The 60948-nt window shown below is 38.2% G+C and overlaps 1 protein-coding gene across 1 annotated transcript; it reads right to left on the reverse strand.

The window, feature by feature from the left end:
• Window positions 1–40582: 40582 nt before the first annotated feature.
• Window positions 40583–58544, reverse strand: tbx15 (T-box transcription factor 15). The gene is made up of 8 exons (XM_056755184.1): window positions 58072–58544; window positions 53940–54144; window positions 52095–52196; window positions 48695–48866; window positions 46323–46490; window positions 46041–46105; window positions 44767–44864; window positions 40583–42403 (listed from the first exon to the last, which is right to left on the reverse strand). Exons 1-8 carry the CDS (start codon window positions 58271–58273, stop codon window positions 41568–41570), a joined length of 1848 nt encoding a protein of 615 aa, XP_056611162.1. The 5' UTR covers window positions 58274–58544; the 3' UTR covers window positions 40583–41567.
• Window positions 58545–60948: the final 2404 nt, after the last annotated feature.

Below are 60948 nucleotides of genomic sequence, written 5' to 3' on the forward strand. Positions count from 1 at the left end.
TCTGTACTCGTCTACTATATCTGAACTTTTTTAACTAGCTTGTGAATGATATATTTTCTTTAAAAAGTTTTACTAAAAAATATTGAAAAAGGGATTTTTGCGATTTGTCCTGTTTACTTAATTTAACAAAATTGAATTAATAAAAATAAAAAAAGATATGCCACAACATGATTTTTTCTTGTTTAGTCATTTAACTTAATCCATTTAAGTTGTGACTACATAAATGATGTGTTGTGTTAACATAAAATATTTAAAGCTGGGCAGAGGATTTCAAGTTCCCAGCATGCCTTGTGTAAGTAATTATCTTAATTTCGTAATTTTCAGTAAAGAGAAACATTTTTTAGTGTCATTTATCTTTAAGATTTATAAGAGTTTGGTTGTTCAGAAGAGTTATGCCTTATATGTTTGATAACAATTTGAAACATGCATTTTTGGTAAATTGGTTCTGTTGCAACCAATTAACATATTTTTTTAGGTCAGTTAGCAGAATCTTGCACAATAATTAGGCATGTTTTCTCATGTAAGATCAACAAATGAGGTCTCACAATATTCTGTCTTGGTTGTCATATGATAATGTTCTCTGTGTTCATCAGAAGAGAAAAATTATACAGATTTGGAACAACTCGAAGGTTGAGTAAATGATTTTTTTGGGTGAAGTATCCCTTTAACACAGACTTGTAGTTATGAAAAAGGAAAAAGATACATTTGGGCTCACCTGTCCCACATTAGCTGATGTCCCAGATTCCCCTAATTCTCCTTGTTTTAAAGTCACAATTTCAGTCTAACCAAAACATTTTGAAATATAGCACGAATCAAAAAATACATATACATCTGAGACGTACATACTGCTGTGCTGTTTTTGATTCTCAAGCACATGAGAGCTACATCCTCAGGCAAGAAAGTAAAGGTCACTTCCTGTGGCCTTACTTAAGGTGGCTACTTAATTGATCCAGATGTATTGTTGACCGATTCTTTTTTGAAGATGAGAAAACAAATGTTTTAATTTTCAATTTAAGCGAAGAGATTAAAAAAAGAAGGACAAATTGACTAGTGTCCAAGTGTTTTAGCACCTGAAGCCTTGTGAGAGTAATAAACGTCAAGGGGATATTTATAGCGTAGTATATGGAGAATGTCCAAATCCCCGCTCTGCAATAACGCACATGCGTCTGCTAACCACATCAGACTTGCCATCCTCTCTTTCACTTGCTCTCTTTCCCCCCTTTGACACTGAGGCACGCTAATAGAAAAGTGTACAAGTATCAGCCCCTACTGATCTCATACCATTCATTTACACTTTCTCTGGAACCCCATATCCTGCATGACACCTGGCTCAGGATAAATTTAGCTCGCATTTACCTTTAGGAAAGGGAAGTCAAATGAAGTTTGATATCAGCTTTAGTTTAATGATACTCTTGGATGACAAGTCAGTGTTATTTGGCCAAGATAAGTCACAAATTGACTGTGATTTATATTGCACACGTTATATATTGTACGCCAAACCAATGGTAACATACAGTATCACTATAATCCTTCAATACACATAAAGGTTTGACAATACATTAAAATTAGTAAAACTAATAAACTGTGTCTGCTTATTGTGTAAATCTTTGGTTTTATAGGACATGAGAGAGTCACATTTAATTTAAGTATTTTTTTTTCATATCGTCGCTTTCCTTCCAAAACCTTGTATGTCCAAATTCACAGTTTTTCAGGAAACACTGTACTTTTTAAATGTGTTGTCAAACTTGACAAGGACTTTTTAATGCTTTTTGCAAAAACCTGTGACAAACATAAAGGATGACTTATAATAATGAAAAATGGAGATTTAAGGTTGCAGAAGGACAGCAGTGATATGTTGATTCAGTAACAGACCTGATTGACTCCAACAAGAACCAACAAACAGCATTGGTAACATTGTGTTTGTTTAGAGAACAGTTTTTTCTCATTATATTTAATTCAGAAATATGTATAGTTAAAAAAATGAATTTGTAATAAGAATGACACTGATGAAGCTGCGCAGAAAACACTGGCTTTACTCAATATTTAAACATTTCTTTCACAGTATTTCTGGAGGACATAAAGAGACCGTGTATCCTAAAACCATTTGTAAAATTGTGATTGGTGTTATTTGAATTGAATTAAACTGAGACATGGGCCACTGGAGATATTATCTGAGCCTCAATGTTAGGGTTGATTTAACGCTGTTTCATGCATTCAGACTTCTTTAAAATGCTAAACATGCTGGCTTCTCATGGTTAACATGGTCAAATTGTCAAAAACTGGAGTTTGACGTGTAAAGTATTTCTGAGCTCGATAAACTCTCCCAAGGTTCCTATAGGTTCGGAAAGTTTTTTTCTCTGTCCCTTATTGGGCAATTCTCCCGGAAAAGCACGCCCACAGCAAGTCAAAAGAAGTAGCCCGCCACGGGTTAACCGACTAGCGATAGGAAGACCCACTTACCATCAAGATTGGCTGTGCTGTAGGCCTGCAGCTGCAGCTCGTTACACTTGCGATAGTGAAGTTGAGCTGTGTTTGTTTGTTTAAGTTATATAAATGGTGGATGTAACGCTGGATTTGCAGATCGTTTGAAACTGATAGATGGAGCGGTCCGAGCTCTAAAAAATGTCAGACTTTAACCTTCCGAGTGGAGCTTAATTCAATACTTTTAAAGGCCTTTTTATTGACTCTATCCATACATTTTAAGACCTCATGTTGTAATCGTACATTGGCGACACTTTAACTTAAATTTATACTGATTCTAAGACAGCACAACAAAACATTCTTAGTTTGTGATCAATCTGTCAATGATCTGATCAATGGAACATAATTTAGAATGAGGGGAACAAAGCTCCAGAGAATTTATTAAGTGACTAACCCAAAGCAACTTTGTCCTTATTGCTTCTATTGTTTACCTCATTTGTAATGTTGCTTTTGATAAAAGCGTGTACTAAATGTAGCTGTAATGTACACTATTACTTGTAAAAAAAAATATTAAATATTTAAAAAATATTTGAGACAAAAACGAGGCTACGCTGATCACCTTCCGACACACAGAGAAGTACGCCTCACGTTTATTCCCAGAGACGGCCCTCATCCATGGTTCCAACTCTTCATCCTCCAACCCCATTACCCCATTAGTCAACGATGTTGTTTTAAAGGTCCAGTGTGTCATTTTTGGGATGATCTATTGATAGAAACGCAATTTAATATACATTGCTATGCCTTCCGAGGTCTATAAAGAGTGAAAGTGAAACGTTATGTTTATATTAACTTAGAATGAGCTATTTCTATCTACGTACACTGCGAGTCCCCTTGCATGTATTTGCCATGTTCTGTCAGTCCCTTTCGAAAGGGAAGGGTTGAGTGAGCAGTTGGTTACAAAAGTCCCTTTCCACAATGACGTCACTTAACTTCCGCCTTCTCGCAAAGTAGTGTATCATGACAACCGTCTTGCAACAAACAAGAAGAAGAACTTCTGTTTTGCCGTCGTGCCGGAATTTAACAACATTGACAGAAAAACTGACAGAACTCCTATTCAAGTACTTATCCTAGCACCTTTGCTAACACATAATGAAACGAAAACACTTAATTTCATAATGAAACAGGTACTGTTCAATGAAGAATTTGTATCCTTTATCTAGCTTTGATCTTGTCATAAGCGAAAATTTGTCTGCAAGATGTTGCACATCATCTAGCCGTATTTGTGGCAGCTGTGAGAGGCGCTTGCAGAAGAAACGATACACTGCTTCGCGGCAGAACAGAAGATGAGTGACGTCATGTGAAAAGGGCCTATTCGCAACTTTGCCACTTGATTTCATTGACTGGATCTTTAACAATCGGGTGTGAATGGACTTCATACTATTCGCTTACACAATGATTAAATTCAGGTAAACTGTAGCATATTTTCGGAAATAATCGTACACCTGTATCATAGATTTTATAAGTGTAATCAAACTAAATACTCTTCGAAGATACATATGCAATACTACTCGTACTCAAGATTAATATGAGATTGGCAGAAACTACACTTTCAGCTGGAACTTTAATGTTTATTGGCTCTATGTTATTAGAGCACAAGGACTTTGGTGTGAAGGAGTTGTTGGGCTATGCAGCATACGCTGCTGGTATTTTTAAAGTTCATCAGTGACCACAGCTACTTTTCACAGGCAGCCTCAGCCAAATACATAAATACCCCAGATTAGAAGGTTGTCTACGTCCCCTTTGCCATATCAATGGTGTTGAGGGCATGTTTGGATATCACGAAGAGCATATTCAAAAATAACAGTGCTTGTAAACATGTGAAAGAGTAAGAATGAGTGACTGTGAGAGAAAGTAATAATAAGTGTGCTTGAGTGAGAGAGCATGTGTTGGTTTGTGTCCATATAAATCATTTCACCACAGCTGCAACCTGTTCCCCGATCCATCCGAAGATAAGCCTTCTCAAATCTCCCTCCGACATCATCTGGCTCTTCACTAAGTTCTCAGGTTCGTTCTCGAGCACGTGTGCATGGATTTCTGCAACTGTAGATGGCATTGAATATAATGACATGCAATAAAAGTCATTCAATATGCATCCCATATAAATATGCACATTAAACATTACTGATGATAATCACCCATTACTTTACAAATAAGAATACATATTACATAATTGGAACATACAAAATGTTGGGTACGCATGTAAAATATAATTTCTCTGATGCAATTTCCTGTTTGCATTACCTCTGCTTCACAGAATGTTGGTATATTTTGTATTTGTAAAGAGGTGAGTTAGAGTTTTAAAGAAAAATGAAATTGTTTTATCCATGTGTAAAGGCCATGGGTGGACAGGGTGCATTTAGCAGGGGGGATAGAGAGAGTTCAGGGAGTAAGAAGAGAAGAAAACAGCAGATGGAGTTTGGATCAGACTCCCTGAGACTTGGCAGTCAGATTTCATACTTTGCACGTACAGAGTGATTCTCTTGTTCTGTCATACATACGGACACACGCACAAACACAATTCAACGAATGGAACTCACAAAAAGTAAAAATATTTTATTATTCTAATTAGTGGTGAATTCTCTGTTTAAAAACTCAAATACAAGAACAAGCAGTCCTTAAAAGATTTAACCGATTTGTGTTTGATAAACTCGTTTTACATGAAGTCACATATTGATATTTGCTGTCCACAACTTAATAAAATTAATATTTTAACATAGAAATAGCACAAATGAATATTTGCAAAGTGCTGATAACTGAACTCATGAACAGTTGAACACAACATAGGGATGTTTACAATCTTAGGCAATTCCTGACTAGTTTTATCAACATAGGTCTGGAATAGCCTTGTGGTTAGTGCTCCACCGAGTTCCAAGTTTCGAACTAAGTTCGAGTCCCGGCTCGTGGTCATAATTCCACCCGCTTCTTGCCCTCTCTTCTATTGCTACAATAAAGGTAAAATCTTAGCAAAAATAAATCTTAAAAATAGTTTTGTCAATGTACATCCTATTGAGACCATTGAGTAAATAATACCATTTTCTGAATTTCTATATTTTTCATAATTTCGTCAATCACTCTACTTCTGTTCTTGCATTTGTTATGAAAAGTGCTAGAAATAAATCTGAATTGAATTGGACATGCTGTAAATTATACATTTATTATAGTCACTATATTGAGCAGCATGTAAAAGTAAAATGCAATGTTTCTGTCTGTCAGCAGCTATGGGCCAAGCTGGGCAACAGAATGTGGTTATTGGAATCTGGCCTTTTACACAGGCAATTGACAGTAATGCAATTAGGCTACATTAGCATTACAAATCCAAATAGACTTATACTTGAACTGGAGACATTCCTGTACCCATAGCCAGCACTCATTCCTCAGGTGAGAGGCCAAAAAGTTTCATTTCGTTTAGTTATTACTATTCTTGGATTGTTCTAGTGACTTGATCTTGTGTTAACTAACAACTTTACCCACCTTTTAATTAGAAAAAAATATTAATAATTGTGATATGATACATGTAATTTCATGATTCATTGGTTGTGTCTACCGTCTCATTGTCTCATTAGATCTGCTTACTGAAGCGTTCATCAAACAGCAGCATCATTTTCACAGAGGAGGACAATGGTCATGTACTCAAATTTTCTGTTCTTTACATGCTCATGTGCTCACATACTGTACATACAGTCAGAGATGCCTCAGATCAGCAAAGTTTGAGGACTTATCACCAAACGTTTTTAACACTGTGTGATCTTTTTGTCCATTCCAACAGTTGCTGGTTGTGTGATGGACATGAGATGCCGGGGAGGTCTGAACAGCTGAGAAGAGAGCAGTCTTTAGCCTGGTCTGGAATAACAGTGTTAACAATCTATGAGAACAGTGACGCAACCTGGAAAGCAGTTGACGTCATTTCACCGCATGACTTCAGACATAACCACAATGATGAAAATTTGCATTTAAAAATAACAAGCGATGATGTCTTGGGTTTTCATCAAGCTTCTCAATTAAATATTTGAAATTATGTAATTTTTTAAGTTTACATCAAACTTTGCAATCTTGTAGTGACTGGTTACATCTAAGTTTTTCAATTGGCATAATGCAAATATTTTTATGGCAATATACTGTTCCTTGAATTAAAAAACTTTAACTATAATATAATATATGTAGATTCAGGAAAAAATTGTCTCAGGACAATTGTTACATTTTAATCAATGATTTAGATTATTTTTCTATTCTGCTATACTTTCAAATGGCATTTGTTTATTCAGGACATACTGTACACTACAAAAGTTCAAAAGTTTATGGTCGCTTGACTGAAATGTTTCTGATCTAAAAAAACTTTTGATCTGAATGCATGTCTGAATGTTTGAAATCAGTTATACGGGATAGTACAATTGTGTCAACAATTAGTACATTTTATATTTCATTAAAATAATAATTTAAAAACCAGGACCAAACCTTGAAAAAAAAACAGAATAGATATTGAGTATTGTATTAAAAAATAAAACATTTATTTATTAATTATATTAATTATATTAATAATGTTATATTATTGCACTGTGCTGTGTTTTACCTTTTCTGTTCTTCCTGTTTGCCCTTGTAAAGTTGCTTAGGAACAATGCACGTTGTGAAAAGCACTATATAAATAAACTTGAATTGAATTGAATATTAAAAAGTTATATTAAAAATGGCCATGTAAGACATTGTTTGATTTGGAGTCAACATAATTCCCGTAGTTGCATTGTTATATTTTGTAGAATGTGTGAAAAAGAACTAGTTAGTCCCCGAAAAAAGGTGACCTGAACAGTAGTGTATGTGTATGCATGTCTAAAAATATTTACACACAGTATACATGCACATACCGCAGGATACTGTAATGAACCTTACAGGCATAGTTAATAAACACATCAAACCTGATATAGAAAACAAAGAGCAGAATAGAAAGTAAGAATAATGAGGTTAGACTGTCATCAGCCATTCTTAAATGTCAACAAATCATAAAATCACTATTAACCATAAGCTGTTCTTTAAAAACAAGCACAAACTTAATATGCAATGAGTGTCCGATGCAATAACATGACCAGATGGGTATAGTTTGTGAGAGAGACACAAAAAGACAGACAAGTGTTGTGTGGCTCAGGATACCCACAAACCCAAAACATCCACCGACTGACCTCATTAACTGAAAACAGACCCACATAGCCACACACTGGTCATCCCTGTCATTAACACACCCCTGGGCTACAGTCAAGAAAAAGACTGGCAGCTGTACTAAGGGAGATAAACCTCAGACTCATATTCCTAGAATTAGCTTTTGTGACCCTGGAGATCCTCTGGTATGGAGAGGTGACCTCCACCTGCCCAAACTCAGCCATGCACCGCAGGATATTCACCAAATGATAATGATGCTGGATATCAAATAAAGGGAACATGACAAATCAGGGCAAACAATCTTTTAGAAAAGTGGCAGATGATGAGCCTTCACAAGGCTAAAAAATTAAAATAAAGAGTTATCCTATCTTTCAAAGTTTTTTGCAAATATGAATAATCTATTTGTTAGAGGAATATAGGATTGTAAATTTAAAGCAGGCAGAGAGGAGCGTCATTTAAAGCGGAGCCAAACACACATCGGCCTACACTATACTGTTGGGCATTTCATTTGAAGGTCTCTTCAATTTTAAAAACGATTATTTGTTTCACAGATGGCCACGGTTTGCGTGTGTCCCTAATATGTCATGCAGCCCACAGAAAAATTAATTTCCTCTTCAAAAACGAGAAAAGCAGGAAGTTTTTAAAAGTGAAGAGGGCCTCACATTCACCATACTATGCCTCCCACCACAAATAAGAAATAAGGCTTAAGAACAAAGCCCTACGACACAATAAAAGGTTGAATTACAATAAAAAAGCCTCTGAATATCACTCTGTGAATTGGAATTACAATACTTTGAATGATATACCAGACAGCACATCCAACCGCATGAAGTGTCATATATCAAAGTTATATTATAAAGTGCATTTCCATAGCACAGGCCTTGGATGGTTAGATGGACAAAGCCTAAAACTGGAAACCAAAACTAACCTAAATAAAGGCATGAAATGGTGAGTTCCAGTTCATTAACCAAAAGAGGTTATGTTTTATATATATAGATTAATTTAATGTTTTTGACACACCAAATTTAAAAATGTACTATGTAATGAGATTGTACAAGGAGTACTGCACTGAAGAGACTTACATGTCTGAATGAGATAAAAGAAAACAGACATATGAAAGTGCTGTTACGTTCTGTGCCAGCAGAGGGAGTTTTATGTCACTCTCTATAAAAAGTAGTTCTAAAATCTGCTTATATTAGTGCACTGAAGTTTTTTTATGTTGTCTAAACATTCCTCAGGAGGAAATAAACAAATACAAATAATTGTTCTTTGTTTTACATTTGGATGTTGTTAAAAATATTATCATCAATGTAAATGACAACGACAGGTCTAGGCTTCAGTGCTTTTATTTTTTATTTGATTGTTTAGGCTTTAATTTTCTGCAACCCAAAATGTGTACGATGATTAATAAAAACAAATATATGCAAATATCTTTGCCATTAGTCACAATAGAAATTTAACCATACTTAAATATGTATGTGGTTATCTCAGTGCTGTATGTCACTACTCTGTATTCGTGAAGTAAAGCTCACATGGTGCTGAATGTTTGGTACACCTGTCGCAGGCTGAGATCAGTGAATGGTGCAGAAGAGTTTGGCAAGGTCAGTTCAGATCACGTAGGGGCCCCCGTGGTCTCCGTGGATCTCCGGCGTGAATCCACAGGGATTGCACGAAACCTGTCAATCACAGAAAGGAAAAACATCTCAGCTCGGTTTCTGGGGCCTCTCTGAATCTGCAGGATGGGTGAGCATCACATTGGCTGATGCATTTACATTCTGAGAGTGTAACAGGATAATGATCGTACAATGTTACACTGACATTGAGAAAACATTTTTACTCGGCTTCACATCTAATGGGATCAATTCATGGTAAGGCCTCCTAACTCTCCTGGTGACTTGCAGATGATCTGACATCTCCACTAATAGGTCACAGCTCCAAAGTTTTCATAACCTCAATAATTTACAACAATTAAAATACAAAAAATATTCTATTCAGAATTTTCTCTGTGCTTGTAAATAAACTAATAAAAAAATTGTGTACTGTTGAGCATTATTCAAACAGCTGAGTCTATCTATCAGTCTATCTACTTCCTAGGCTAAGCCTTAGTTTGGAACGGTGCGGTATCATAATCAAAGGGCATCCTAAGAAGTCAAAGGCCGTCCCATGTGGGAAAAATACTCCTGACCTCCCTGTGAGCTGAGAAGAGGCTTTGAGAAGGTGAAATCGGGAGAAGGACACCAATACGATTGCATTTAGTTTTTCCCTCTAAAGGGGTAAGAGGATTAGACCGAAATCAAGCCCACCACCTCTTTATCCATCGCCCAATGTTTTTTTTATTTCTCCACCCATCCGTGTGATAGCGTACAGTGCAGCTGTCCCATTTCCCTCTAATTTTTCTCTGTCAAATTTCAACCTATAATTAGCAGAAAGGACCGCTGTGACTTCTCACGAATGTGTGTGTGTGTCTGTCCTGTCCAGAACTAATAAACTAATCCCCCTCCTCCTGGACATCGCTGGGCTGACAGGTTCACAAGTGAACACTCAGCATGGTTCTGTTTCTCGACCCCGCTACATATCCCGATAAAGCCCTCCATAATGTACCTAAGCAGACCCCATGGTACCCCGAGCAGTCTCTGATCAGTCACAGGTCTATGTCATGCAAACACTGTTTGATTAATAGCTTTATGAACTGGAATTGGAAATCTGTGCCAAACTATTAAAGAAATAAGTTACTATTAATTCATTGTAGCTATAAGAGAAACACTTATTTTATTTACTTATTAACATGAAATATTTACAGTGCTTCATAATGGTTAATGTTTTCCAGTATACTGCTATTGCTTTAATAGTGACTTCAATGTGACAGCCTAGGACAAGGTTACATTTAATGACACCATAGCTAGTAATCTTGTCCTAGGCTGTCACATTTGGCAGACACTTTTATTCAAAATTACATACAGTGCATTAAAGCTATAAATTTGACCAATGTGCGTATTCCTCAGGAGCAAAAAACCTGCAAACACACTCCTCTATAGGAACACTTCATGTTAAAAGGATAATTCACACCAAAATGAAAATTCTTTCATCATTTATTCACACATACCTGTCTAAATTTCTTTGTTCTAATGAACACAAATGAATATATTTGGATAAATGTTAGCAGATTTCAGTTCTTGGAATCTTGGAGTTCTACCATGACAATTTCAATTTTAAATACATTTTTATAAGTCAGCGTGTAGAATGTGACAAATGCAGCAAGCATTACATTTACAGTAATATTTCTCTTGAAATGTGATATTCATCCCTGTGTAAACCGTGACATTCATAACATTACAAAGTCATACTTATTTTCCTTCTTTCTCACACTTCATTTGGGAATTCTGTCTGTTCCACGGGCTTTATTTGCTTTAGCCGTGTCTCCTAAAGCCTTAAGTTTTGATTTCTATACAGTTGTTTTTTCCAGGCAAAATGCTTTTATCTGCCATGAAGAGAATTTAAGTCTAGTTGCTTGACTAGTTTGTTTACACTGAATGAACAGAATTAGTCCGCTAATAATAATAAAGGTAATTAATTTGTTTCTTTTGTCACAAGCCATGCTTCTCATGTTATTTAAAGTATTATGTTTTTTACTTTTTCATGGCTATACATTCTAAAAAAAAGGTGCTTCGAAAGGTTCTTTGATGCTATACAAGAACATTTTGGTTCCATTAGGAACTCTTAACATCCAAAGAACCTTTCTGTTTCTTTGGTTCTTTGCGACGAAAAGGGGTTCTTCAGATTAGAAAAAAATAAGAAAAAGATAGTTCTTTAAAGAAACTGAATGGCATTCTTTATGGCATCACTGTGAAGAACCTTTTAAGCACCTTTATTTTTAAGAGTGTATTTATAAACAGAGGTGTAAACTTTTACACTTTTCATGGAAACAATATAAATAATTGATTTCAAACTATACATAAAGGACATAAATATGTATATATAGCGATAACGATACATGAAGAGCGACTGTGGAAAGAATAGGTCCCTATACTTGATTGACAACTTCATATGCAGAGATCTGTACCTTGGCAACCAAACTTTGGTTGCTAGGAAAACATGAGCAGATGGATGGAACGACTGATTTTCCAGTGACTGGCTAGGTTTAGGGGTGGAGGTGCTGGTGGGGGCTTTTAGACTATCTTGATGCGCCCTACAAGAGTAGAAGAGCACATTGAAATGACTTGGCAACAAGAAAATGTATTAGATTCAGGGGACAAATAATTAACTGACATCAGCTGGCTGGTAAGAGCAAAGGTTGCGCTACAAATATAGCCGTGTTTTTTCCAAATAAATCGTCTGTGGGCAGGAAAGAGTGATAGGAATGACTGAATATGTCAAGTGTACCGATCCAACACTCTGATTAATGTGACAGAAGCACATGCTGAAATAGAACCTCAAACACAGATCGTTCCAGTCTTCAGAGAGAGCGAGATAGAGATAGAGATAGAGAGAGAGAGAGAGAGAGAGAGAGAGAGAAAGAGAGAGAGAGAGACGGTACAACTGTAATAAGTGAAAGTCAGATTGAAAGATTTGTGATGGTTCCAAACACCTGCAGAAATACACTGTTAAAATCATTCAGGTGTGGAATTCATATTATATCTGCATAAGAATTTCAGTAAGAGCCCTTGTGGCTACACATTAGCTTAAGAAAATGAGGCAGAAGGATAATTGACGGGAAAAAGAATTGCCGTCAAAGGCATTTAGCATATCTGCGGCCTAAAGCTGTCCTATGCTGTAAATTAGCACCTTTATGGAAAGACGTAAGCGTCTGGACAGGAACCGGATCGAGCATTGGGGGATATTTTGGCAGCTGCCGAGGCACCGGTTAATGATGGAGCTGATAATATTTCTGTTTTTATTGACCTGTCAGTTCTTATCAGAGACTTTCTGTAAAAACATCCATCGCCTTTCAGCGCCACTCTTCAGAGGTCCAGGGGCTGAAAAGCTTGCCGCGGGGTTGAAATTACTCAGGCTTTGAAAAAATGAATATTGTGTCAATTTTTTCAAATGGGGTTTCGTCAGGTTTTGGGCATGTGCCAGTGACCTCAGTTGCTGAGATCTTTGAAGCATCTTCCAAAAACAGTCTAACTTTTATAATATTTCCATTTTTAAACCCTTTTTTTACTTTTGCAAGCTAAATTATGCGTTGCTACCTCAGGAAGGCTGCTTCTGTTAACAGATCCAACAGAGAAAACATCACACTGAAACAAACAGCAAGTCAAACCCACTATACAAGCTGCAAATCCTGACAACTTTGCGCATGAACCTGAGTTCAGTTTTAGCCTCCAAAGTAAACCATCATTCCTTGGCCAGCTCTCATGCTTCATAAAGGCCCAGTGTAGTTATCACCTAACGTGTGAACCCAGTGCTCACACGACTTTTTATAAACAACACAACACTGCCAAGTGCAACACACACAATTCCAACGATTTACTATAAAAGATTTAATGTCGTACTGTATGTATCAAAAAGGAATAAATAGCTTTGATGCTCTGTCTAGATCCTCCTCCGAGAAATGTGAAAAATTATATTTATCCAAAAGTTAAATTCTCTTATTTGGGTATCTGAACAAACTGAACATTTAGTGACAGAAAAACATTACCAACAAACAACTACACAATTCAAGAAACCTTTGTTCTTGGCTCCACTCACACAATAAATGATGACCCTGCCATCAGCTCCCAACCCTTTTGTCCAGAAGCCAGAGTTTCACCGTAAATCATTCAGGCAAGACATTGATGTCCGCGGTGTGGAATCTTCATGTGATGTGACGATATCTAGAACATGTACATATGGTGGTTGCCCTCCCGCATGCCAGGAGAAGCTTCTGTCTCTGCTTTTAGCCCATCTGCCCAACCAGACCTTTAATGTGAAAAGCTCTTGCCGCTGTAATTTGTAGGCTGTTGAAACTGTAAGGAGATTCAAAGATAGGAAAATAGATGGTGGAATGTTCCCAGAATTTTGTCTTTGGACCTGTATTGTGTTTGAAATGTCACAGTGCATCAGAAGTATGCGTCTGTGCTGCATTTATCACAGCAGGTGCTTGAAAATGAATTCTGTTCTGGCAAATGGTTTGTCATTAGCAGCGAATCAAGTTCAAGTTCAACTAAAACAAGACCACCAATTCAATGAGGGGCTTCATTGCTGTTTCGTTGGCTGCACATTTGAGCTGCAGATCTTGAAATATGGTGACTGTGAAGGATGTTGGTATACATAGAACTCTTTCTCACATTTGAGGGATAGATTGAAATGGATTATATTCTGCTACTGGTGGCTACTGCTACCACCACAAGGTTGAACAACACCAGCACGGCCGTAGCCAGCTATGAGGTCACCGAGGTCCGGACCTCAGTCATTTTTTTATATTCAAAAATAAAATGTCAAGCTCTCTGAATGATTATTTTGCCATTTAAACCACCCCATATCATATGAGTGTTTGCAATTCATCATGTTGCTGCGAGAAGCTAGCGCAGTGAACGGGGCTTGAGAGCGCGTTGAGTGAGAGCGCGGGTATGCCTCCATTTGTTGCCAGATGCACCTATTATACGTGTTTTTTTACTCGTTTTTCCAATTTATTGTGACACTTTGGGAGTCTTGGGACGTTTATAAAGTGTAAAGTTGAACGTTAGTGTTAGTGATATATTAATCTTATTCACAAAACACAAGCTTTGAACTTATTTCGGATATCTTTTTCTTTCTTTTTGAAATTGCTTGTTTTTCATAGCAATATCTGGCAACATTGTACATTAATAAAAAAAAAGCTTACAGACAAACTGTAACTTAATTGCTGACAGGAAGATACCACCATTGGTAAGACAAACGCAGTGATCATCGTTAATATCTGAAAGAAATGATTAACACCAACAAAAACAATAGCATAATACAAATATGTTTGTTACAGAATGAAATAGGCTATGCATGCCAAATAACGTTACTGACCAGCAGGATGACGTCTCATGCTCTTTAGTTAACCTTAAGTCATCAAAAAACATAAATTAAAGCAGTGTTTTCAACTGGTGGGTCGCAAAAACGTTTTGAGTGGGTTGCGGAGTGTGCATTCAAAGAAACAACAAACGTAATTCTGTTTTTTTCTGACGCTAGACTTTTATTTTGACAGACGTGCGTGAAAGCGGTTGACTATCAAAAACGCTTTTTCCTCATTCAGTATTTACGGTCAAATGAGATGTTGTCAAGTTTTATATCGGTGTCATTATTCTAACGTTTTTATAACTTGTTATAAAAAAACGAACTTTCCAGTCCTGTCAGTCATAGGCTACTGTGCTCGTTGCGCGCAAATTTACCATGGTAACAGACCTTAACCCTCAAAATGCTACTTTATTTTCACTGTGTTTTTGTAATGTATTTCTAAATGACTGTGGTCTCGTCACACATACCAACTATTAACAAAAACTATTTTGGAACTGCTGCCTTACCTAAGGTTACTTATACGGTACCTCATATTCATACAGTGTATCTATCTATCTATCTACTTTATATATATATATATATATATATATATATATATATATATATATATATAAATGACTGAACTTAAATATACGAGCTTGATAAAAATGACCACTCTAGAAGAAATTTTCAGATGGCACACATATATATATATATATACACACACACACACACACGTCTGTGAAATGTAAAACATTATTTTGAATAAAAAAACTTTCGCAATCATCAACATGTCTGTCTATTTTGAAGTTTAGGAGTGCATTTGTGGGTGTTATTATAGCACAATTCTTAACACCTTACTTTGGACCTCACTAGTTTTCAAACCCTGGTTACGGCCTTGAACACCAGTGAGAATAAATCCAACATCCAATCTCGAGCCTGCCATCTGTATCTGCAGAAATCAAAATGTATCTTTTTAAACCTTGTCACCAGCATACACATAGGTTGACCCTTGTGGATTTGCATGATGTAATTCAACTTCACAAATGCAGCATTGAGCTAAAAGCCTGCCAATGATTTGCTCTGCTGGCGAAGCGTTTTTAGTAAATATTGTGAAAGAGTTGCTGTAGAGACAAACAAAATTGGACACACACTTTGCATGAGAGTCCATGTGATGCACTGTCAATATAGTTTAGCTGTTATTGAACTCTGAAAATTCTTTTTAACCACAATAGAATGTTGAATCATTATTAGTTGCAGCATCATTCAAAAGTGGCTAAAGAAATTTCCTCAAAGTATTATGCATGTTTCAAGATGTGAATTATAGTTGTGGATAAATACTGCATTTCGTTTCACCTCAATCAATTCATCCTTCCTCCAGACACACAGTCCTTGCAGCGTCACAAAGGGATAGAGCTTATCCAAACATTTTGGGCCATTTGCCATAACACTCTGGATGGATAGTCCATCTCAGGACTGACAGACATTAATTTTAGATTCTGCGTGTCAGAAAACTGGAATACCCAAAGGAAAACCACACTGTTTCATAAGAAAATGGAAACTCCACACAAAGTTTGGACCCAGGACTCACACCAGCATCAATTTTAATTTGTTATTCATGTATTTTTGTTCTTCAGCGGTCTTATGGTTTTATTAAGTATGCTAGTTCTAGTATATTTGAAAGTATACTTTATGCAGTAAGTAACATCAATATACTAGTAGTATAGTGTGTGTGTAAGTGCATTAATATATAGCTGATGTCCTTCTGAAACCGTTTTGTGATTACACATTTTCCATAAATCATATTACTAGTCACCCTTTATGTTTGTCACTGGGTTTTGCAAATATCTTACCAATAAAAAGTATTTAGAAGTGCTTGTCAACTTTGACAACACAGTTTTTAATCATTAGAAAGTACAGTGTTTTTTCCAGTTCCTTAACAACAGCAAATTTGGACATCTGAGGTTTTGGAAGGACAGCGATGAAATGTAAGCATATGTATGAACTACTTTATAGTTAATAAAAGTATACATTTACTGTAAGTATACTTTAAAGGAGCAATGTGGAGATTTTGTTGCGATTTGCAACCAATGGTTCACTCCACCCCTCCCCCGTCCATTTAGAAGCACAACGTCGGCTCTTACAGGACAAAGATTTCATCACATTTTCTTTATTTGCCGAAGGAGTTAACGTATTTACAAAATGCGCTCTGTTTGTCCGTTTAGGGATACTGCAGAAAGGGTACCCGCTGTGTGTGTTGATTGAAATAGCTCATTCTAAGGTGAAAAAAACATAATGCTTTATTATGTAAGGTCTTTACACACATCTGAAGACACGGTTGTGCATATTATATTGCATTTCTATCTATAGATCCTCCAAAAAATTTCACACTGGACCTTTAAGTGTAATAGTAAAATTTGAATACAAAACTACTTTACAACCATGTTTTTGCTTGTGCTGCAATTATACAACTACATTGAAATTTTAGGCGTATTGAGTTTACTACAATACTTGTAATACATTTATTAGTTTATGAAAGTACATTGTGAAGTGTATTCACAGTAAATGAGTTAAAATATTGATCAAATAAAAAAAGAGTTGTCATGTTTCTGCCTCATCATGACATGTTTCTCTTGATCTAGTGGCAGGATCATGACAGAGCCTTGTGTTTTGTGTGAAGAGAGGCAATATGGCACTTATGGCCTACCACAGGGGTTCCCAAACTTTTCAGACCACGACCCCCAATATTAGACTGCTGACGACCCGCGACCCCCCCTCCTCCCCCTCCTTTCTCCTCTTTGTGTTTTCCTCCGACAGCTTGTAAGGATTTGCGATTTGGTTACATACTGACAGAGCTAAAACAAAAAGGAACACAATCTCTAAACAAGGCTATTTTATTAACAAATTATGGACAAAAACAAATACATCCCATAACTGTGAAATGCTTAAAGACAGAATACGAACAAGCTGCCTGTAACACGCATACAACAATAACTTTGTATTCACTGCTAACAAGCATTGTTCAATATTGAAGCCACATTTTCAAAACTCTTCACACAGTGGGAATTACCAACATAACAGTTGACAAAACAGTTCATCTCACCCCAAAAAATCAGACCAACAAAACACTTCATCTATGTCTCAAAATAAGCTCATTCCAACATAATACTGACAACAAGTCTCATTCAGAAAACATACATTTCATTCAGAAATGAATAGATCTTGGTCTTGGTCTTCCTCCCCTTTGTATTCCATGCACTCTCCCTCTATGAACAGCTCTTCTTTGATCAATATTTCCTAACAAAGTTCCCAGCAATCCCCTTATAATTACAGTAAATAATGGTAATGAGACTAAAGCAGATCACATTCATCTTAAATTGTCTGTAACATTTACTTTACATAAAATAATTACTGCAGAAATGCATAGCATTTGTCAAGAGTCTGTTTAAAAAGTGTTTTTAACAATTTTGAAAGCAGTGTGTTAGCATTTGAAAAATATGCTTTAAATTCATATTATTTTGCAGGTTGTGGAGTATGAATGACAAAAGTATTTGTGAATTTTGAAAAATGTGGTCACTGAATGCATTTTGTCTGAAAGCAATGAAAAATTATTAAAGGTTTTGCCTGCACAAACTACTGTTATGCTTAATGTGTGAAGAGTTTTGAAAATGTGGCCTCAGTATTGAACAATGTTGTTGGGAAACTGTAAGATATGTGAGGGCAATTTATTTTCAGTTCCCGTTTTTTTCTTGAACATTTATTGCAAAACTTTGGCTCATTGTGTCAAAACTTATTATATCTATTAGGTAAAAAGGGGCCGATCGTGGCCTCTAGAGGTTTCCACCAGAAAGGGCCCAGTTAATCAAATCTTCTTTAAATAGTCGACTACGCCACCTCAAAGCCATATGAGGAATAAAAGTATGACTGAGGATCATTACCCAAAGATTTTCCCCTCCTTGAACTGCCACCTTACCATGGTGGAGGGGTTTGTGTACCCGAAAGACCCTAGGAGATATGTTGTCTGGGGCTATATGCCCCTTATAGGGTCTCCCAAGGCAAACAGGTCCCAGGCGACAGGTCAGACTAAGAGCGGTTCAAAAACCCTTATGATGCCGATTAATTGGAGGACTGTGACGTCGCCTGGCATGGCGCAGCCGGGGCCCCGCCCTGGAGCCAGGCCCGGGGCTGGGGCTCGTATGCGAGCGCCTGCTGGTTGGGCCTCCACCCATGGGGTCCGGCAGGGCTCAGTCCGAAGGAGTGGCGTGGGGCCACCCTCCCGTGGACCCACCACTTCAGGAGGGACCGTAAGGGGCCGGTGCTTAGTGGATCGGGCTGAAGGCGAAGCTCTCGATTTACCGGTCAATCTACGTTCCTACTCTCAACTATGGTCATGAGCTGTGGGTCATGACCGAAAGGACAAGATCCCGGATACAGGCGGCCGAAATGAGCTTTCTCCGCAGGATGGCTGGGCGATCCCTTAGAGATAAGATGAGAAGCTCGGTCACTCGGGAGAAGCTCAGAGTAGATCCGCTGCTCCTCCACATCGCGAGGGGCCAGCTGAGGTGGCTCGGGCATCTTTTCCGGATGCCCCCTGGACGTCTTCCCGGGAAGGTGTTCTGGGCATGTCCCACTGGGAGGAGACCCCGGGGAAGACCTAGGACACGCTGGAGGGACTATGTCTCCCAGCTGGCCTGGGAACGCCTCGGTGTCCCCCCGGAAGAGCTGGAGGAAGTGTCTAGGGAGAGGGAAGTCTGGGCATCCCTGCTTAGACTGCTGCCCCCGCGACCCGGCCCAGAATAAGCGGAAGAAAATGGATGGATGGATGGATGGATGGAGCACACAACATAGGTTCTCTCCTCCGGGCACCCCCATAAATAGAAATCAATCAAAACAAAATATTAAACACATGCAGAAAATATATCAATTTTTTTTACAAACGAATCTCCGCAAGTCTAAGTCTGTAGAACAATAGCTTCAACTACTAAAGATTGTTTCTCGATATTCTGCCCAAATTGTCTCAATTCTCTAGCATTTCTGATAACCTAGAAGATATTGATACTATCACCGAAAATATTATATATATATATATATATATATACCAGTCACAAATCCAAGTGGAGAGCGCAGTTTCTCCAAACTGAGACTAATCAAAAACAGACTGCAATCCAAAATAGCACATGAGAAATTAAATCATCTAACTCTGATTTCAATTGAGAGTGAGCTTCTACATAAAGTGGATTTAACAGATGTAGTCAAAGAATTTGCTGCAAAGAAGTCCAGAATGTGCCACTTTTATCTAGTAAGACTCAATTCTTAATTTTTTTTAATGAGATGACACTGTCGCGGTAAACATACTGTATAGTACATGCATGAAGTCAACTCAAAGCCTGACTCCCTATTTCTCAGCTATATTGTTGGTTTTCATGATCATCCTCATGATCATTCTGCTGTATGTTATGCTTGTTTCAGCTGTAATGGTGTAATATTTGAATATTGACTATTTTTTATTATATCTGTGCATAGTTTTGATGTTTAGTTAGCACTAGCACTTTCTTTCTTTAATGTTTGTTTATAGCAGCTGAGAGCACTTCCTGTATTGTGTTTGTATTCACATATTACACCAGTAATTGAGCTAGACATGTTACCAGTGATGCCGGTAACGTTAATCTAATCTGACCACATTTTTCAGTAACGAGTAATCTAACGCCTTACTTTTTCCAAACCATTAATCCGATTAAAGTTATTTATCGTTACTATTTTTGTCATTTTCCTTAGTAAAAATATATATTTTTTGCTTTCTTCTTGCGTGTCAGGGAGTGAAGTCACGTAGCATTATGTGACAAGTCACGTTTTCAGCATGAGGACAATTCACGTGTAATAGCCTCTACCTACTCGGCAACACAAACGTAAACAACAATGGAGGGAGGAGAGAGATGCGCGTTTCTTGCTGGAAATACAGTCACGAGTTTGTGTCCACTACATACTCTCCTCTCGTCTTTGTCTCCGCCCCCTCGTTTCCTCATTATTGATTGTTAATTATTTCATACCCCAAAGCTGTTCCTTCTTGATTTGAACCTTTATTTAATGCCCCTGTGTCTTTTGCCTTGTGCTGGATCATTTTGCTGTTTGGTGTTACCCTTGCCACCCACCTTGTCGTGTATTACCAAGTAAGTCTAGTTTAGTTAGTTGTAGCCATGTCTAGTGTTGTATTTAGTCCTGTTTAATCTAGGGTAGTCAGTCGATGCTCCCGTGTTCCCTTGCTGTTCTTTTTTTTTACCCTATCGTGTTTTTTTTTCCGTGTTTTGTCATTGTTTATTAAGTCTTGTTTAAGACTTAATGTAATTGAGTTTATTTGTTTATAATTGAGTATATATCAAGTATACTTCGACTTGTCAGTAGATTTCTATTAGGTACTGTGTATATATAGGAAAAAGTAGACCGAAAGTAACCTTTCTCCTTTTTAGTGGAAAAGAGGTATACTGATAACACACGAAGGCAAATTAAACATAAAATATGTTTTGCAAATACATATGTATTGATTAAATTTAAACAGATTTTTGTGGTGCAGTGTTTTGCAAAAATAAATTTTTACATATAACCAGGAAACCCTGGGTTCACCCTCACTGGCTCCTCGCCCTCCAGGACTGACGCCTCTGACCTTATCTTGGCACGCTCCACTGCCCGATACCAATGTCCATAATCACTCGTCACCAGCACTGAAGCCCAGTAATTATCGGCCCTAAACTCATCTTCACTCACAGTTCAGAGAGAGACTGTCCTCACACAGCCTTAAATCCCTGAGCATATGTCATAGTGAACATCTTACTAGGTACAGTGTCTGCATATCAAATGGCAGCCATAACTGTCTGTCCTAAGGACAGCAGAAAGGTCATATTAAAATGGGTGAGGACACCAATTGCATTTCTCAACCTAAAGCTATCTAGACCTCTGTTCTTGTTAAAAAAAACACTTGCTTTGTTGATCTAAAAGGTAGTTGATAGAGAAGGCATGTTTGCCAACAGGCGTCAGGTATTCATATCTAGGCATCTTCATTAGATATTTTGGTATTTATAACAGCAAAATGTATTAATTAAACAGTGTCATCAGACTGACGGTGTCTGAAATAAATGTAACAACCTGGTGACACACGAGTGGTGTAAACTATCAGAAATGTGGCACCAGGACAGAGGGAAAAGCTATCCACCTGTATTAGATTACATTAGCCTGCGGCGGTCACAATGTGCTTTGGTCATGATCTGCAGTCTTCTTACTCAGCAGAGCTCATCTCTTCTCCAGTAGAGGGAACGAGAAGCCAAATCAGTTTTAGTTATGCTGTCTGCTTCGGGGAACATCGAAGCTATGCATACCTGTAACGTTATCGCTACAGTCTATCCATTGCTAATGCGATTTAAAAAAGTTACGGGCCCAAGCGGTGACACAAGGATCGGGAAATAAGTAAAAGTTCAATGCGGGTTACGTTTGGCCACTGTGTATCGCACAGCAGATGAGAATATAGCAGTTTGTCAAGCTGAATGTAATGAGTCACACCTGCTTCTCCGTACAAAGCTTAACACAGCCTGTATGTGGGCACAGCTAGGGTCACAAACACATTCTGTTTTGACACAAGAACACAGATGGCCGTTTCAGTCAAACCCGGCGACGATAATCCTTACATCCCATGCCAGTTTGTTCAAACATCACTTTGAAGACCTCGCATTGTAACAGGACAATTACCACACTATACCTTTGACTTACACATTGTATCCATTGCGAGAATTTTCAGCGGAGAATTTTCAGCCGTCTCAGATTGCATCTAGTTTTAGCGGATGTAATATTAGAAAATAGGTTGGATTGTATATGCACGCCGAAAAAAATGAAAATATAATGAATCAATGCGTGAGTGTATGAGATTAAACCAGCTATAGAAGAAAGGTCCATCTTATTATAATGGCCTTGTGTTTCTCAACCATCCCTGGTGCTGAAACTGAGGGTGTTAAAATGAGGCCGTGATTTATTATGTACTAATTGTTGGTGTGAATGTCTCCTCTGTAGTCTGGAGTGGGTTACTGACAGTGTCCAATGAGTGCGAACTCTTAGCGGCTGGTAGATTCATGGGACGAACCCCTGCCGAGGAAAGAATATTTTTGAAAAGTTGCAAAGTTGTTGCCACCACTTGAAAATCGCCCACACGTCCTCAGGGGGTATTGTTTATTTTTTTCACTACCAACAGGCTAATGATTGATGAGAGGGGGCTGTCTGAGAAAGGAACAGAGCCTGAACGAGTGAGAGAGAGAAAGAAACGGGCCTAAAATAAGTCAGTCATGGGTTTGGACTGCTCACAGGTCAGTGGTGAAGGTGTGTTCACAAGCCATCACATAGGCCACATGACATGGATAGCAGGCCATCGCTGGAGGACCAAAAATAAGAGGCCGGCAGGACTATTTATGGAGCAGAAATTCAGCCGTGGACACGCACTGTCAGCTCATGATGGATCAGCGAGAGGAAGCTTGGGATAGGTGGGCAGCGGGGCTATATTATTGCAGCACGAGGGTTTAAGGGACAATGTTTCATCAGTCTGCGCTGGGCCTGTTCAGAGGGCTAATGGAAATTTTTGCTCATTGATCATGTTTGATGTGGGCTCATGTCAGATAAGCACCTTGTAAGCAATTAGCGATATCTTTGTCAAAAATATAGTACAGTTCAAACATTAAGGATCACTAATTCATTATTTATATTATTTGTCACATAAATAATAGTAAGTTAACCCTAACTGCTAACTCATGAAAAGTTGCTATGAACACAATTGTAAGTAACGGAATTATGCTGTGAGTTTAATATTGCAAAATTAACCCAATGTTATATTGACCTGGCAAATCTTAGCTTAGCCTATTTTGTGTCATTGTTGAGATCTCTTTGGAAACACTATTGGAGACATTGAGAGATTTACAAATGTCTATGTGAAGGGATTGTTTACTTACCCTCTTGTCATTTAAAAGCTGTATAACTTTCTTTCTTCTGCATTACACAAAAGAAGATATTTTGTAGAATGTTGCTAGCCGCTAGTGATGCGCGGATGGCGGATGAATCCGCGGGCGCTGCGGATGATCCGCGGGTCATAAAAAATACATTAAGATTAATTACGGATGGGTCGCGGGTGGATGGTTTCATATACAATATTAACTACATTTCTCCAAAAATACGAATATGTTTTAAATGCATTTTTAATCAGGCGCTAATTTGGCGGTAGGGAACGGTCTATTTCTTAAAGCAGAAATGGAGGCTACGACGGCGTTTTAGTGGTACGTAAAAAAAAACCAAGATTTCGAGACTAAAGTCGAAATGTTACGAGAATAAACTCGTAGTAATACGAGATTAAACTCGTTATATTTTGAGAAAAAACACAGAATTTCTAGAAACAATGGATGTGGAGGATTTGGATAAAGTACTTCAGCGGGGGTCCCAACGCGTTGTGGCATGGATTCATATTATAAACTGAAGCAAACATTGAAATAGAAAACAAACATTGAAATATTAAAACAATGCTCGATTACCTAATGTACAAAAATCAGGTTGCATCAAGTTTATAAAAGCCACAATCCTTAAGGATTTATAAAAATGTACAAATGTGAACTAAAGAGGTTTTAAAAATGACTGATGGTGTTTGCAAGGCCTTCCGTAGAACTAAGAACTAATTCATTGGTTCAGATGATGTGCTTAAACATAACTTAAACTCTTAAAATGCAACATTCATGTAAACAAAATACGTTTTACGACGACTTTATTCTCGAAACAATTTGACTTTATTCTCGAAACAATTTGCCTTTATTCTCGTAACATTTTGCCTTTATTCTCGAACCGTTTCGACTTTATTCTAGTAACATTTCGACTTTATTCTCGAAACAATTCGACTTTATTCTCGTAACATTTTGTCTTTACTCTCGAAACATTTTAACTTTATTCTCGAAACATTTCGACTTTATTCTCGTATCATTTCGACTTTATTCTCGTAACATAACGCCGTCGTAGGAGGCAAAACAGTTCCGAGAGAAATTTAAAAAGGGAGAATTAAAAACAAAACAAAAGGTAGGAAAGAAAAGTAACGTGTGGGAGCGTTTTAGTGCTGGCGGGTTTGTAATATGCAACTACTGTGAGGCACTGTATGTATATGAAAGCGATAAGACTGGTAACTCTTATGGTACATCATGTGTGTGCTAAATCGAAAGATTAGATTTAAGCATTTACAGTAATAGAAAATTTACTGAGTATTTAAAGTGATGATCGGGTCCGAGTCGGGTGCGGATATCCATATCAGAGAAAATTATACTTGCGGGCGGGTGGCGGGTGGATAATTTTGAAGCAGCGGATGCGGTTGACATTTGCTCATCCGCGCATCTCTACTAGCCGCACAGTATGGCAGTATCCATTCATTTCTGTTGTATAGAGACAAAACCAATGTAAGTCAATGGGTATTGCCATTTTTTTTTTGAAGATTCTTCAAAATATCATCTTTTGTGTTCTGCAGGTTTAAAATGACAAGAGGGCAAGTTAGTGATGACACAAATTTCATTTCTCATCACTTAAAGGAAAAGTTTCTATTTGCACTCCAAATGATCTCAATGATGTCTAGAGAACATTAGGCTACTGAGGTATTAAAGATATTAATCCCTTCTGCCTATACTGTATCTATTTTGTTAGATTTGATCTTATTCAGGTCTTTTCAACTGTGTTCCGTACAGTTGTTTATGGCTGCAATGTTAAAAAAAGCCTCTGAATATAATTATCAGAAAAAAACATAAAATATAGACTAAACAAATTAAAATCAGGCACTGTTTTATCATGGGCTTTAAAGCAAGGCCTGAAATGGGCCTCATGCTATCAATAACACCAGCGGGGGGGAGCTCCTTTTGCAATCTTGCATTTAATACTACAAAATAAGCCATTATAAAGTCTGCTGAGTCTATCCCAGCTCTCCCCATCACAGCTGCAGCACAGGGTCGAGTGCATCCTCAAAGACCGAGCCAGGTTTGTAATAGCAGTGGTGACCCCCGTAGTGAAAGTCTGCAGATCCCGTTACGACCCCCCTTCAGCCGTCCGGCCATATGATTTATTTATCTGCTCAAAATTTACAGCTTGTGAAATAGCCTCAGTTAACAGCACAGACCAGAACAGAGAACAGAGTAGTGTTGGGGGGCACGTTGAACAATGGAGGGGGGTGTACAACATCGAACTGTGTCCATACTGTGTTTTTGCAGTTGCTGTGTGCAGTTTCGTCGTGTCTGATGCAGCTCACCGAAGGAGGAGAGTATAAATCCAGTCGGTAAGGAGGAGGAGACATGTCACATAACTGGATGTCATTTTTTAAGACGTGAGGAAACATTGCAAGGCTTGATTTCTTTTTTGAAATACAGCAATATTGTGAATGCCTGTGCAAACATTTACAGATAAGAGTACACTCATATACAGTCACTGACCCCTTCGCTGAGCTTTAGGTTTGGCCAAAACAATGTCATTGATACAGTCTCAATACAAGCAGTTAAAGGAAATTGAGACAGACAGCCTCCCAATTTATTTCTACAAGCTGTATATATATTATATATAGGTATATTATTTAGTTCCTCTATTAAAAGAAAATCTCAGGCCAAGCTTAGAGTTTTGTCTGTGTGTGGTTTAAAAAGTCACCTTGTGCCACAGCTGTCTCCTCTCTACTTTCACATCACTAATATTTCCTAGAAAATCCAGGTATTTTATTTCATTATTAATTAATAGTAAGAAGCAGGATTTGTGCATAAGTTTGCCCTAATGAGTGCAATTTAATTTATTGGTTTGGTCAGAGAGTGCAAAGCAGCCACTGTGTTGTGTGACAAATTATTCCTCTTTGACGTTGCTCTTATGTGAACTAGACTGAGGTGCGTGTTTGTTTTGGTGGTTTGGGTCTGGGCACTGTGGGGGCCAAAGGTCATAAAGACTTTTGCCTCATAAATGTCTGCTCTGTCCTTTCAGGTCATAATCTCAGTGTTGCAGTGGGAAGGTCTGAATCTATGCATATATTTCAATATAGTGGCTTCCACCTTCAAATATTTGTCTTTCTGTGCTGTTTGGCAGAAGATTGATGCAGGTTGAATAGTTGTCGGGGGATTTGGGTATATTGGGTTTGAATCAGACTGTGCCCTGTTACCGTATACGATCTGTTGGCATGAAAACAAGAAGTGGTTCAAGTTGATGTAAAACAGAGACTTGGCTTTTGTGAAGAAAATGTGCTTCATATGTAGAGTATGGCTAAAAAATACATAAATTTACCTGATTTTATTGAAAAGTAGTGTACATAAAGCATGTTAATGTATGATTTACATTTATTAACAGTAGACCTACAAAGCCAGACATTTTGACCGTATCTAAAATTTGTTGAAATAAAACAAAGGTTTTTCTTAAATATGTGCATATTTTCTTCTAACATATTTAATTAAACTTCACCCCTATGTTATTGAAAATTATTTTTGTTGATATTTATTTTAGTATACAAGGACTTAAATATTACTGATCAGAGTGTTTAAAGACCCAACTGACAACCCATATTTATTCCCATTAAGAAATTTCATTTCTTAAAATGTCTTCTTTTGTGCCCCACTGAATAAAGATGCATGTAACATGCATTTCACATTTTGTTATAAGAAATCAGTCCTTAGAAAGTGATGTTGTAGTCTTTTCTCCAGTCAAAACAGAGCAGTGGTGGCAGAAAGAAGTGATCTTTCTCGGGAAAGTAAGAAGTAAACAAACAACTAGCCACGCCAAATGTCATCAACCCAAAGTGAGGAAGGCTTGCAGGGTTGAGGGGTTAGGCTAAAAGGAAACCAAGAGTGGAAATGTCATAAATCAACTGGATTTTAGAATCTGATGACAAACCTAATTCCTGTCTGAAAAGAGCCGAGCCATCCCCTCCTGACTGTCATCGAACCCGGCCTATAAACATCGCAGCTGTCAGCCAAACGCGCTAGGCCCGCGAAGGACATGCCATTGTACCTCTCGCATGCTCACCGCCTGGGCCATTTCTGGAATGGAGGTGCCGTTGAATTCCATTTTACATTTTGTCACACTCGACCCCTCGCTCAAACCCCACGAAAACCCTAAACCACCCTCCCCCACCTCATTTGCTTGTGTCTGACCATCTGTTGAAGGGCATTACTTCTTTAAAATCACTTCATCCTACTATTGCTTCTAAAACAGGTTGTGAAAACTTAATATGGAACATGGTTGATGGTCAGATGCTGGGAGAAGGAAAGGGGGATAGAGCCTGGGGACAGGAGGGGGGCTGCAAGCCGTGCTAAATGTTACCACTGCGAAAGGTGAGTAGAGGAGCTTAAGAGGCCATTTTCCACTCAACAAATGTCCCCCGCCATTGCTAAACGCGCACAGAAACACATGGTAATGAGATAGGCCATCATATTGTGGCAAGCGCTTTCTGTCTGAAAAAGATAATACATAAAATTTCACCAAGAGTTTATACAAGCACAATGGCGTCATGCCTGTGCACTCAACACCAGACCAATTTACCATTTACTTGGGGAAGAACCTGGTCAGATGTGTGTATATATCTTCACCCTTTCCTTAGTATTCAGTGATAACAACAGCCTAAAAAAAACCTGTGTACCCCTGTGCTAAGTAGTATAATTGTATATGCAGCCGAGTTATGGCAAAACAACGCCCTTAAAGGGCTAGTTCACCACCCAAAGAAGAAAGCTCGGTCATCATTTACTCACCCTCTTTTGCAGAGCACACAAGAAGATATCTTGAAGAATGTCGGTAACCGAATAACAGCGGTACCCATTGACTTGCATTGGTTTTGTGTCCATGCAAAAGATGTGAATGGGCGACCATTGTTTACGCATACTCTTAAGAATAAAGCGATTAGTCGATCGTGATGCATTATTATTGCAATCGATATGGACACGACAGCTTATTTCTCAGATCAGACAACTTTGTTGTTTCCAGGCAGACCGCTAAAGAATGTAAAGAATCCTGTAAAATTCAACCAATAAGATGACTTTAATCATGCTGAAGAGTTTCCAGATGGTGCCTTATGCATCAGACGTTCAGCCAACAGTCCGTCTGAGTCCGAGACTAGGTTATTGTAAAGAAATATTTTTTTAATAAATCAATAACTATCAAATAAAACAAGAATCATGTTGTTTCTGCGTACAGGCCTCAGACTTCACAGAGAGACACTGTTTCCCCTCGCACAGAGGAAGTCTACAGACCCGACTAATTGCAGCTTCCTTCAACTTAAAGTGGGACATAAATGCTATGAAGAATTATGGCTTGGAATAAATGTGTAACAAACTCCAAAACGGGGGGCTTCCACCTCAGCGGCTCTTTGGCCTCTGCATTAGGCGCGACACGTCATAAATAAGCAGGAGAATGTCACAGGAACTGCTTCCTGCCTAATTAAATAAACGTGTGGTTTGTGATGCTGTGAATACCTGGTGTTGTGTGTGTACCATATGTAAGACAAATGCACACACACTCTGGCCACGAAACACACGCAAAGGTCATACACACGTAAAAAAGCTCTCCGCGTCTTTCTCTCTATTTCTCAAATTCCCTGACAACATACAAGCATAAACAGTTCCTGATGTCTTAATAAGGACTATAGGCAATAAGTTGGACAATATTTCTTCATAATGCAGGCTTGACAATTCAAAAGGGGATTTACAATATCAGCAAATAACTGCTTTATACACTCTTGGCTGAATAAAAGCCAACATAGCTGGTCATGTTGTAAATTGCATGGCAATGCTGGTTCAATAGCCAATTAAGCATGGGAATTCATGGACTAAACTATTATTTTTAGTAGTGCTTGAAAAAGTAGCATAAAATAAATGCAATGGAATCAAGATTCAACACCCCACATAACGATTCATGTTGAACATTTACTTTGTTTACACTTTTGCATTGTGTATTCAGTATAGTAGGCCTACTACACCTCTGGGACAGCAAATTTTCTCATTTTCTCAAGTCCACAGTCAAAAACAATCTAATCAAACTGTCAAAGTCAGTTGCAAGATTCAGGGGACTCTATGCCTCAATTCCACCTCAATATGGCCCCAAAGCATTGAGCTCTAAACCCCAGGCTCTGAATATGTCTGTCAACGCCTATATCCTCTAGGCAAAGCACTGCTATAATTGTATCCATCATCACCTGCAGTGTTCGAGATACCGAAAGAACAAAGCCAGTTTTGCAGAGGCTGATCAGAAAGGACGGTGCAGACGGTGCGACAAATGGCTGCCATTTTTCTCGTTCTCAACCACACCGTGACTCGGGTGTCATTTTTTGGAGGGCGATCACTTTAATAGCCTTGTAATTGGTTTTAAATGGATTAGGCCCAAGGCACATGAGTGAAAATATGCACAGCAAGAAGCTAGCAACACACAGACTGAGCTGTACAGACAGGGTTGAGTCTCTGCATGAGAACTTCATTTTTGGGAAAGTTTGACAAATATTTTACATTTGACAATACACAAACGAGCAGCAAGAAAAAAGTACCAAAGAAACCATATAGTTCATATGACATACATATTGAGTTTTAAAGGTCATTTACATGACACCTTTTTCCATAGTTTTCAGGACACAATGAAGAACTTTTTATACATTTCTTTTGTTAATTTATTCAATAACAGTGTTTCTGGTCTTGAAAGCACAAACGTTTGAAAACAGGTTTCGAAGTGCAAGTGTTTGTTTTTGGAATAGATTATCTTGATAGGAGTAGGTGTTATAATCCCACTATTTCAGAACAGTTGAATTGCCCAATAGGACATTTCCCACGCTTTATGCATGACGTGGGGAGCAGTCAAGAATATGAATAGAGGAAAGGAGGTCTGAGGTTTCAGTTGGTTCATCGGGTAGGCAACCTCTGTGTTTGGGGGATCTATGATTATAGAAATACATAGCATATTTATACTTACCATTCCGTGCTATTATCAGGGAGACATCTCATAAGTTGTGTGTCCGTTCCACTTTCATCACATCCAATATCCTGGGGGATAGATGCCTTTTGGTGAAGTGCTGCTAATAATGCCCTTTGTATGGTTCCTATCAATTCGTCACATCATCAGTTGTGCACCTCAGCTTCATTGGGTGTTTCGGCCCTTTATCGCAATGCAACCCTCAGCCAATGGAGGGTCACCGCAGGTTGATCAGACCTGGGTGTTTGTCGCATTGTTATATGGTCATCTGGCAGTCCATAATGTGTCCATCTGCCTCGACCACAGCAAGTGGCTTCATCTTTCCGCACCACTGGCCTGTTCTTGATTATCCCCCACTGGAACTGTCCTCTGAACCCCACTTCCCGTGTCAATTAGCTCATCCAGATTAATGGCTGCAGCCTCAACAACACTTGCTTTGCTGGTAGCTCGGTGGCATCACACCTCAATGCAACCATACGTGCCAACCCCTTGGCTAAGGCTGTTCTAGGCCAACTGGCACCGCTAATGCATGCTCAGTGCCCCCGGTTCCATATGGCATAACATTACAGCACATTACCAAACGCAACGCAACCATTTACGCCAATCCTGTTGGCTAAGGCTGTTCAAACCCCTCTGGCACCGATTATGCATGCTTAGTGCCCCCTGTCCCGTAAGCCATAAAATTACAACACATTAGCAAAACCTCAACGCAACTATACGTGCCACCCCGTTGACTATCGCTGTTCTTGCCCCACTAGCATCGTTAATGCATGCTCAGTGCCCCTGGTTCAGTATGGCGTACCATTACTACACACAACACAATTTTATTACGTGGTCTGGCAGCCCGTATCGTGTCCTTCTGTTTCAACCACAGCCAGTGGCTGCTTCTCTCAGCAACAGTGGAAAGTTATTTGACCACCGTCCTTTGGGCCTAACCTCTGATCCCCACTTCCTTTAGTACCCTTGTAGTGGAATGGAAACAAAGCCCCTGCAGCCCACTTCCATCTGGAAAACGTTTGCTGTCCATCCCTGATCTTCAACCTCCACTGTCAAGTTGGTATACCGGAGATTCTTTCTTTCAAATGCGCTCTTCCCAAGTTACAGTCAACTCAACTATGATGACTGTCCAACTGGAGCTGGACCACAGAGCCATGTCTGGCCTCAGATTGGTCGCTGTGATTTCCAAGTGCAAAGTAAATCTGTGGTTTAAATCAACTTGCATTTCCCAATGGCTGGCTATACTCAGCAGACCTGAATCTGGGAATAAGGGCTTGGGCCTTCCGAATAAAGGTTTGCCTTTTTAGCGAGATAGCCTGGGTGTTTTGGGGAATGTCATATGCTGCCACTTTCTTGGTCTCTACTGCTGCAGCCATGTACTTTAGTACTTGATTCTGGAGCCATGTGTATCAAGCTTCCCTGTGTCAAGCTCTTCTTACAACCCACAAGAACATGGTGCTGGAGCTGTACGCAGGTGGCAGGCTGGATCCTGTCCACACCAAACATGCAGATTTGTTGGTGAGGGCAGCAAATCATATATATCTCTTGTGATAAAACTTAGCCTGTTTGTTTCCATACACTACAGCCTACTCCAAGTGATTTGCGCCTTCCCAACCCCATCCAGCAGCCTTGGTGGGCTTGAGAGACCACTCTGGCGCATCTATTTGCTTCCTCTGGACCACGTACCTCCACCACCACCAGGTGTTCCTTTGGTGTCGCTTTTTGCCCTGTCGGTGTTGTTGATCCCAAACCAAGTCACCCTCTGCCATATTGAACTTGTCCCACAATTTCCCTCTTGTCAGAGGGCTGCCTTCACATCTGCTACCGCTGTTGATGAGTTTTATTTCCTCCCTGTCGCTATCGTTGGAGCAGCATCTCTTAAACAGTGCGAGCCCAGCGACTTTTAATATCGCATTGTAGTGCCTCTAGGCCCTTCGTTTCCTCAGGTTCTTCCTTTCTTCTCACAAGTCTGTCAATCTCTTTTCGTCTCCTGGACTTAGGTTAGCCTGTCGTCTCCTCATGCTTTTCACACCAAATCTCTCCACCCCATAGGTGTAGAGAATCTCCCCTATCTTCTCCAGTTTTCATACAACATCTCCTTTTTGACCTGCCAGAAGCCAGACGAGATCCGAGTCAATGGTTTCCCACTCCCACTATTTAGGCCAATGTATCTGAGGGCTTCTTCCATCCATTTTCCTTTTTTTACAGCTTTCTGAGCCTGGGTTGTCTCCGGGTTACTGAGTGCTGGTAAGTTGGTGCCTAGTTGGGCTACATCTGGGGTTCTTATACCCTGTGGGCTGTGTTGCTTGTCACGCCACTGGGCTTCACTGGATAGATTTGCCCTGCCTCTTCTGATGTATCTATGAAGAAACAATTATCAACAAATGTGAATTTGTGAAAACGGTAACATTCAAGGGCTCTCACTAAATCCTTGGTGTTTCGAGTTGTACTAAACCCTTACCCTCACCTTAACCCTTACCAACCTGCCTATGCTCCTTGAACTCACCAAGAAACACGCCCACGTGATGTTGTCTGACTCGAAACACTAAAGATTTATTTGGAGCTGATATATCATGCACATTTATATTTGTCATGCCCTGCTGCTGGTGCCTCGTTCGCCAACTGATGGCACATTGCTACTCTGTGTACTGCCTGTGTTTTTGTAGGAACTTCAGTTCCCATCATGCTTTGTCTCGTTATTGTGTATTGGTCTCACCTGTGTCTCATTAACTGTTTGTCCTACCCTTCATCTGTGTATATTTTGCCCTTGTGTTCAGTTGTCTGGGTTGAATCATTGTTGTATGTGCTCCCTTGTGTTTCTCGGACCATTGATCTACCCTTATGTGTCTTTTTGATTCAATATTTTACTGCACGTGGATCCTCTCCTTGTTTTCCTTGCTAAATCTGTGACAATTTTACATGTTTCTTAAATGTTGTATATTAAATGTTTACAAAGTGACTTGCATCCATAATACCGTTGAATGCAGCATCGCTTGTAACGATGACGCAGGAGAAGTTGGCAAAATGCATAAATAGCTTGCGCACTTTTATGATTTTGAACTGTTAGTTTTGTTTCCAAAGCTTCAGTGAATAGCGGCACTTTGTCTATGAATGTTCTGCAAATGCTTTTAAGAACGCTGAAGGCGAACATAAATGAGATAGCCTATAGGCTACAGCTCTCTGCTTGGAGCGTGCCAATAACACTCGTCAGAAAAGTGAGTGAAACATACACACAAGCACACTTTTTGCCAAAGAACACGTCATTAAGAGCGGTTCACCTCGGGTGATTTGGTATGATTGTATTCATATCCGCAAAAAAGAAAGCCTACTGAAGTTTACATGAACCGCACCCCAGACCTCCCTTTTTAAGTGGAGTCAGGTACAATAGCGGGTGCGTACACGGGTTCAGAAGACAGCGTTCACATCACCCAAACAAATAGAACCCGGGTGCACACCAAAAGTGCTAATGTAAAACCACCCTAATAATATGTTTTATTAACATATCGTCTTTCCCAAGCTCAATGACGCTTTACAGCAACAGCAAACAGTAGTACAGAGAGTGTAAAAAAACAGACAACAAAACAGTGGTTTAGGACAACAGGAGGCAGCAGAGACATGGTGATAATGAAATAATCTGAAGGGAATCTCGGAAGGGAATTCCAAAATTTGGGAGCAATGATAGTGAAATATCTGCCCCCCATGTAAGAAAGATGATACAGAGGGACAGTAAGAAGTCTATAGTCAGAAGACTGAAGTGAATGAGATTGTAAGTTTCCCTGTCTGTGCACGAAACGTTTCAGAAACGCACTTTCCGGATTCAGCACTTTGTTGTTGTGTAAACATACCCTTGGACGTCCTTTTAGCACATGAATAACATAACGCTCATAGGTGGTATGTGGTGGACACCGCACTGATTTATGTATTAATCAGAGCAATTAGTAATTGCAAGTTTTTATGGCATTATATTCAGTGTTGGGTGTTACTAGTTACAAAGTAATTAGTTACTGTAATTTAATTACTTTTCCCTTGAAAAAGTAAAGAAAGGGATTACACTTATTTTTTTCTGTAATTTAATTACAGTTAATTCTGAAGTAATTAAACTAAATACTGTGTTTAATAAATACAGTATGTGTGTGCAATAGTGGAATTTACATCAAAATTCAAAGTCTAACTTTAAAATTTGTGCTTTAATGTCTAATTCTCACATTTGTAATTCTTTGGTAATTCAAATAAACAATAATAAACTACATAGAGTAGTATTATACTAGAGTAGAATACTACTAGTTTATTATTGTTTATTTTAATGAATTAAAAGAGCCATTTCATGTATTAATCACTTAAACAATGAAGGTTGATGAAGGATATAGAAAGCAAATTGTAATAAGTAATAAAATACTTTTTAGAGAGAATAATTTGTACATTTATCTAATTACACTTTTGAATATGTAATTCGTAACTAATTAGTTACTTTTTCTGAGTAACTTGCGCAACACTGATTATATTTTAATCCTTCCTTTAAATAATGATGTTAACAACTAAGAGTTATATGATTTGCAAAATCAAACAGATTTTTACACAGAAATGTAGCTACACACAATACAGTATGTAAATAACAATATCCATCCATCTATTCTCTGAACTTACTTATCCACCTTAGGGTCTCTGGAGGACTGAAGCCTAGATGGCAATATCTATTCTGGGATTTCAGTCTAGCCAAATTAAAATGTTTATACTTCACAATAACAGTGTATTTTTTGTTATTAGTAAATGCATTAACTTACATGAACTTCCAAGGTAGTTTTCAGCCTTAATGCTATAGTCAATGTATACAACTTTTAATGTTAGTTCATAGTTCAATGTTAACAGTTACAGTGTTTTATTTTGAAATAAACATGATCTAAGATTGATAAATGCTGTAAAGCTATTGTTCATTCTTAGTTAATGTTAGCCAATGCATAATGTTACCTAATAAACCGTCTTGTAAAGTGTAACCGAATTATTGCAATCATTTCTCAAATGCTATTAATTGTAGCCTATCATAAGCGTTGCATATGCATTCTGTTAAAAATAGACACTTCACAAACTAAAAATAAAAAAATAAATAGAAGTTTAGCTCTAGCAAGAAATGCCTTCAATTAAAAGCCTGTGTCTTTCCTTACTGCAGTAAATTTAACTTGGCATTCCATTGTAAGCAGCAGGTGTTGGGGATTTACTCAGTCTGAAGAAGGGCTCGGGAGGAGGGAGGCTCCGCTCACAGAGATGCAGGATGGAACAAAAGGTCCAGGCTGCAGTTGCTGAGGGACACATGAACTTAAACTTCATGCCATTCCTATATTAAGATCTGTTTCCTCCCATGGCTCTCAGTCTAGTGTTTGTTTTATGAGTTTTGCTAGGAAAACTATTTGGTAAATGTGCAAAATAATGTTCATTATAATAGTTCATTTTTATTAAATCTAAACAATAATCTACATTATCTCTGTTTATCTAACAGCTGTGATGTTACACTATTATCATGACTTCTCCCCCACCCGCACCCTTTCAGCACCTGCTTTCCGTATCAAGGGAACAAGTGTTTAACACAAGGATGCTAATCTTGCTATAACCTTTATTGTTTCCTTGAAAAGCCTAGCAGACCTTGAAACAAAAACTGCTCGCTAATTCCAGTCATCCTCCTGCCGTGAATGAGATGTTAAAGGGTTAAACTCATGCTATCCTCGGTTACAGAGACACATGAGCGGTCCGGCACAGGAACACACGCACTCTACCAACTGGACACATTTCATGGACTTATGAGAGCTTTAGTATTCAGGAAGCCAGTTGCCCTTAGAGGTCATCATGCTCCCAAAAAACAGGTCTAAAGGGCCGTTTGAATTGGGGGAAATAGAGGCAATTCACGGTTAGATCATGTTGCAATGCATTCTGGGTAACCTTGCGGCCCTGGTGTGACAAATATTGCCTGAGAGCTTTCAACAGGCCTGCTACTATGGATTAGGAGCTGTGTTGATAGCATTTTGCGAGCATGTAAGAACGCATTTTTACACAAGTAATCACTATGAGGGGTGATTACCGTGGGGCTTTTTGGAAAGGCCAGCATGAAATTTCCATGAAAGCAGTGGTCACACTGGCCCAGGTGAGGGGTGGGGAGGTATGCAGCGGCTGTTCTTTAAACCTACATTCAGACACGCACCCAACACATATCTAGATGCCTCTACGCACAGATTGATGAGCGGGAAACATGGATGCTATGGCACAGGGTTAGACCCAACTCCACAAACACAATCTTAAGCCAGCAGTCATAGTAACATTTTATGTGACAAGCATTATAAAGGTGATTTATTGTCCGCATGTGTGTTGGCAGAATATTTCCCAGAATATTAAACTGTCGGAGGGAGGGGGATTAGCTTAGTGTTTGTGTTTTAAAGCGGTCTGAGCGATGGCTTTTCGCGCTGTCCGTTAAACAAACGTCCTGTGAAAATAATGAGCGTGCCGAATCAAACTGCAGAATGTGGGCGCAAAGGCCTGGTCAAGGACTGAGGAGGTACATTAGTTTATAGAGTTTGAGAAAGCGTGCCTAAAGCTGATCGGTGTTTTTATGGGCCTATATTATTTACAGCATGGAGATTTACTCTATCGTCACGGTATACAACGGTATACAATTCTACAGTTCAATACTTACACCAAAAATAATTTGACCTCACTGTTTTAATCTCTAAAGCAAGTCCAGCCAATCACTATTTCAGGAAACATGATTTCAACAAAATGTACTAGTGAAACAATTATCACAGAAAAAGCAATTTATAGAATTATTTTTATATCTACTGAAGGGCCTTTATTTTATTTCCCACAGTTTACTTATGTCTATTTGAACAACGTGTCCAAATGTGTTTCTCTACAGGTCTGACCTTCAAATTGTCATGTTTTTATAACAGTTTAAAGAAGCATTTTGTGATACTCTCGCATGTATTTACTCTTTAGTTGTATACTTGCAAAAGCCATAGATAACAAATCTGATTGCTGATAGGTGCTCCTGTAGCTCAAATGCTAAAGTGCTGCATTCACAGTGCAGACTGTACACTCTCAAAAAGCATGTTATTTTTTAACAAGTTGAGTTAAAACCAAAATAATGTTCTAGATATAACACAAAGATGTATCTAGTTAAGGGCAACATAATTTCTGTGTTGTCCCAGAAATAATAAAGATTGTGTTGTTTTAAACAGAACTCTTTTTGAGTGCAGGTTTCCCTCGCACAGACATATTAATAAAAGAATTACTGTGTTGACCACATCAGAAACCATAAACAACTCTGATCCAACGCTAGTCCAGAAGAACTTCCTGTTTCAATTTTTAACACAACACAAACGCAAAGAAGCATGGCATTAACAACGCCAAGGTTGTGGGTTCAATCCCAGGGTATTGCACATACTTAGAAACAAATGTATAGGATAATGCAATGTAAGTCGCTTTGGATAAAAGTGTCTGCCAAATGCATATATAAAATACCAGACACTTTTAAGTACTATTTAATTTCATTAAAACGAAACTGCAGCTGCTAGTGTTTACATCTTGCATAGTGGTCTATACTAGCTTGATTGCATTGTAGGTCACTTTGGATAAAAGTGTCAGCAAATATAAATGTAGTTACTATAAAGTCAAAGGTGATGAGATTTATGATAATATAACTTATATTAAACAAAACATGACGAGCCCCACTGAGATGCCAGTATTGCCAACTTGGTCTCTGGAATAAGCATGTAGAAATTTCTTTCAAAAAACGCATTTAGCGACAAAACTAACTTACAAATGTGATTCAAAGAAATATATCACTTATTTATATAATTGAGTGCAAATATGAAGTCACTAATATGCTGTTTAGTGCAAGACATTTATTTATAAACTTTTCAATCTTCAACCCATAAAGCGTATTAAATGTGAGTATAAACGAGTTACGAGCACAACATATGGATAACAACAAAAACCCTGATGTGAGCATAGCGAAGTGTGGCTACATAATGAATAAAATGACCACAGCTTGCAGTAGTTACTCACATTTATAACCATATAAATGCTTGTGAATTGTATATAGATAGTGTATATAGATAGTCTACGTATAACAAGACTGGCAACTGTATTCTGAGGTTCTAGCCACACTCCACCCTACCCTTCTACGCTAAAAACCTTCATAGTTTACACCTGGTTTTGACATGTCTGATTCAGTGACAGGTTCAGCAGGGTCACTAGTTGGATCCATGGAACCAGGCTAGGGCGGACTTCTCTCATTAGAGGAGGAAGCGGCTCGGTGGGGCGTCTCTGTACTCTGCAGGTACTGAACCACAGGAAAAAGAGGCCTGGCTCTGGGCTCAGCTTTTTCCATCTGGACTTATCGTTTCATCAGAATCACTTGCTTTGAAAGGGTGTTGGTATCTCAAACATCTCTTTTCCTCCCTCAAAAAGAAAAATTCACGCATTTCCTTTAGAACGGCATGTTTTTTTTTAACATATGTACATACTTATTGTAACTTATACCTTCGTTTTTAGAGAAAACAGTACAGCATTTTAAATAAAAGTGAGTTTCAAGCACTGCCGTCCTTCCTCGTGAATGCATGTTATAAATGTGTTTTGGTTGTGATACTTGTTTGTACTTGAATATCACAAAAAACATACATCACATATTCATGAGTAAAAATGACATATTTGTGTTGGAAAGATAAAATGAAATTTAGATATAAAGGTAATTAGACCATTATGGCAGATGATAGACTCAATGAAGGTACAATACATAAAGGAGAAACACAAGAGGGCAATAGTTTCCAAGAAATCTTATCAGACTATCTTACATAGCCATTCTTCAAACCAGCTGTTTGAGTTGTGAAAAAACACACTGTCAAATTCCCAATTAACAGACTTGGAGATTGACAGCAGGTGGGGATTGGACTACCATGAGGTCATTATTTATAAATAATGAGATATGTTTCATTTCACATCAACTGTTCATCAAATCTTTGAGCATTATAAAGCAAATTAAATATTCTTACATCATGATGAACAGAATCAGGTAAACAAGCTCATCCTAAATCTTTGTTAGGACATCCAGATGAACATTTATACATATATTTGCCTTTCTGTTTTGAACGTAGAAAAGCTTTGGTGGTGACCTGATATTTTGCCAAAGCGCTGTTTCAAAGAATCAGACAAATAAAAGCGAATAGTTATTGGAATTGATGTCCAGATAGAGGAAGATGTGCCAAATTATGAAATCATAGTTATTCGTCTGTACATCCAGTCATTACTAGATCTGCACTTGGAAAACAGGTGTTTCCAATACATGGAGACGTCTCCACGGTCCTCTACCCCGTTTACTTTCTGATGATAATTCAGATATGATATTTCATGGCTGGAACTGAGCACATGATGGGAAATGATTTGAAGAAAAAAGAAAAATAAAGAGGAACAGAGAGCAGGAGAGAAAATTACTCACTTCTGAAGACATCTGTGTAATGGATGCTGATTATGCTTTTAAATCACTGAGGCCCGTTGCTGGATAATGAGGGTCAATCCAGAGACATGAGACAATCATAAATACATATTGTAAATCTATTAGGAGAAGAAAAAATTAACCCAGAAATGTAAGAATTACCCCCATAAAACATATTCCTCTCTTCCCTCATCTCTCAGTCGCATTAAACAGGTGGTGAATTTATATGCATCACTGCATTGTGATGGATGAATTTGATCCACATGGTCATCTCTTTCTTCTTTGTATCAAAGAGAAACAGCAGGATAACTTTTTGTTTTAACATTTGTTTTGGCACATATGGATTTTCAGATAATCATTTTCTGTCTCTTTAGTCAACCCCTTGGTTTTAATAGATGGGGAATAAATATGCATAAGAGTGTTGCAACCGGAGAGGGTGATGGGTTTGATTGAATTCCATGAATCACACAAAATAGGAAACTTATTTTTGTAAGGAAAAGAAATCGTAGTGTCGCTTTTCAGATTGTGGTGATACAGACTTTATTTAAAATGTTTCGCTCTCTGTATGAGATCATGTATATAGATAAACAAAATTTTAATTTATTACTAAATTTATATATTCTTAAACTGTATCTTGTTGTCATCCATATCTGTGATTTTATGATTTAAGACCCATCAAACAACAAAACAAGATTTTTCAACAAGCATACAGACGACTTATTATGTTTATTCAATGAACTTCATGTGCTTGGCACTGGTATTTACAGTCTTCAAAGCCTGAAACAGTATTTGTTCATTTTTCCCCCACACTGTTTTAATTTCACCATAAACTGGCCATATAATTGTATCGTTGCTTAGCATTTAAATATATTCATCTACAACACTCAAAAGCATATACCTTAGTTACTTTGTCTTTCTATTGGTTTCATCCACACAACAATTTCAAACCTCTGCGTGCATTTACTATTGCTTATATGTTTATGAAGGTAATCCTCTCAGGATACAGTCAAGCCATGTCCATTTTACTTACAGTATATCTGTAGACCCATCTTGTTCAGTTTCCCAACATCATATCATGACCTCTTACATCACATTTTACCACTTATCAACAACAAAAAATGAATCCAGACTGGATGTATTAGCTCACAGTTTTGTGGATGTCTCTCATTCAGAGTCCTGTATGAGGCTGTGTTATTGTGCTCATTATTGCACCAGATAGGAATTCTCAATAGAATCCATCAAGAACATCCTCTAAATTTCATTCAGTTTTGCACGTTGTTGAGGTTAGCCAGTCGGCAAGAGAGACAGTCAAGTTTGCAAGGTCATTGTAGCTTGTATATCCATTGTATTGCATTTACCAGTATGTAAGAAACTTTCACTCAGTTTCTTTGTCAGTAAGGTATTTGTGTAATGAGATGATAAGTCTTTCATATACCAACACCACATTAAAATAGCTGGCGTCACCAGCAGCGCATTTCGTATTTCATTTCGAATAATGAAAAGCTTAGAAAAAGACCTGCAGCAGATGTCTGTGTTTTAATCTGTTTTTGGTTTGTTTTGTTTTTCGACTGTTTCAAACCATGTGCATGGACATCTGAGTGGAGGAGCCATACTGGCGTCCGTCACAGCTGCTGGCCCCCTGTTGGCTGCCGGTGTGGTTGCCGATCATGTGCATACTGTCCATGCTGCTGTTGGACAGGTACTGGCGTTCAGCGAATGCTCCGGCCGTTGAGGAGGAGCACAGCAACCCACCCTGAGGCTTCTCTGGGCTGGATGCCAGGCGCGGCGAGGCTGGGAAGTTGTATCCGTACAGGTTGTAAGGATTGTGAAGGGAAAAAGCGTTGTATGTGCTCTGCTGCACGTGATGATGGCTCCCAGTGAACATGTGGGCGGAGGAAGGGGAGGTGCCTGACGGAGCCGACGACCCGGAGGCGGAGTTTGCCCCTGCTTGCATTACGTACTGCAGTTGCGACGCTGGAAAAGAGGCCAGCTGACTTCCATATGCATCCATCTTACCCCCGCCGCTGCCTCCACTGCTGTTTCCAGCGGCCAGCGAGGCGTGCGCCCCACCCTGCATCCCTGCAGCGATAAGAGAAGAAGTCCTCTGGGGCAAGAAGGAATCTGAGGCCTGGCCCGAGGCTACAGGGCCTCCTGCTGTCTGGAGGCGCCCGTAGGAACCGTCGGCCAGCCCTCCGTAGCCCTGCAGGGCGGCCATGTTGCTTCTGGCGCAAGCTGGGTACTCAGACAAGCCTAAGTTACACAACTGGCTCTCCCTGCAGCCCACATTGAAGGTGTTGGGGGCCAGATGGAAAGTAGGAGGAGAGCAAGAGGGGGAGAGAAGGTGTGTCGCACCAGAAGGAGACGGAGTGCCCGTGCTGGAGGTAGTGGGAGAGGTGCCAGTACTCCCGCCTGAAAAATACAGACAGCGAACATTTAGAAACATTCAAACCCTGACGACACACATCTATGCATGAAGAATAAGTGAATACACACACAAGAAGAGAACAGTGAGAGAGAGAGAGAGAGGTCTAAAAACCCAAACGCTGTCCAACAATCACACTGACAGCGTTTCTCTTATTTCATTCTGCGGACGACGAGCAGTCTCGATGGCTCCTTAGGGCGACCACGGCATCTTTTCAAAAGAGAGGACCGTTCAAGTTTGGCTACATATTAACCCTTAAGTCGAGATATTAGGTCTAAATGACAACAAATGCTAAATTCCAACAGTTGGGTTTTGCTTGATCAGGGACCAACTCTGTTGGTGTTTGTTGGGTCAGTTTGAAAATGACAGCTTTGTTTTCCAGCATTCTAAAACCAATTCAAATATTTCTTAAACTGTGACTTGGTTGGGAAGCGCAAAGCAGTCCTAATAGAGCTCCACTTTTCACATAATCTCATTGTTATAATAGTCTGAATGTTCAGTTTCTTTGTTCTAGTTTCCTTAGTTTTTTATGTCAGCTAACTGGCTGCAGCCATCTTAGGGACACTGCGGCAAATGTGGCTTGAGTTTGAAAGCACGCATGTCTGGTCAACAGAACACTGAGCTGGCCTTTTTCTCTCAGTATAAACCCCAGCCTTTGGGCATATGTTCATAGAAGAAAAACGCAATTGGCAGAGATGCACAGCGAATAAGTCAAACTTTTGGAACTGAGTAATAGCTATAGCATATCAATCACTTATTTAGCTATTAATGAGAAATTGGCCAGCACTCAGTTTGTTGTTTCAAAAATTTGGTCTGGTCTATGGATCGAAATGGGACAGAAACTATGGACTTCTAAATAAGTCTGAACTCTCATGGCTGAGGTTTAGACCAACCCCATATGCCTTCGATAGTACATCAGCTAATACAGAGTTCTGGTCGGCTCGTCGTGTTTCTGTTCTGTTGGCTGAGGTAAAGGAGTCCTCGCAGTGATGTCCCGTTTTCCCCCGTTGTTGGGCTGGCATGAGAGAAGCTTCAAGTGTGCTTTGATATTAAAGGAGCAGTATGTAATAATTTTACTGTATTAAATCAAAACAATAGCCTACCTTTATATTTTCGTAGAAATTTAGGAAACATCCTAAGTTCATATATTGGTTTGTCCACTTACAACGCTATTGCCAGTTTTTCCATGCTGAAATGTGTGGTTTCCTTGCCGGAATGTCTATTTTTGTTTTGGTCCGTGTGACCCCGCCCATTGACGATTTACCCACAAGTGTATTTCGACAGCTCGGTTGCAAGTTTTGGTGCAAGGACGGGACGCAAAGTTGTGTCAGACGTGCAAGAACTTTAATTAACATTTAATCTGTTCGAGGAGTTTGTGATGACAAACAGATGTCCACTCAGACAAAATAACTTGCTCACATTACTCTGACCTTATGATGATGAACCCAGGACGGGAAAAAATAGTTACATCAACATTTGATCATCTTGACCATAATATGATCTATGCATCTGAGCCTGATGAACAAGTGTTCTGTGATCAAATAAGTGTGATGCCCTTTCGACCTGTGACCGATGACAAGTTGCAAACTGTATTATTAATGGAAACTCATTATTTATATATTTTAATTATCTGTAATAATATTCAAAATGTTACAGCTGCCTATATGAACAAGTAGCGATGAGACTCCAATGTCGACAGATTTATTAGTTATAATAGAATGGATTTGGTTTTGATGCACAACTCACTTCCGGTGTAGAAAGGGTGCTAGAAATGGATTCAAAACGGGTGTTTTTTTTAAATTTAAGGGCCTGAGAAACAACATTTGACAAGCATCTATACAAATATTCCTTGACACCAAAACCCAAACTTATAAAGCTTGTCCCACCCATAGTAGAGCTCCCTACAGGCTAGTGAGTCAATGTTATGTCACTATTGTGATCAACCGGAAACCTTTTATGATCGATGAAGCAATATTTAATAACCCAGGCCTTTGTTATTCAAGAAAGCATGTTAAAAGATCAGTGTGCTATGTTGCTTGAACTATGTTGTTTGGATAACATACAATATTTGCAGGGCTGGAACTGGGGGATCATAATTTACTCACTCTCATATTATTCCTAACTTGTATGACTTTCTTTCTTCTGCAGAACACAAAAGAAGATATTTTGAAGTATGTTGGTAACCAAACAACATCGGCCCCCATTGACTTCCATTGTTTGGACACATTTCTCAAAAATACCTTCTTTTGTGTCAAGAGAAAAGAGTCTAGGACATATTTCCAATGACATGCAGGGTGAATAATGACATAATTTGGATATTTGTCACTTGGACCCTTCACTGCATACACACCTTGCTGCTTCTGCATGTTGGTGAAGTCCTCAAACGTCAATGTCCTCACAGGGGGCCTCCAAAACGCATACGTCTCCATGATAGCCTCCAATCCGGTCCTGCACAGAGAAAGACGGCAGAATTGTGAAAAGGGAGAGAAAGCAGGTGAGAATTTCAGATTACGCACTCGAGACAACGGTAGAGGGAGGGAGAGAGGAGGGGGGGAGTCGGAGGAAACCAGAGCCTGTAAAAAGGAGCCAGGTTTTTACTGTGTGAACATAAATCTGGGTGATGTTTCATCTCTGTTCTGTACATGCCTCCCCTTCCTGTGTGATTTACTCCTCTCTACTCGTGCGCCGGGCCTTGCCGTGTGGCTTAAGAGGCAGTATTTCTCCTCCACTCCTTCTTGCTCATTAGTGAGACACGGTAATGATTTAAGCACTGACTTGAGGTGCATACTACGAGATTGAATTTGTCACAAAATTCCTTTCTATAAAGTAATATGTGGCTAACAAGACTGATTGTGATTTACATTAAATTATTGATTTATGTCTTGGTCGAGTGTAATTGATTCCACCGATCATCTAAAGTCAACATTGCAACTTAATTTGCGGTTTGTAAACTGGAACGAGGGGGATATATTGCAAAAATGGAACTGTGGCTACTTTGTGATGGATCAACAGGTTTATTAAACAATAAAGTCTTTATATTTTTGCAGCATTAGTTAAATAAGGATATATGTGTATGTGAGGGCAAGAGCGCTTTCTCGCTACATATATCTTACTCCTGAATAATCTTTTCATCTCAATGTTTCTGCAATGAAAAACTAACGCTAGTCCATAAATCAGGCGGTGTATTGTTTGAAAAATGAAAAAAGATGTCTCAAATATCTGTGGCGATAATACTCTCCAGATGGAAGCGTGCTTTCATGTGCTGAGGGCCTGTCTCAGACTTTCAGTGTATGACCGTTCTGACTCACGGTCTCAGAGAAGGAGCAATAAAGAGCGGAGGAAAGATGGAAATAAAGACAGAAGAGGGTGGAAGGGACTTTGAAAAAAGCGAGAATTAGAAAGATTTTTCTTTACGCCGTCCCTCAATCAGATCGCTTTATCACGGATCAACAGAGTTTTCTTGGCAGCCGGATGAGGGAGTGATTTTAATGTAGCGGGATGTGGGATTATAGAAGGGTTCTCCTGGGGTTGATTTCAATATGAAAGGCTGTCGCTGAGATATGTGTGTATTTGCACACGCAGCACGGACTATAGAGAGAAGGGTAAAATTTCCTGAAAATCTACCTGTTTCTTCCAGAGTCCCGGAAACCTTTGGCAAATGGGTTGCGGTCGATCTTTAGACGGGTGATCTGTTATGGAGAAAAGACCCATAAAAAGACAATTTCAGTATTATTTAGATCTAGACCTTATATGTATAATAACAAAACAAACAAACAAAACTAAATAAAAAATTGATATTTAAATGAACAAGGCACATATCTTTTTCATATTTTCATATTTTTTAACTACTAAAATTGAGTTTTGTCTAGGTTTTACAGTGGTTCACACTGACTGTCATTAATGGACCTGTTGGTTCTGGTAGGCGGTAACTGTGGTAAAGACGGTCTCTGGAAAGCTGAAAGTCTTCACACCCTCCCCGGTGGGAACAGGTTTGGTTGGAGAAAGCTCACTGCTGAAGTCCTTTCGGATCACATGGACACGGGGTTGATATTTGTGCATGGAGTGCAGAATGATCTAGAAATAAACAGAGTCATATTCATCACCTACTCTGGCGCATTTACAAAAAGTGCATTTATGCGCCTCCTGCCGTATGTATTACAGGTCTGTGGTATAATAAGGCTGTGAAAACGAAAGCTGCACGTTCCTGTGCCTGTAGCCACATAGGTCGTATATGAGAACATGTTGTATCACAGTGTGTACACATGTTTATGAGATATGAATCAGGCCGGGGTGAGTATCTCACATCACTGTGTTGGCGTCAAAGCGTGGAGGCTGCAGTTTTCCCTCTGGCCATCGGCCTGTTTCTAATTACTTCCAGTGTCAGTGTGCGTCTCCAGGGTCTGCAGCAACCAAGGAGGTCAAGCAGGAGAAGAGGGGCCTTTCCAAAACAGCTTGATGACAGTAAATTTAATATTCCAGTTCCCCCCATTTCTACTCGACCCAAATGCATGGCCCAGGAGACCCCGGTGATGCCCAAGGCCAGACAACACCAGCTCAACACAGAGGAAGTGTTCAAAGCCACATTGCTGTAACCCCACAGATATTAGATGATTGGGATCAGGAACATGTTCTGAGTTAAAATCTGCCAACAAGAAAATTTGCAGGCAATGTCTGACCGAGGAAGGGCAAGTATGTTAAGTAAAATCAGAATTCAAAAGTCAATACTATTTTTTATATTTCATTTTTATATAAAGAATATATATATTTAATACCGAAATAGAAACATAATTTTTTCACATCTTTTTTTCAACATGAGCAATACCGTAATATATTAACAATGACAAATGTAGCTATTCTTTGTCAGGAGGAGGGACGTAAAGTTGATATATTTTATGAAGCCAAGGTCCCACACAGGGCGTTCCAGGGTTAACTTCAATTCCGGCCCTCGCTCGCCCTCAAGGCGAACAAAAAATAAAGTCTCTTTTTACGAGGTTGTGGCGTATGAAAAGTTCCCTCTCTTCTTCCTGAAAAAACACCAGCCTGCTGCAGTTCTAACACCCATATGTAATTACATTTGTCAGAATACTCGAGCGATAACATCAGTGATTCAAGTGAAAACAGCCGCATATGCAGAGAAGATGGCAGCGCGGCAGCAATCTTGGCCTCGGGCAGCTCACACCAAATCTGCATCTAAAATGCTGACACACAGTATGTCTCCATTATGGCAAGGAATGCAATGCGCATTCATTACCGAAAGCACTGTTCTACTGGTCATACTGTATGTAGATGGACAAATGAAAAAGGACAGTGATACGATCAAAATAATCCAACTGTTCCTCTTCGAGAAAAACCTTTATATCACTTCTATGCCGAAGCCAAATTTTCATCCCCATTTAGAGCAGGTTTTCCACACTTGAAACTATTAGCTTAGTATCATTTAAAAAAATTCTCAACATTAATCTAACAAATGCGGCACATAATGAATAACATTCCTGGAAGGAGCAAGCACCATCTTGAGCCTTTTAAACTATACTGAGGGAATTAAGTACATTTTTCTTGTGGGTCTCATTATTTCGGATAGAGCTGGACGTATCACCCCATTTTTCAAAGCCACTGTCGATGCAACAATACATAACCATGACAACCGTGCAAAACGCGTTGGGGATGTGGGAGTGTTATCTGATGCCTCAAGAATAAAATCATTCTAGTGCACACATTCTCTCTCTTTTTCACCACAGGCACAAGTCAAACTTCAACACTGAATAATACAATGTAAAAAAAAGACGCATCAGAATTTGTCCTTCACTACATGAGGTTAATTGTTTGGACCTAAAAATGATCGAAAAGATCGGGATGACATACTCGAGTACATTACGTATGTTGGGGGAAAAATCATAAATACACTTCCAAACAATACCATGTGCTCATGCTCCATTTGTTTTCCACAGTTGTGCTCAGACACATGGGGAATATCAGTCAAGTACATTAAAAACTTTCTTTTTTCCAGTTCTTCCAGTCCTTCGTAGAATACACTGAGTAATGGTTTTCTTACTTGAGAGAATATACAGATGTCTTGGGGGTAGTCTATTGGGTCATCATCCATCAACTTGTGTGTGTGTTATAAATCCTATGATGTGGAGGTGTCTGGAATAGCAGGTGTACGTGCTGTCTCATGGATATTTTTTGTAGTAGCGTGTTTAGGTGAATGTTTAGGTGAATTGTTTTATATGTACAGATTGCAATGGAGGATTTGAGGATGTTAAAATGTTTTCACTCACATGGCCTTGATCATCCAGCTCATTGTTTGTGAGTTTGAGTTTGTCAAAGCTGACCACCTGTCTCATCCAGGTGTCTCCTGAAGCCAGCGAATCCGGATGGATATAGACCCTGGGAGGCACTGGGGAATCCGCATTACCAGCAACCATCCACTTTGAGCTGTGATACACATATCTGTAAAAATGGACACATTGATTCAACCATCTTTTTTGTAGTCCATAGTCTGTACAAATTAACCCTAATATATTGATATCCTATTCAACCCTGAATTAAGGAAAATATACTTTAAATTACGTTTTTGCACTTTATTAACAAATGTGTATTTTACTGCGCATGAAGTCGTACAGCACAAACTCATTTAAATCACAGAAAGGCCCTAAATGTATAAGATTCACAAGATCTGAAAACAAAGTACAAATTTTGATCCTATTAACTATTAACTGCAGACTTGGCATGGCCTACCAGAGTCACACTCTTAATGGAGAAAATCTAAAGGAACACAAACTATTTCAAAGACTAAATAAACAAACCACATTAAATATTGAAAAGACTAGACTGCCTACAATAACAACGCTGTCTGTCTCCATTAGTTCACTCCTAATTCAATCGCATGTACGAGATGTCACTAAGTTAGAAGCTGAAAGCACAACAAATGGAAAGCATTATACTGCCACTAATGCTGATTTGATAACTGAGTATTTGGGTACTTCTAAAATGTTTGCAGGGCATTCCCCCAGCTGCCTGCCCGAGGCACAGCTGGATGCCTTTAGTTCTGGCCATACGCTCAGTTTTGAGAGAGCTTAGCTGCACCACTTCTGCCAAAGTCATCATTCATCAAACATGGACTAAACTTATATTTGACTGCTTTTGTTTGGCAGCATTAAACATCATCCATGTCTGTTTTATTCTCTCCCAGAGCAAACCACGGCAGCCCACATGCATACACGCACACACATAGGCATTCATTTCTTTGATCTAATGTTGAATAGATAAGTCATTTAACAAGATATCTGTACAAAAGCTTGTGCTGTAACACGCACAAACCCTATCACTTGCTCGCATTTACTTTCCTTTGCCCGCAAACACATGCACATCGAGTGCCAGGCGTTTTTGTAATTTCCTGTTTTGAGCGCTGTTTAGAGTTATGCTCTGTGTAGCAGGGAAAGTGTTAAAGAAGAGGGAAACCCAAGCCCAAAAAGGACTGGAAATTTGATTAGCCCTCTTTCATCTTTCATAAATCTGCCATCTGGTACTAGCACGATCAATAAAGATCCAACTTTACATGACACCTTTTCAGACAGATGGTTGAGCGACTCCCCCTTAGAGTCTATCGATATTTATACATCAGCACACTGTACACATGCAAGAGTATTTACATGCATTTATACAAAGCAGAAATGCAAAGCGACATAAAGTCTAGCTGTAATAAGTGGAAAAGCAGTTGTCAGCTTTATTTTAAGAATAATCATTAAAAAATGTCCTGTCATGATGTAACCATAGCATAAGGTTTGCAAGTTGTTTGAGTCTATTTAAAATAAATGCACACAAATAAGGTATGCTACCAAAAATTAAATGATTTGACAGTGCAGGTGTTTCGGTATTTTTATTAGTCTCACATACACACTATAACACAGCAGTAAATTGACCAAATCATACTGGGTAAGTTAATGACAGAGTAAGTATCAGTTACTCTACCCTTCCGTGTGCAATCTGTATGTACATGAAGTGTTTGCTCCATGTGTGTCTATGTAATAATGTATGTGCGTATGGAATGGGAGACAGCTCAAGCATGTATGAAGTGGACAGCTGGACAAAGAAAAGAGAATGAGGAGACATACAGTACATGCAGACGGGATATTTGTGAAAACATTAATAAGAGAGATAGAAAGAAAGAAAGAAAGAAAGAAGGAAGGAAGGAAAGGAAGAAAGAAAGAAAGAAAGAAAGAAAGAAAGAAAGAAAGAAGAAAGAGAGAGAGAGAGAGAGAGAGAGAGAGATAGATAGAGAGAGAGAGAGAGAGAGAGAGAGAGAGAGAGAGAGAGAGAGAGAGAGAACGAGAGAGAGAGAGATAGAGAGAGAGAGAGAGAGAGAGAGAGAGAGAGAGAGAGAGAGAGAGAGAGAGAGAGAGAGAGAGAGAGAGAGAGGGAGAGAGAGAGACTGCAACAGATATTTAAAATTCTGGGCTGCTTTGCATTTTCCTATTTCTTCTTTTAAGTATAACCCAAACTAAATGGTCACATTAAAGAGTAAAGTAAAGTAACATGTAAAGAAAGTTTTAACAAGTCTAGTATAAACTCTACGTCCATTGAAAAGGGCAGTGCGCCTAAGTAAAGTGAGTAAATTCCAATAAAGGCTACGTTTCCAGACCCGAGCCCGCGAGACATATGAGGCATTCCAGTGACAGCTCTCTGCTCCGTTTGCAAAGCCTTGTGGTAAATTCCCCAGCCAGGAAGAAAATCCTATTTAATTTTACAAGATCTTTTGGCTTCTAAAATCCTCTATGATATTTGGGGACACTAAATGGCTCTCTTCAAGACCAGTCATTGGATGACTGTGGTTTTATTTCAGTAAATGCATACATTAATCTAAATATCATTGAACTTGACGATTGTTGTGTTGTCAATTTTCACAATGTAATGAATGTGCAACAAAACCAGCAGGGTGTTTTTAAAAATAGAAAACATTATAAAGTTGATTTCTATTTATCCTATTACTGAAAAATATACAAGAAAAGGTTGGTAATCGCAGTGTTATTTGTAACAGGCAGAAAGTGTTGAATAACAAATTATTTTATGTTAATGTAATGCACTGTTGTATGACTAATGACCAAAATATCCCTCTCGCTTTACCCCTAATCCACTGAAACAGGGTTCAGATGTCAAACCTTTTCAGTTCTTATCCCAACAAGCAGTGTGTGAGACTAAAGCAAAAACGCTATTCAAATAGTTATACAAACAAAATCTGATGCTTTTGAATGATGAAGACCTGTAACATGTTAATCATTAACATTTTAACATTTACTAAAACATATTTAATATCAAAATTTGTTTAGCACGAAAAAGGTCAATTCAGAAATTAGAAATAAATTAACAGCAGCAACAAACTTTTAAAGACACAAAGCAAAAGTAAATATTGAGATGTCAAGTGCACTTTTGCAAACTGTACATGCAGGGTTTAGTTGCATTATGCTTGTAATGCTTGTCTGTAAGCATGTGTGGTGGAAAGTTGTCATGGTGAGAGCACAATCACAGGGACACACAACACCACCTTAAATGCTGATATGGCAACTCTGTCAGGGCCGACATCAGTATCTCTTATACATGTTGATCTCCTGTCCCATTTCAGGAGGGGGCAGTTTTCTTGTTTATGGCTAAATGTGCTACAGTGTCTTGAGCTATGCTTACCTGTATCTTTTGTTGTCCACAGGTACAATGTCCATGGCAATGTAATACTGCTGATGCGGGTCCAGTCCTATGATTTTAACTCTCATAGCAGGAAACATTCTCCTGAAATGGAACAGGTGTAATTATTATTAATACATAAATTGCAATTACAATTAAACAGTGACAGTAGAAATCCAGTCAAATAATATTGTCAAAATGGTAATAGAGAGTTAAATGAAAATGCAGAAGCGATTAACCAGACTAACCAATATGGGTTTTAATCAGTACATCATTCAAACTCTGACAGATAAATGGATCAGACACAAACTAAATGAATACAATAAAAATATTTAACATATTAGACTGCTGTGTAAGACATTTTGGCCTAATTGCTTATTTTAAACTTCAAAAGCCACTTATTTGTGTTATTTCGGTCCTCATTTAAACATCATAAATCGTTCTGTTAATGAGAGAAAAAAACTCTTTCTACATCATATCAATATTATTAGCAGGGACACAAAACACACAACTATTGATGGAGTCTAAAACGAGAGAAAGAAATTATAGCCTACTTGTGACTTAAATTAACACAAACGACTAGCCGAAAACGTTGTTTAAAGTTTATGCCCCAATTATGTTCTTGGATAAAAGATACAAAATATTTTCTTCAACCCGATTTCAACCCGCAGAATTTATAGCACAAGTCTGAAAATCAGAAGAAAGGGTCTATTGATGCAAGTACGAGAATGTTAATTCACAGCAATATAGCAATTTTGTCTTAATAAAGCTTCAAGACACTGGAAATTATAAAAACAAATTTCCCGAAAATGTTTGCTTAAATGTAAATGTAGCCTATATCTTCTCTAATACATTTTTTTTTTGTTTAAAAAAAACGCCATTACAAATCAATGCTAAATGCAAATTATTATTTCTGTATTAAATAGAACACTCATTGCAATGCAGGGAAAAAGCTTAATTTTCCGTTAATACGGGAAACAATTAAAAGGATTTGTTTAACAACTATTTAAAAAAATGTAAGTGTTTAAAACGAATAGACGGACTTCGGGGTTTAATTTGTTATATTAACCGAGTTATATGCTCGTTTTGGGCAGTAATTTGCGCCCATAAGAGCAAAGGAACGAAAACTTATTTCAAACAAATTAATTAGAAACAGTTGGTGTTGTGTTGATACGCGTGACGTTATAAGAGTGGGTAAGATGAATAGCCCCACCGTAGCTCATCATGCAGGCTGTGGTTTGCGATTAGGTACCCCCGCCCCCATATGTAACACATTAGCGCCCCCAAAAACAGTGTTTTCATGTTAGTCCCAGTGCGCAACAACGTCGTCCTGAGAAACAAAGGTTCATACTTTATACTTTATGCGTGTCCCAGAAAAAGAGAAAGTGTGATGTGCGTACGCATGTATGGGTATTTTTTAGGTATACAATCAGAAAAACACATTTCTAAATAATAATAACAGTAGGCTAATTATAATACCTCAAAATAAAAATATTATTATAGGGTATTATAATAAAGCTACCTGATACTTTTGTAGGCCATATGTTATTTAATGTAATCAGATTGGTTTTCAAATTACATGCGTACAATTTTAATTTAGTTTTAAACTATAGTTGAGTTTAACATTTTTATACTTTATTTAAAAAAAACTATGAGAAGTCGCTAATTAATTGGGGATAGTTGTACACAATTTTTACATTTCCATCATGTGACCATTTCTTTTCCGCAATATGCCAGTAAAGCAAAGAAAAAATATGTTTAAGCGCATTAAATGTTGTTACAACATGTTTTACACGCCGCTTCTCGTTCTCGTAGAATTGCTTTGTTTTACATTTCAGAAGGGCTCACCTTCCTGCCTTTGTGATGATCATTTCTGTGCCAATGTCATGGAAGCGTTTCCACAGATCAGCGCACTGCAGCTCCACCTGGATCTCCTCCATAGAGACTGAGGGTGAAGGATCGCAGGCAGGGGTCAGGTCCGGCGGGGAGCCGAACGAGCAGGACGTCCTCTCTGCCAGACCCTCGCCGTCAGAACCAGGGCTGGCCTCCGAATCTACAAAGAGTATATAAAATCATTATAAACGCCAACAGCAGAGACGAGGCCTCGAGAGGCATGTTGACAATATTGAGCGCTAGCACCAAATCACCTGCAGCAGTAAAGGAGACCGACTAGGATTTGTTTAAACAATCATGGATGGGGCCTTAAATGTTTAAGGAAAAATAAAGCAAAATAAATAAAGTTTCCGAATCCGTCAACCAACTCACTAACATGACTTCCAGCAATACCTATGCATAGAACGGATGGACACCAAAAATAAAAAAGTCCTAGAACGATTAGAAAGTAGATCGTGAAGAATTTATGTGAAAGAACGGGCTGATATTAAGAGCATAAACATTCTTCACACTTTCGTTTTTGCTGATTTCGTAAAATAAGTTAACCATTGTTAGGGAGAAATTACAAAGAACTTATCATATCAGTTAGTTATACTCAAAAAGTATTCATTGAATAAAACTAAAAAATTATTACATTTTCAAAACACATCCAAAACCCAGTTTATCTTAAACGAGCTAATATGTATGCGCCTTTGGAACAGCAAACAAATAAAAAGCGCAAAAAGCAACTTAAAACCAGCGATATTTTGTATCACCCTGCAATAAGGTAAACAAGATGCTTTAATATTATTACTATGCAGCACATTGACAAACTTTAAAAGACTAAATGTAAGTACGATAGTTAAAAATAAAAGTTGTAATATTTTATTTTTGTTTTATCTACACATTATTCTTCAGGTCACCATAAAACTTACAAAGGCCATTTCGTAGGGTTGTTATGGCTGTACACGTCATGCAAATGTGTAACCATGAAGCTGCAGAAAGACAGGGCCAGAAGCCTGGGCCAAACCACCAGCACGATGTGCACAGCACACCAGAACCCTCTGAGGACAGTGGAGAAAAGCTATGAAGCCCTAAAGCCTTAGCATGACAGAGCCAGACTTTCAGCATCTTCTTGAGATATTCTATCAGCATAATTAAAGCAACTAACCCTATCACACGTTCTCTCAGCCATGCATCTCAGAAAGATGGCTGTCGACTCCATTTAAACTTGTCAGTGTGTTGTCGTTTAAGAGCTGTTGTCATTAAGTCTGTCTATCTTTGTGCCCTGTGCCAAAGTTACATGGAGCATAAGGAAAAGTATAGCTTTCGCTATAACGCAAACGGAGAAAGCGGCTGATATTTCCCTCAAATTGGACAGCAACACACAACAAATGATTACTCTGGGAATAATAAAAACAATCTTGGGATCTTCAAACAAGTTTTAGTTTACTTAGTCCAGAATTCTTAAACACATGAATTAGTCTTGCCATCTATGTGGTTATAAAGGACAAAAAATCTGCTTTATTTAAAGGAATTTATTGATATATTTTGATTGTAGTATTCAAATTGGGCCTGATGCTAAAACAACGTGGAATATTGCAAAATATCATCTTCACATAAAAAAATTCTGTAACTCTCATGTACAGAGTTTGATTTGGTTGAGAATTACCTAATTATTTCTTTGGGTACAGACGACCCACTAAGCATGAAATTGCAGTGTAACCCAATCCACCAGGAACAAAACCACCTGTTTCCTGCTGGACTTCATTCAGTCTCATGTAAAGGGAGGTAATACAAATAAAGATTAAGAATCCATTTAAATATACACATCTGTCGTCTTTCGTTTTAACTTCGTCTCTTTGTGAATTGTGCAAGCTAAATAAAAAACAACATAAGGGAGCTTTACGGAAATATACAAAATTATTTATTGAAGAATTTCATATTTATCATATCCATAATTATTTTTTAAATAGTTAGTCCGTGGACTGAGAAGTCAAACGGCATCATGAATCAAGGTTTGTTTAAGTTTTAATGCATCATTTATGAAAGTAAATGTCACTCGACATTTATTTTAGGCTAAGAAAAGCACCCCTTTTCTCAGCAAACTCGTTATATTTAATTGTACGTGCTGTCAATAATTCTAAAATATATTGTGTGATATTTGGAAAAAGTGGAACTAATCAGCAAGCAAACGACTGATCACAATAATGTCTTAAAAGATAATGAACGCAAATATAAAATTAATAAAAGAGCATTGAAAGGGATTAGTCAGATGGAAATCTGTAACAAAATCCAAGCCACATCGATCAAGTTAATTAATTCTAACTTCTAAAATTATAGCCGTTCATAAATGAAAACACTAATAACATTAAAATAAATAAGGGGTCAGCTGTCAGTCCGCAATCTATGCTCGTGCTTGAAGTCATCAGTCTCCTGAAAGCGCTTGAGGTTGTGAATTTGAAGGTTTGAACATTATCCGAAATTGTTTATGTAATTTTTAGCAAACGCATTGCTCAAGGAATTGCAGAGAAATGGAGACTCAAATATAGAAATAGTCGATCGTGTCTGTTTGTAATTATATTAAAAAGTCACTTATCCTGTATGCGAAAAGAGAACATAAAATACCGCCACTAGCTAACCTGACATTGCCACTTATTTTATCTTAAATAATTTATGATTGTGCTTAATTTATAATTCCCATGGTTGCACCGTTGTACCAACCCGGTGGTGTCGCAATAAATATTCTATTCTTCTTTAAGGACATTTTGTTATTCTTAAAAAATAACAAAAATAAAATAAAACATTCTTACTTTTACTTAAAGGTTCATATCTTTTTTTTATAGAATGTAACAAACACATAAATATTTGCGCAACGTTTACCAATGCGTTTTAAGTGTAAAACATAACTTTGACATGTCACCTTATGTGTTTGTGGTTTCGTCAGTTTGTTTTATAACAGAACATAATGAAAGAATGTGCGTAATACAGGCCTACTGTGACATTTTGTCCCGGAACACATAATCGCATAATACTCTAATTGAAAAAACATCATAGAGCACATCGTAACGTTGCTTTTCGTTCTAAACTCGGTAGGCCTATTTTAAAACCCTAGAAGTTACAAATGAAAGGTTAGGCCTACAGGTGGGAAGTGTGAATTAAGTATAAGTAGATTTATTTAAAAAGTATGAAAAGGCGTTAGACTACTCACCTGCAGTTTTTGATGCTCCTCCTGAAAATACGCTATTATATATTTGACACTGGCTTAATTTACCTTCATCTGTCATGCATACTATTTTGTTTTTCTAGGTTGTAGTCATATTTTTACACCGGCGTCTAAAGCATATACAAAATGTATAAAAATGGTCAGTCAGCGGCCTGTTGTGCGCAATTTAATGGTCTGACTAATGGCAAATGGTTCTTAAGCGAGACTAATGAAGTGATGACTAACGTTGCAACAGTTGAACTACAGCGATGAAATCGAGAAACACACACACGCGCACACACACAATTGTGTCCATAAGTGCCTGTTATAGTGAACTCACAAGAGCAATTACAATATGAGACGATATGGAGACATCTACAGTAAATAATATTAAAGTGTATTGTGATGCTTCCAATAAATTTTTAATGTAAAGTCTGTTTGTCCAATTAACCATTAACAAAATTGCAGGCCTCTCGTGGATTAAAGCACGAAACAATGTCAACAACTAGCTTTTTATAGTCACCAATTGTTCATACTTAACTCTGCATTTTTACAGGTGGGACATTGTAGATATTTTTCATATATCAGCATTATAAATAATTATGGTTTTAGGTTAAAAAAAACAGGGCTTTGAAATAGTGTGAATTTAGAGCATCATAATATCTCTGTTTTAAGCAAAATAATTTAAATAGAAAAAAACAATAGTCTGTAAATAATGGTTAAAAACTTCAAAGAATTAAAAGTGATGTTCGGATCAACATTTGCAGGCCTGTGCTAAGGCTACACGGTGGAATCACATACGAATCATATTCCAGAACAACACGTTAGTTTGTAAAGGGTGTCAAAATTGCAGTTACACGAGACATTAAAGGGGTGCATGGCTATGTGTCATCACGCACTAACCCGGATCGATATCCAGACAATTGGCAGGGTCCTCGCTGTCTCCCAATTGTTCGTTGCTCGCGAGGCTCTCCATAGACAGCTCCAGTTCCTTTTCTTCCCAACCCCGGAGCTTCCGCTTCTTGTTCGTCCCGATCAGCGCTTCTACCGAAAAGGCGTGAGCTCGTGAACTCAGCGCGGCGGCCGATCGCCTCCTGTCACTCATCTCTCCCACTGCAAATCCAACGTAGGACAAATAAAACTCTCCTTCCGGCAAGCGCAGGATCACCACACGCGCAAAATGTTTCTAAAGGGTTGATTTTGCTGTCCGGGGACGACGGTAATCCAAATTTAAAGCTACTGTTTGCCTTTTAAAGGCTCGAAAATATAAGCACCCATTCCAAGCAAAGACTCTTTGGCTCAATACCTTGACCGTGAGGAAGATTTACTTATAGCCTATATATATATATGTCGATGTTTTGCGGCTCCGTCCAGCTTCTCTGCCTCTCTTTTTCTGTCCTAGAGTCTCTCTGATTGATATTCACTTCTGGAAAACTTTTTTCGAAGCGTTAAGGGCAACCCTCTGTCTGCTTGTCAAATGCAAGCCGTCCAATGGAAAGCATAGCAAGAGAAAGATCCAAAATATGTCGTCCAATGGATGAGGAGGGAAATGAGCGTGGTGTAGAAACTCTGAGTTGGACTTTTGAGATGGCCATCTTACATAAACTTTATTCTATTTGATAAACAGATTAAGAATAGCTACTTAAAGTTATTTTTGTTCAGGATAAACTCGGATAGATGGCTAATCAATTAGAATATACTATTTATTTGTATTTCATTTGTCCAGGTCATTGTAAAATGTCTGTTTGATCCATTTAAAATGGTCAACTTTTCTGTGATTTTTTAATAACCTTTTAATTTTTACCAAACTAAATTACATATTTGAATGTATTTGTCATCTAATATTTTAAATACGTTATACATTTATATTGAAGCTAATCGTCACCTTGTAATTAGGTTCTTTATGACATTTTTGTCAAAACTGAGTTAAGCCCATTCTTATTTTGTGACAATTTATTTACGTTGGTGGCTTTCCTTTGAGTTGTGTACATTTTGGAACTTTTTCAGAATACATATCTACATATGTATTAAGTCAAATGGAATGCAAAACTGACGTATTTTTAAGTGTTTATATTTGCCCTTAAAAAGTCTACATGAGCCTTGTTGTTTTACCTTTTGCATATCCCCTGATTCTTTATAAATCATTCCGCAAAACTAATCTCGTTAATCTTAACACAGATCCCCTTCCCATAAAAAGCGTGTTATCTCAAAGTGTCTATGTTTTGCTGTTCAGTAAAATCAACACTACAACAATAAAGACATCATACATTATAGTGACGGCAATTCTGCTTCTGTGCATTATGTTCAAAACGTTTAGCGGGATGCGGTCGTAATTAAGTTTTATATGAAAGTGTTAACGTAACATATAGGCCTATTTCCACATGGTTGTTGGTTCCGATTGGAAATATATAGAATGATCTTTTATCTTCGAGGTGTAATAAGCTATAACAAAAACAATCAATGAATCACTGTAAACTATTGAAATTAGTATGATAGAAAAATATGCCTCTTATACGAATGTATTGCTATAAAATAATATAGTTTGATTAAACCAAACTTAATACATCTATATCCATTAACATGGTTGAGTGTATTAAAGCGAAAATTAATAGGCTAATAAAATAAATAATATTAAAACGTTATTGCCCTCAAACCACTGCCACGTTTTGAATTGAGAAAATTGATGACTGACAAACGGTGCATAAATCATTAAATATTTTAAACAGAATTAAATGAGTAAAATAGGGTTAAAGGACAGCTTACCATATGAAGAATTTCAATGTTTTTTTTCTACAAGAGAATGCTGAAACACTTTGGCTACAGGTTTTATCACACCAATCGTATACCCACTTCAGTCCATATTAAAATATTTAACCTCTTTGGCTGTATTTAGCCTATTTTAACTGTAAAGGTTCGGTTAGCTGTCTACTATATACACATAAATTCTATTGATATTTGAACAACCGAAGCCTGCTTTGTTACATTAGGCTAGATATAAAAAAGCTGAAGCTAAAAGCTTTATAATAACGGCGAACGAATCGGTTAGCCACATGAAGTTGAAAAACCGATACATTTATTTAATTTATCCCCACAAAAAAACGAGCACATTATCACATTGCACCTCTTTAATTACATACTTTTTAATTGATTGCTTTCTTTTCAATTAATAGGTTTATCAATATTAATTATGAACATATTAAAAGCTGTTGTTTCCGTAAATAATTCTAAAATGATGTGTTAATACTGATGTATAAAATGGATATTTCCACACTCAAGCAATATATGAACTGATTCCACAGATTTAATCATGAGGTATGATCTAATAGATTTATATGCATGTTGTGTTGTTTAAGATACCAGTAACAGTAAGAATAAAACAATACTATTTCTATATTATTTCGATAAACTGAATAACTTTCCAGACGAAATAGCCGCCAACTATAAGAGTAATTGCTCTCTTGGATCGACCTGTAAAACAGCATGTTCATAAACCGCGGACATCTTTATTAAAACGTCGGCTATTTTAATTTAATATCTTGGCTTTGTTCTTTAAATAAGTCTTCCTTTTAAGAAATGTTTAATGGTCATAAAGTTTACAGGGGAATCTCAAGGTTCAATTGTTTCACATTTAAATCCACTATATAGGCTATCTTTGACTGTTAACGCTCAGTTGGAGAAAAAAGGCTGACCCCTGCCCTCACCAAAATAAAGACAACTGCACATCACACGGGCCGTTACAACCAACTTAACTGACACTCATGTGCGCGATTTGTTCTTGCT

This window comes from Triplophysa dalaica, chromosome 8 (assembly GCF_015846415.1).
Source record: "Triplophysa dalaica isolate WHDGS20190420 chromosome 8, ASM1584641v1, whole genome shotgun sequence".
Classification (NCBI taxonomy): domain Eukaryota; kingdom Metazoa; phylum Chordata; class Actinopteri; order Cypriniformes; family Nemacheilidae; genus Triplophysa; species Triplophysa dalaica.

What these genes read in the sequence shown, in the direction of transcription:
- tbx15 (XM_056755184.1), bottom strand. Translation starts at nt 58,273, where the DNA reads ATGAGTGACAGGAGGCGATCGGCCGCCGCGCTGAGTTCACGAGCTCAC. An exon ending in TTGTCTGGATATCGATCCGG is followed by an intron (nt 54,145 to 58,071) that starts GTTAGTGCGTGA and finishes TACTCTTTGTAG; the next exon opens with ATTCGGAGGCCAGCCCTGGT. An exon ending in ATCATCACAAAGGCAGGAAG is followed by an intron (nt 52,197 to 53,939) that starts GTGAGCCCTTCT and finishes GTTCCATTTCAG; the next exon opens with GAGAATGTTTCCTGCTATGA.